This window comes from Oncorhynchus tshawytscha, linkage group LG02 (assembly GCF_018296145.1).
Source record: "Oncorhynchus tshawytscha isolate Ot180627B linkage group LG02, Otsh_v2.0, whole genome shotgun sequence".
In the NCBI taxonomy this organism is placed as follows: domain Eukaryota; kingdom Metazoa; phylum Chordata; class Actinopteri; order Salmoniformes; family Salmonidae; genus Oncorhynchus; species Oncorhynchus tshawytscha.
In genome coordinates this window covers 66,883,709-66,955,797 of record NC_056430.1, presented here as the reverse complement: position 1 = coordinate 66,955,797, position 72,089 = coordinate 66,883,709, and the positions used below count along the sequence as shown (strand labels likewise).

General features: G+C 42.7%; 2 protein-coding genes across 7 annotated transcripts; both read left to right on the top strand.

Moving 5' to 3' along the window:
• The first annotated feature begins 27,566 nt into the window (after positions 1-27,566).
• On the top strand, positions 27,567-47,514 carry LOC112222318. 2 transcript variants are annotated; one of them, XM_042303379.1, is made up of 8 exons: positions 27,567-27,685; positions 35,480-35,562; positions 35,774-36,124; positions 36,830-37,150; positions 43,635-43,760; positions 44,198-44,230; positions 45,407-45,453; positions 46,975-47,514. In XM_042303379.1, exons 2-8 carry the CDS (start codon positions 35,490-35,492, stop codon positions 46,978-46,980), a joined length of 957 nt encoding a protein of 318 aa, XP_042159313.1. In that variant the 5' UTR covers positions 27,567-27,685; positions 35,480-35,489; the 3' UTR covers positions 46,981-47,514. The 2 variants fall into 2 exon arrangements, with proteins under 2 accessions (XP_042159313.1, XP_042159320.1); XM_042303386.1 differs by lacking the exon at positions 44,198-44,230.
• Positions 47,515-47,630: 116 nt separating this feature from the next.
• Positions 47,631-66,176, top strand: LOC112264137. Of its 5 annotated transcripts, none has more exons than XR_002955599.2 (8): positions 47,631-51,420; positions 55,431-55,760; positions 57,949-58,269; positions 59,327-59,449; positions 59,979-60,011; positions 62,550-62,838; positions 63,464-63,528; positions 63,829-66,176. XR_002955599.2 is itself a non-coding variant. In XM_024440725.2 (7 exons), the coding sequence occupies exons 1-7, from the start codon at positions 51,309-51,311 to the stop codon at positions 63,832-63,834; spliced, it is 990 nt and encodes a 329-aa protein (XP_024296493.1). In that variant the 5' UTR covers positions 47,632-51,308; the 3' UTR covers positions 63,835-66,176. The 5 variants fall into 5 exon arrangements, 2 of the variants coding, with proteins under 2 accessions (XP_024296493.1, XP_024296496.1); XR_002955601.2 differs by adding an exon at positions 55,116-55,198 and having other exon boundaries at positions 47,633-51,420; positions 62,550-63,528; XR_002955598.2 differs by having other exon boundaries at positions 62,550-63,528.
• Positions 66,177-72,089: the final 5,913 nt, after the last annotated feature.

Sequence of the window (72,089 nt, the reverse complement as noted above, 5' to 3'; positions counted from 1 at the left end):
CTTCCACAATGCAGTGTTTTTCATTTGGGGTGCTTGTGTCTTTGCATTGTCTCTGTGTGACAAACGTGGAATGAAAGCGGTCAAAAAACTCTGTACTAACCCAGTCAGTGCTTTGAGTTCTCAAAAACATGGAGCTTTCAAGAGGATCTCATTGTGGTGGTCTGGAGTCATTAATAATGAGTGAGAAATTCACCGACGTACAAATATCATACCCCAAGACATGCTAACCTCACTGTCGTGTTTTTGGCTATGCCGGAATAATGTGATATGACATGCTATTCTTTAAAATAATTTCTCCATAATTAATATTAACTGATTGAGCTAATCATGTAAATATAATTAACTAGAGAGTCGGGGCACCACAAAATAATATTTATAGAGCTGTTATCTTCCGAATAAACTCTTAAAGACCTAGTAATATTTTACATCAATAGCAGTCAATATTAATCGTCACCTTAATTCAGTCTCATCTGAAAGTTTTAAATTCTTGGTTATCATTACGAACCCTGGCTAACAAGTTGAATCAGCAATACAAAATTGGGTTTCATTATCATCAAAATCAAATCAAATTTATTTATATAGCCCTTCGTACATCAGCTGATATCTCAAAGTGCTGTACAGAAACCCAGCCTAAAACCCCAAACAGCAAGCAATGCAGGTGTAGAAGCACGGTGGCTAGGAAAAACTCCCTAGAAAGGCCAAAACCTAGGAAGAAACCTAGAGAGGAACCAGGCTATGTGGGGTGGCCAGTCCTCTTCTGGCTGTGCCGGGTGGAGATTATAACAGAACATGGCCAAGATGTTCAAATGTTCATAAATGACCAGCATGGTCGAATAATAATAAGGCAGAACAGTTGAAACTGGAGCAGCAGCACGGCCAGGTGGACTGGGGACAGCAAGGAGTCATCATGTCAGGTAGTCCTAGGGCATGGTCCTAGGGCTCAGGTCCTCCGAGAGAGAGAAAGAGAGAATTAGAGAGAGCACACTTAGATTCACACAGGACACCGAATAGGACAGGAGAGGTACTCCAGATATAACAAACTGACCCTAGCCCCCCGACACATTAACTACTGCAGCATAAATACTGGAGGCTGAGACAGGAGGGGTCAGGAGACACTGTGGCCCCATCCGAGGACACCCCCAGACAGGGCCAAACAGGAAGGATATAACCCCACCCACTTTGCCAAAGCACAGCCCCCACACCACTAAAGGGATATCTTCAACCACCAACTTACCATCCTGAGACAAGGCTGAGTATAGCCCACAAAGATCTCCGCCATGGCACAACCCAAGGGGGGGCGCCAACCCAGACAGGATGACCACATTTATTTATTTACTAAATACCTAAATACCTAACTAATCACACAGAATTACATATACACAGAATTAATCATAACTTGATTACAAATTACATCATAAAGGAAAACATACCTAGCGGGCGAAACAGATATGACAGCTGGTTACACAAAAGAAAAGGGCTGGGTTTGAGTGAAAGAGCGGGAAGACTGAGGACCAAAGGAAGAAGCTGTGCTATCGTAAATACAGTATTTTATGCATTCTAAATTACCGCCCATTTGGAAAAGGAAAATGCAATAAATATTTACTCTGAGCTGCACTTCGGTAGGTTGGTGATAGATGGAAGGCCGTGTTGCCAAACCGAGTCCTTTGAAGAATGTCTCTGGTGGTCAATTGGATACGTTGTAGTAACGTCGTTGTTTGGTAGACGGGATACTCTGTCTGTTCCTTCCTAACCCTCATTTGCAGCTGCTGTTGCTAACTCACCGGCTAGGAGGTATCACTTCTGTAGTGAATAGGAGTTCAAAGTTCATACCATTCGCAACCAAAGCTCACGCTGATGTTGGCTTCGTTCTGTAGTTATTATCTGAACCATTCTGACATCGGACCGTCGTCCTCACATCCTCGGAACAGGAGGTTACATTTTCGTCAAGGGCTTATGTAGTGGAGGGAGAAATGGGGTGTGTTTCATAGTTTACAACCTATGTCTCTTCACGTGGGCGGGCCACTGAGTCAGGCCTAATTCACTCATGAAAACCCAATTCTCACATTTTAGAAGTTAAAATCACATTTCATCCCATCACGAATAATTTCATATTCAAACAGTTAAAATGAACAACAATTTCATGTGAATCCCGATAACTCTGTTGTGTAGACTTTCCACTGTAGAGTTTATGTCATCCTACCATCGATGAGAATGTCTGAGATGACAACCGAAATGACATCATATTCATTAAGTACCACCGCATATGTTCAATTGGTCGGATTACCAGAATATAGTTCATTTCCCCCCACCTTCTGATGTTCCCAGACTTTCTATGTTAACCAAGGGGTTTTCAAATGTAACATCAGTAGGGTAGAGAGGAAAAAGGGAGGGAGAGGTATTTATGACTGTCATAAACCTACCCCCAGGCCAACGTCATGACATCACCATTACAATAACAGTGGAGGATAACATTCTTGGGGGGCATATGATGTTTGTGTCTAACTTTCTCACTCATCATTATTCACGATTCATTCAGGACTATCCATAATCATGGTAGCATCCACATTAATGTAGAATTGTTTAGAAACATATTCTAAAATGACCAATCATTTACCATACATTTCGATTGTACACAAAATAATCTGACGCAACCAAAACAAACTACAAATTTGTTGGATGCATTTGCTGAGTCACAAGCTTTATATAATTATTGTGTGCTAAGAACATGGGACCAAATACTACTTACAGAGCCCACTGTATTTTGAACTGTAATAAATGCTGCCCTTATTAAGAATGGACACACAATTCCAGTCAAAATAGAAGATTGTAAGAAATACTGTAGCCTACTGTTACTATATCCAACCGAACTCCATTTGTTGCCACTATCATGCAACCCAGTAGGTTTCAAGCTTTTTGACCTGCTACCCCAAAAAGGAGTGATACAGAACTTGCAACCCACATGCACACACCAACATGCGTGCAATTGTAGCATTACAGCCATAAATGTTGATGCATTTTCAAAAAGCAAGAAAGGCTACAGAAATAAACGGCATTTTACACCTGCATCTGGAGCAGAAATTCATTCATGTTAGCATTCAATGTCAACTAGGGATATATTATGTCACTTCTCTGGAGTCCAGAGCAGGCAAAACCATGCAACCTACTTGTAGGGGAGGTTGCATGATCGGATGGAAACCATGTTCGGTCTGCAACGCACCATCACTTTGGAGGGCAGGCTGCCTGCGGAGTGCTCATTGCCAGCCCGACCAACCATCCTACTTTCATTTTGAATTAATTAATCATATGTCTTATGTAACCATAGCAAACATAGCATATCATACTAATTTGAGTGTCTCAATTGACATGTACTATGTTTCGTCTACTATGTTACGCCTAGTCTATGAGACCAGGCTGGGCAGCCCAACCTGGTCTCAGAGCATTTCTTCTGATTATGTATATAAAGATGCTTGTTATGTATTAATGTTTTCATTTGTGTATATCCATTACAATTCATACACTGCTCAAAAAATAAAGGGAACACTTAAACAACACAATGTAACTCCAAGTCAATCACACTTCTGTGAAATCAAACTGTCCACTTAGAAAGCAACACTGATTGACAATAAATTTCACATGCTGTTGGGGCAAATGGAATAGACAACAGGTGGAAATTATAGGCAATTAGCAAGACACCCCCAATAAAGGAGTGGTTCTGCAGGTGGTGACCACAGACCACTTCTCAGTTCCTATGCTTCCTGGCTGATGTTTTGGTCACTTTTGAATGCTGGTGGTGCTTTCACTCTAGTGGTAGCACGAGACGGAGTCTACAACCCACACAAGTGGCTCAGGTAGTGCAGCTCATCCAGGATGACACATCAATGCGAGCTGTGGCAAGAAGGTTTGCTGTGTCTGTCGGCGTAGTGTCCAGAGCATGGAGGCGGTACCAGGAGACAGGCCAGTACATCAGGAGACGTGGAGGAGGCCGTAGGAGGGCAACAACCCAGCAGCAGGACCGCTACCTCCGCCTTTGTGCAAGGAGGAGCAGGAGGAGCACTGCCAGAGCCCTGCAAAATGACCTCCAGCAGGCTACAAATGTGCATGTGTCTGCTCAAACGTCAGAAACAGACTCCATGAGGGTGGTATGATGGCCCGACGTCCACAGGTGGGGGTTGTGCTTACAGCCCAACACCGTGCAGGACGTTTGGCATTTGCCAGAGAACACCAAGATTGGCAAATTCGCCACTGGCGCCCTGTGCTCTTCACAGATGAAAGCAGGTTCACACTGAGCAGATGTGACAGACGTGACAGAGTCTGGAGAAGCCGTGGAGAACGTTCTGCTGCCTGCAACATCCTCCAGCATGACCGGTTTGGCGGTGGGTCAGTCATGGTGTGGGGTGGCATTTCTTTGGGGGGCCGCACAGCCCTCCATGTGCTCGCCAGAGGTAGCCTGACTGCCATTGTGAGACCATATGCTGGTGCGGTTGGCCCTCGGTTCCTCCTAATTCAAGACAATGCTAGACCTCATGTGGCTGGAGTGTGTCAGCAGTTCCTGCAAAAGGAAGGCATTGATGCTATGGACTGGCCTGCCCGTTCCCCAGACCTTACTCCAATTGAGCACATCTGGGACATCATGTCTCGCTCCATCCACCGACGCATCACAGACTGTCCAGGAGTTGGCGGATGCTTTAGTCCAGGTCTGGGAGGAGATCCCTCAGGAGACCATCCACCACCTCATCAGGAGCATGCCCAGGCATTGTAGGGAGGTCATACAGGCACGTGGAGGCCACACACACTACTGAGCCTCATTTTGACTTGTTTTAAGGACATTACATCAAAGTTGGATGAGCCTGTAGTGTGGTTTTCCACTTTCATTTTGAGTGTGACTCCAAATCCAGAACTCCATGGGTTGATAATTTTGATTTCCATCATTTTTGGGTGATTTTGTTGTCAGCACATTCAACTATGTAAAGAGAAGAATATTTAATTCATTCAGATCTAGGATGTGTTATTTTAGTGTTCCCTTTATTTTTTTGTGCAGTGTATTATGCTATGAATTTACAAAATGTAAAATATGTTAGGATTTATGTACAGAATATTACAAAATGCTCTGAGACAGGTTGGTCAGCCGGGTAGCCCGGTTCTTCCTCACAAATATCTTAATACATTTGCCAGAATATGTTACATCTTCATCCCATAATATTTAAGGCAGGGGAGGGCAATGAGCACTCAGCTGCATATCTTTAGACATGTAGCCAGTAGCCACCCAAACTAGCCTATCAAATTGCCAGGTAGCCTATTATTGTTCTGGCAAAGATGACTCTGAAGTACATTTCGGATAATATAAACATAGGTCTACTCTGTTGTCAGGCTAAACTGGAGGAAATTAAAAGTTTTCAGGGCACTAATCTGGATATGCGCAACCGCCTTTACACGCCAATGCCATTCGTCAACATCAACAATGAAGACACGCAACATTTTGCTTCTGAAGTATAGATGACAATTTAACGACAGCTTGCAGGCAGTGGGTTCAGAACAACACCATTTTTTTAACACTTTGGGAGGTAAATTCGACCAACACCGAAAAGGGCACTTTTGAGAGTGGAAAGGCAAATGGGGCTGAAATGGACATGTGTTCTGCATAAGTAGAGTCCTATCTGTGCATGTGCTTGTTGAGGATGGAGAACAATTTCCCATGCAGAGTGTCCAGAGACCAGACATTTCCCTCTGAGAAGTCTGGGAAAGGTTTAATGACCTTATTCTTCCGGTTTTAGAACATGCTCTCCAGTATTGGTGCACTCTCTGCGTTCCATTGAAAACCAGGTTGTACCATCTTATTGCATGCCTCAATATTTTTTCATCTGTGTCCTGCTACCCACCAACCCCTCTTTTGCGCTACTGCTACTCTCTGTTCATCATATATGCAGTCACTTTAACCATATCTACATGTACATACTACCTCAATCAGCCTGACTAACCGGTGTCTGTATGAAGCCTCGCTACTGTTAGTTTTCACTGTCTTTATTTCTTTACTTACCTATTTTTTTTACCTAATACCTTTTTTGCACTATTGGTTAGAGCATGTAAGTAAGCATTTCACTCTAAGGTCTACACATGTTGTATTCTGCGCACGTGACAAATAAACTTCGATTTGATCTGTTCAAATCAAAATCAAATGTTATTGGTCACATACACATGATTAGCCAATGTTATTGCCGGTGTAGCGAAATACTTGTGCTTCTAGCTCCGACAGTGTAGTAATACCTAAAAAGTAATATCTAACAAATGACATAACATATACCCAATACACACAAATCTAAGTGTTACGCGGAGTGGAACAGGGGAACCCAAGAGCAGACTCAGACGAGGGATGAAGTAACCAAGGTATTTATTGAAACACAGGGGGACGATGGAGTGCAGGCCAGGGGAAGTTCGGGTAGGTTGCAGGAAACCAGGTGTGGAGTCTGAGGCTGGAGCGAGAGGGGTTGGGACAGGGTAGGTAGTTCCGGAGGGGAATCCAAGGGAGTAATAGAGTGTGGAATCCAGGACAGAGTAGCAAGATGATGAGATGTGGAACTGGAGACAGGGAGCAGAGTCAGAGCAGGCGGAACTGTAGCAGGGAGGAAAACAGCATCAGGCAAGAAAAACAGGAAAACATGCTCTAATCATCATAAACGGCTAGAAGCGTAGACTGACTGAGCAGAGATTACGATCTGGACGTGGCAGGGCTGAGTATTTGTAGAGGTCTTGATTATGGAACAGGTTGCAGCTGGTGAGGATCTGCTCTGACTCCAGCACACCTGTCTCCGCCCCCACACAATCACACACACGGAGAGAGAGAGGGAGAGAGTACTTGGGGAGTTGTGGCAGGTCAAGGAGACACAGGATGAGCAGTAGAGGGCGGTTCAGAAGCAGCTGTGACACTAAGTAGGAATGAGTTAAGACTATATACATATGGACGAGCGATGTCAGGGCGGAACGGACTAAGATACAGTAGAATAGTATCGAATACAGTATATACATATGAGATGAGTAATGCAAGAAATTTAAACATTATTAAGTGAATGAGATACCGTAGAATAGTATAGAAAACAGAATATACATATGAGATGAGAATGCAGGATATGTAAATATTATTAAGTGACTATGATACCGTAGAATAGTATAGAATACAGTATATACATATGGAGATTAGTAATGCCAGATATGTAAACATTATTAAAGTGACTAGTGTTCTGTTCCTTAAAGTGTCCGGTGATTTCTAGTCTATGCCTATAAGCAGTAGCCTCTAATGTGCTAGTGTTGGCTGTTTAACAGTCTGATGGCCTTGAGATAGAAGCTGTTTTTAAGTCTCTTGGTCCCAGCTTTGATGCACCTGAACTGACCTTGCCTTCTGGATGATAGTGGGGTGAACAGGCAGTGGCTCAGGTGGTTGATGTCCTTGATCTTTTTGTCCTTCCTGTGACATCGGGTGCTGTAGCTGTCCTGGAGGGAGGGTAGATTGCCCCGGTAATGGGTTGGACAGACCACACCACCCTCTGGAGAGCCTTGCGGTTGCGGGCAGTGCAGTTGACGTACCAGGCGTTGATATAGCCCGACAGGATGCTTTCAATTGTGCGTCTGTAATAAGTTTGTCAGGGTTTTATATGTTAGTGAGTGTGATATTAGTTAAGTTATACGTAGCCTTGGAAGCCCAGGCTTCTCCCATACCGTTTGAAAGTCTGGAGAGGTTCTTCTCAGAAATACGATAAAAAGTGTTCGAGTACGGCATAGTCTAAATGGAAACTAGTGACTCGTTGTATTTCGCATGGGTAGAGTTCCAAATATACTCAGAGCCAATCAAATTTCATTCCAAGATGGCGTAGCAGTAGGACGTGTGTGTTTGTCTTTGTCTTATCCCATGTAAATAGCCGGTCATTTGTGTATATATATATCTTAATCTCACTTTCTATTTACGAACTAAATATACTTTCCTGCAACCCTTATTCCTTATACCTGGAACTTCCATCAGGAGCTAGCCAGCTAACTAGCTACTAGTTTTTGTTAGCCACGGCTAGTGGTCTTCACCTTTTTCTCGGTCACCAGCCAGCCTTTGCTCGGACAACACCCGCCAGTCTACACAGCGTGATATCAACCCAGAGCATATTGGACTCCTCCTCTGTAGCACATAACAGGACTCCTACCGCTCTGGATCATTACACCGGATCATGGCAGCTAGCGAGCTGCAAACGAGTGGCTACTGTTTGCTAACGCCTCTGTCCCGAAGCAAGCACCAGCTAGCCTTGAACTAGCCTCGTGCTAGGCCCATATACCAGCTAATTCTAGGGCTACAATACCTCCTTTGCCAATTGGCCTGGACCCTTTATTGTCGACACAGAGCCCCGCCGATCCATCGCGACTGGACTGCTGATGTGATCGCCCGATGTGGTCTCAACAGGCTATTCTGTTACGATGTTGCCGAAGAACCATCTACTAGCCCGCTAGCTTTTCTGAACGCTGTGTCCCCTGCTCGCCTAGTGTAGTAGTGACTACCAAACGGCACCCTGACTCACCTATTGCTGCTCTTTTGACCCTATGATCACTCGGCTACTCAGCTGATGCCCCCTGGACTGTTTCAATAACACGTTACCTCATTTTGTTTACCTGTCGGCCCCAGCCTCGAACTCAGGTCCTGTATGTACCTAACTGACCCGCTCTGCCCATTCATTGCTATTTACCCGTTGTTGTCTCAACAACTCAAGAGGGAGACACAAACACAGAGAATACTGAGGTGCTGGACAGAGGAGGCAGACTCAATGCGGCAGGAATGTTTTGAGAATAGTGTTGTTATTTTTTAATCCTTCACCCAGGACTCATCCATCAACATTGAGGAATATACATCGTCAGCAACACCAGTGATTGCTTTATGCCTCTCTCGAATGTCAAAATGCCTTGTCTACTGCTGTCTTGGCTAGTTCTTATTGTTTTATTTCACTGTAGAGCCCTCAGTCCCGCTCAAAATGCCTTAGATAGCTCTTTTGTCCCACCCCACACACATGCGGAGACCTCATCTGACTTAACTGGTGCCACAAGAGACAAAACCTTTCTCATCGTCACTCAACGTCTAGGTGTACCTCCACTGTACTCGCATCCTACTATATCAGTCTGTACATGATGCCCTGAATCTATTATACCATGCCCAGAAATCTGCCCCTTTTATTCTCTGTCCCCAACGCACTAGATAACCAGTTCTTATAGCCTTTAGCCGCACCCTTATGCTAGAGGTTAACCCAGGCCCTGTAGCCCCCAGTTCCACTCCTATTCCCCAGGCTCTATCATTTGTTTATTTCTGTAACCGTAAAAGCCTTGGTTTCATGCATGTTAACATCAGAAGCCTCCTCTCTAAGTTTGTTTTATTCACTGCTTTAGCACACTCCGCCAACCCTGCTGTTCTAGCCGTGTCTGAACCCTGGCTTAGGAAGGCCACCAAACATTCAGAAATGTCCATCCCCAACTAAAACATTTTCCGCCAAGATAGAACTGCCGAAGGTGGTGGAGTTGCAATCCACTGCAGAGATAGCATGACAGAATTCTGCAGGTTATCCAGGTCTGTGCCCAAACAGTTCGAGCTTCTACTTTTAAAAATCCACCTTTCCAGAAAGTCTCTCTCTCTCAATAAGCCTCTTGTTATTGACCCTCTCAGCTCCCAGCTGTGCCCTGGACACCATAGGTGAGTTAACTGTCCCCCATTTATCTTCAGAGGTTCTACAGTTAGGTGACCTAAACTGGGACATGCTTAACACCCCGGCCATCCTACAATCTAAGCTAGATGCCCTCAATCTCACACAAATTATCAAGGAACCTACCAGGTACAACCCTAAATCCGTAAACACGGACACCCTCTTAGATATCATCCTGACCAACCTGCCCTCTAAATATACCTCTGCTGTTTCAACCAGGATCTCAGTGATCACTGCCTCTGCCTGTTTCCGTAATGGGTCCGCAGTCAAACGACCACCCCTCATCACTGTCAAACGCTCCCCAAAACATTTCAGTGAGCAGGCCTTTCTAATTGACCTGGCCCGGGTATCCTGGAAGGATATTGACCTCATTCCATCAGTAGAGGATGCCAGGTTATTATTTAAAAGTGCTTTCCTCACCATCTTAAATAAGCATGCCCCGTTCAAAAAGTTTAGAACTAAGAACAGATATAGCCCTTGGTTCACTCCAGACTTGCCTGCCCTTGACTAGCACAAAAACATCCTGTGTCATACTGCATTAGCATCGAATAGACTGCGATATGCAACTTTTCAGGGAAGTTAGGATCCAATACACACAGGCAGTTAGGAAAGCAGAGGCAAGCTTTTTCAAACAGAAATTTGTATAATGTAGCACAAACTAAAAAACGTTCTGGGACACTGTAAAGTCCATGGAGAATAAGAGCACCTCCTCCAAGCTGCCCACTGCACTTAGGCTAGGAAACACTGTGACCACCGATAAATCTACGATAATCGAGAATTTCAATAAGCATTTTTATTCAGCTGGCCATGCTTTCCAACTGGCTACCCCTACCCCGGTCAACAGCTCTGCACCCCCCACATCAACTTGCCCAAGCCTCCCCATTTCTCATTCACCCAAATCCAGACTGCTTATGTTCTGAAAGAGCTGCAAAATCTGCACCACTACAAATCAGCAGGGCTAGACAGTCTGGGACCTCTTTCTAAAAATTATCAGCCGCAATTGTTGCAACCCCTATTACTAGCCTGTTCAACCTCTTGTATCATCTGAGATTCCTAAAGATTGGAAAGCTACTGTGGTCATCCCCTTCTTCAAAGGGGGATACACTCTAGACCCAAACTGTTACAGACCTATATTTATCCTGCCCTGCCTTTCTAAGGTATTCGAAAGCCAAGTTGACAAACAGATCACCGACCATTTCGAATCCCACCATACCTTCTCCACTATGCAATCTGGTTTCCGAGCTGGTCATGGGTGCACCTCAGCCACGCTCAAGGTCCTAAACAATATCATATCCGCCATCGATAAAAGACAGTACTGTGCAGCCGTCTTCATCAACCTGGCCAAGGCTTTCGACTCTGTCAATCATCGCATTCTTATCGGCAGACTCGACAGCCTTGGTTTCTCAAATGACTGCCTCACCTGGTTCACCAGCTACTTCTCAGATAGAGTTCAGTGAGTCAAATCGGAGGGCCTGTTGTCCGGACCTCTAGCAGTCTCTATGGGGGTGCCACAGGGTTCTATTCTTGGGCCTACTCTTTTCTCTCTGTATACAACAATGATGTTGCTCTTGCTGCTGGTGATTCTCTGATCCACCTCTACGCAAAAGACAGAATTCTGTATACTTCTGGCCCTTCTTTGGACACTGTGTTAACAAACCTCCAGACGAGCTTCAATGCCATACAACACTCCTTCCGTGGCCCCCAACTGCTCTGAAATGCAAGCAAAACTAAATGCATGCTCTTCAACCGATCGCTGCCCGCACCTGCCCACCCGACAAGCATCACTACTCTGGACGGTTCTGACCTAGAATATGTGGATAACTACAAATACCTAGGTGTCTGGTTAGACTGTAAACTCTCCTTACAGACTCACATTAAGCATCTCCAATCCAAAATTAGTTCTAGAATCAGCTTCCTATTTTGCAACAAAGCATCCTTCACTCATGCTGCCAAACATACCCTCGTAAAACTGACTATCCTTCCGATCCTTGACTTCGGCGATGTCATTTACTAAATAGCCTCCAACACTCTACTCGGCAAATTGGATGCAGTCTATCACAGTGCCATCCATTTTGTCACCAAAGCCCCATATACTACCCACCACTGTGACCTGTATGCTCTCGTTGGCTGGCCCTCGCTTCATATTTGTCGCCAAACCCACTGGCTCCAGGTCATCTATAAGTCTTTGCTAGGTTAAGCCCTGGCTTATCTCAGCACACGCTCCTGCAGGTATATTTCACTGGTCATCCCCAAAGCCAACTCCTCCTTTGGCCACCTTTCCTTCCAGTTCTCTGCTGCCAATGACTGGAACAAATTGCAAAAATCACTGATGCTGGAGTCTTATATCTCCCTCTCTAATTTTAAGCATCAGCTGTCAGAGCAGCTTACCGATCATTGCACCTGTACACAGCCCATCTGTAAATAGCCCACCCAACTACCCCATCCCCATATTGTTACTTTTTTGTTTGTTGCTCCTTTGCACCCCAGTATCTCTACTTGCACACTCATCTTCTGCAAATCTGTCACTCCAGAGTTTAATTGCTAAATTGTAATTATTTTCACCACTATGGCCTATTTATTACCTTACCTCCCTAATCTTACTACATTTGCGCACACTGTATATAGATTTTTCTATTGTGTCATAGACTGTGTGTTTGTTTATCCCATGTGTAACTCTGTGTTGTTTGTGTCGCACTGCTTTGCTTTTTCTTGGCCAGGTCGCAGTTGTAAATGTGAACTTGTTCTCAACTGGCCTACCTGGTTAAATAAAGGGGAAATGAAAAATAAATAAAATAAAAAATGCCAGAGCTGAATGCCAGCGCTTCAATTAAACCTCCAAATGTCCAATACTGAAGTTCACCAGACTTCGAATAGTTGTGTGAAAGTGAGTATGGATTTGGATTGCCACGGGAGACAGAATTATACGTCACACATTTATTCTGAACATGAACAGCCTGCATGATTCAAACCCATAGCTGAAGTGACTTTAAACTTTCACCTTAACCTATGCAGGATTGCACAATGGAGTTTTGTCCATCCTGCTACAAAGCTTAAGACAAAATCACCCCACTGTCGTGACGGTGTATTGATTAATGTGACGACTGCTGCTCGTCGAATGATTAAAGGTTTATAATTACATGATTAAATTAATCAGGTAATTATTAACTCATTAACCTGGGGCACCATGGGAAAGTTTTAGCTTTATTGAGTTTCTATTTCCCAAATTAGCTCAAAGAATATTAGAATATTGATTTTACAACAGTCACTAATTAATCAATTTTCTCTACAGTCTCATTCTGAACGTCGCATAATCCAGGAATCTGCACAAACCCGAATCTCACTAAATAAGTCCATACCACACCAATTCAATTGATTATTTATTTGCTAACAAGCTAAAATGATAATACAAGATATGTACAGTGGGGGAAAAAAGTATTTAGTCAGCCACCAATTGTGCAAGTTCTCCCACTTAAAAAGATGAGGCCTGTAATTTTCATCATAGGTACACTTCAACTATGACAGACAAAATTAGAAACAAATATCCAGAAAATCACATTGTACGATTTTATATGAATTCATTTGCAAATTATGGTGGAAAATACGTATTTGGTCACCTACAAACAAGCAAGATTTCTGGCTCTTGCAGACCTGTAACTTCTTCTTTAAGAGGCTCCTCTGTCCTCCACTCGTTACCTGTATTAATGGCACCTGTTTGAACTTGTTATCAGTATAAAATACACCTGTCCACAACCTCAAACAGTCACACTCCAAACTCCACTATGGCCAAGACCAAAGAGCTGTCAGAGGATACCAGAAACAAAATTGTAGACCTGCACCAGGCTGGAAAGAATGAATCTGCAATAGGTAAGCAGCTTGGTTTGAAGAAATCAACTGTGGGAGCAATTATTAGGAAATGGAAGACCTACAAGACCACTGATAATCTCCCTCGATCTGGGGCTACATGCAAGATCTCACCCCGTGGGGTCAAAATGATCACAAGAACGGTGAGCAAAAATCCCAGAACCACACCTAGTGAATGACCTGCAGAGAGCTGGGACCAAAGTAACAAAGCCTACCATCAGTAACACACTACGCCGCCAGGGACTCAAATCCTGCAGTGCCAGACGTGTCCCCCTGCTTAAGCCAGTACATGTCCAGGCCCGTCTGAAGTTTGCTAGAGAGCATTTGGATGATCCAGAAGAAGATTGGGAGAATGTCATATGGTCAGATGAAACCAAAATGTAACTTTTTGGTAAAAACTCAACTCGTCGTGTTTGGAGGACAAAGAATGCTGAGTTGCATCCAAAGAACACCATACCTACTGTGAAGCATGGGGGTGGAAACATCATGCTTTGGGGCTGTTTTTCTGCAAAGGGACCAGGACGACTGATCCGTGTAAAGGAAAAAATAAATGGGGCCATGTATCGTGAGATTTTGAGTGAAAACCTCCTTCCATCAGCAAGGGCACTGAAGATGAAACGTGGCTGGGTCTTTCAGCATGACAATGATCCCAAACACACCGCCCGGGCAACGAAGGAGTGGCTTCGTAAGAAGCATTTCAAGGTCCTGGAGTGGCCTAGCCAGTTTCTAGATCTCAACCCCATAGAAAATCTTTGGAGGGAGTTGAAAGTCTGTGTTGCCCAGCAACAGCCCCAAAACATCACTGCTCTAGAGGAATGGGCCAAAATACCAGCAACAGTGTGTGAAAACCTTGTGAAGACTTACAGAAAACATTTGACCTCTGTCATTGCCAACAAAGAGTATATAACAAAGTATTGAGATAAACTTTTGTTATTGACCAAATACTTATTTTCCACCATAATTCGCAAATAAATTCATAAAAAATCCTACAATGTGATTTTCTGGATTTTTTTCTCCTTTTGTCTGTCATAGTTGAAGTGTACCTATGATGAAAATTACAGGCCTCTCATCCTTTTAAGTGGGAGAACTCGCACAATTGGTGGCTGACTAAATACTTTTTTGCCCCACTGTAGATCCTCAGGCGTTTTGCTCTTCAGAAGCTTGGCCAGTCGCTACAGAGAGAGAGAAAAACAAGTCAGTCTCTAGTACTCTAGTCTGTTTCCCACAGTAGGGTCCAGTCACAGCAGCCAATCCCTGTGACAGATCCCAGGGCTTGAGAAAACATCTTTGATCATAGATCAACTTGAAGCTCAGAAATGCAAACATGCCAGGACCAATGAGAGAGGGTGAGATAGTCAGGCGGGTTTTATAGTGTAATTGTTATTGTAATGACATAGTTTATGACTATCTAGTCTATGCTATTTGCATCTCAAAGACAGAATTCACAAACTTTTTTTTTTAAGGGAGCACAATTAACACTTTCTCCACATAGTCTGTTTTCATCGTCCGTATACAAAGATCTTCCATCATCAAACATCATAAGAAGGAAGCATCTCACCTTGCTCTTCTCCTCGTTCTCAAACACAGGGTTCTTGGGCCGGGAGTAGGGCGACGGCATCAGTGTCTTATCCAGAGGAACCTCAGGGTCAACAGCGACAATACCTGAAAACAGGCCACAGTTAGGAGTGCCATGGCCAAAAGTGACAACAACCAATGAAAATATGCAATAGGGTCATTTTAAAATGTTGAAATCTTACCTTGGTTTCTTCAGCATTTGATAAGCTTCACTGATCTTGGCCTCATCGGGTAAAGAGAGTGTCCAGCTGAAGAGCATATCTACCACTCTCTTCTTCACCACCTCCGACACTCTGTCACCTAGATACTGGAACAGGAACAGGGTTCATCTGGATGGATTACATTTGAACAAAGCAACACATTACAGTTATAGATCTATGGGGGTCAAGGACCAACAGAAAACTGTTGATAGTGATATTATCTACTTACTTTAGGTGACACCCCTTTGATGAGTTAATTTAGGACGTCTGGAGTCATTACAATCCATTCAGTCTGGAGTTCATTACATTACACTGACTTATCTATGGACATCAGTGGACAGCTCTTCTCTCAAGGGCTCTTTGTCTGAAACCTAGTGATGCAGCTCGTCTCCTCCTTGTTTCCTTTGATAGTGATATTGATTGCGTATGATAAGTAATACGATGATATATGATACAATAAATCCAACTGACTTGTCTGATTAGCAGCTGTTGAGTAGGGGAGTTCGGGCATTGCTGTCTGAAAGGTCAGGTGGGGAGACTGTTTTTGGCTTGCCCCCCCCAGGCTGGATGTTGAATTGGAGTGTTCCCTGTCGTTGTTTATGGCTGTGAACTATGAGCGGTACGGTCAATCCATGAAATGGCCAAGCTAAGCAGTTTTAGTTTCATTCTACTTGATTAGGTGAGGTGTTTGGATTCTTATAACTCTATCAAGCATTTAAAACGTTATCACTTCAGGCATGAGATGTCCGTAACTTAGAATGTAAACCCTCGATCACTTGGTGATTAGCCAGACAATTCCCAGGCAATAAATTAGAATAATCTACTCCTTTCTGTTGTGTTTTCTAATAACTTACCCCTTTTCATTAATCTCCTCTTAGAATGGAGACAATGACATTGGGAATTTTGGTGAGGACAATTTAACTTCCACTTTTGAGGAGTATTTTTATTCACTCTGCTGACAAGTATTTTCTCCTCTCATACTGGGGTAATAAAGGCCTAGTGCAGTAATTTGGTGTACATTTTGAAAAAAATATTTCTATATAAAATATATGTATTTATTTATCAGGGAGTGCTGCAGAATCCTCAGCACCCCGACTTCCTGCGGCTATGTTGAAATGTTGAACATTTATGGAGCGTTTGTGTATATAGGCTGATTTCTGTGTATGTTATCACATTTTCAAACGCTTGAGTCTTAAGCATGTTATCCTGTTTCTTTTCCCATGTTTAGATAATGCTATGGAGGCCGAGGCAATTCCCACTCCAGAGCAGAGGGACGAGGCGACCTAGCTGTCAGGTGGGGCCTCCTAGCCTACCACACCTCCTCTTCCTCTTCTTGTTAAGGGCAAATAGAGCCACTCTACAAATTGTTGCTAACCCAAACACAGTAGGGAACAATCAGACAAGAGCTAAGGATTTATAAAATAATAATAATTCTAATTATATTATTTTCAACTTTGTTCTGATTTAATATCTTCAGTTTTGTTGGAAAGGGTTAACACTGAAGAGAAAAAAATATCCAATCAGGAGTTTTCATTGGTGGTCTCTGGGGAGATAAATATAGCTAGGTAAGTGAGCTATTGGCTAGGTCATCATAACCTAGATAGGGAAACATTTTGGAGTGAAAGTGGAATCAACCAATCACATTTTGACTTGTAATGGCTGGGACCATTTTTACAAAAAACTTATGGAAACTCTGCCTTCTTGAAGGCCAACAGCTCACTGCTCAATAGCGAGCAGTACTTTCAGGACGTTGAAATCAGGTTTATTTTGGGTTCTGAATTAAAGTTGAACATACTTATTGTCCTGTTGTTGAAAATACGTATTTTAACGACGTTGAAAATGTCTATTTTCTAGATGTTGAAATCAGGCTCATTTTTGCTCACTGGTTACTTTGTGTGGTTAATGTGAAATGTGTTTTGCAATGGGAAGTGATAGTTTCATTTTGGTCAATTTAGATTGGGAAATGCTTAGCCTAATAGTTGTGTTTTTTTAAAATTCTTCTGTTTGTGAACTACTGGCTTATTATGTTCAAGTGAATGAACAGCTTATCCTTTAACAGCATGCTGTATGTGACTGCTGTCCATCAGCCCTATGCAGTGGTGTGGTGGTGCCTGGAGAGGTAGGTATACTCTTATTTTGGCAAACATTTCCCCAACGGCCCACCCAGCGAAGGAAAGGCCCCCCTGTGGGAAAAATCCTGTTTTTTTAAATTAATTTTGCTTAAACCACATCAGGAGACCACTTGAGGTCTGAGTAGTATTTTTGTAATAATAATGTTTTTTGTTTTTGCTCAATCTGATTGGTCAGGGCCTGGCTCCCCAGTGGGTTGGCCTGTGTCCACCCAAGCCCATTCATGCATACACCCCTGACGCAAACGGCACATGACTGAATTACGATTCACAAATAGATTACTAACCAAGACTTTGGACCAATCTTTTACAGTATCTGGTATACATAACCATTGTTGCCTTAAGTTGTCATTTACCGGTAGATATCATCAGTTGAAACGTCTTTCCTACCTGCTACCTACCTGCTACCTTCTCATTCTTCTGTGAGCTGCTCCATGCCAAAACCTGTTGAGAGCTGAGCGCTCTTACTGAATGCAGATGATATTCTGATGAAACTAGACCATGAATGCGGCGCGCATGTGAATATATTTCACATGCTTTGGGATTGTGTAGGCTACTTTGTGCATTATTTCACTATTGTACTACATACTTGAAGAGTCGTATACCTCCACTACACTACTTTGATACACATCAGTGGGGATGAGGAAGTGAGTATAGGCAAAGAAGTTACAGGTCTGTGAGAGCCAGAAATCTTGCTTGTTTGTAGGTGACCAAATACTTATTTTCCATCATAATTTGCAAATAAATTCATTAAAAATCCTACAATGTGATTTTCTGGATATTTTTCTCTCATTTTGTCTGTCATCGTTGAAGTGTACCTATGATGAAAATTACAGGCCTCTCATCTTTTTAAGTGGGAGAACTTGCACAATTGGTGGCTGACTAAATACTTTTTTTGCCCCACTGTACGTCAAAACACATGGTTTGATGCCATTCCATTCGCTCCGTACCAGCCATTATTATGAATTGTCCTCCCCTCAGCAACCTCTACTGATGCACTGGTATTACCATTGCTGTCCTTTTAGTAGTACAAACCTGACACACACTGACAGCCTAGGTCCAATAGGTTCGGCACTGTGCAAACATGTCTATAATAGAAATAAAGACTGCAGGTATTCATGTTTCAAGAAAGGAGTGTATATATTTGGCCTGCCCCCACTGAGTTTTTTTACTCAGTTGATCTCGGGAAGAAATTACGAGTCCTCACTGTCCGAGACAAAATCAAGTACAAATGTATCTGACAAGGAGACAAGACCGAGACACTCAGTGTGGTCTTAAGACCGGACTCGAGACCGAGACTGGAGAACACTGGAGAATGGGCATACTATTGTAATGTAATGGAGAATCAGATTATTATTATTTTTTATCTGTACTTTTTACATGTCAATGTTATAACTTTAAAACGCCAGTAATGAGTGCTGGGTGTTTTTTAAAAAGGGAAACTTTTTCAGCAACAGGTTAAATTATGCCTGATAGAATGACAAGTGACCTTATGACAGCTCTGCCTAGTTCTCGTTCTGCCTAATCTTTTAATTCTCGATGTTGGCGCCAACAATTTGGTACATTAAGCAAAGTATCCAGAGTTCTTGTTCAAACTTCTGTCATGGTCTCACTTATAGGTCTGATGCCTATTTTACTGTCTGCCTTGTACAGGGAAAACCTGTGGTTCTATCAATGTACAGGTATGTATTTACAGCCACAGGACAATGTTGTTCAAATGTAATTTAAATGAAATTGCACACATGGCTTTAGTGAATTCACATTTTCAAGTGCTGTTCTGCAGATGTTGAACGGTCAGCTGGGCTACATGACCGTTACTTGTTCATTCAAATTCATGCAGGTTTATCACTGTAAAAGTCTCAATTAATATTAGCACATAAAAAATTACATTAGTCACTTTTGACCATACACGGCTATGCCCTTTTTCCTGATGGGAAGAGGGCGGTTGGCTGTGTAGTCACTCAATTATCTAAATACATTTAGATTGAGTTTGAGAATTTAATAATACTACTGTACATATTAACTGTAAAATGCCCTGGCTGTGGCCAAATGAAAGCAGAGTCCATTGTTTTGATACCCTGTCTTTTAAAATATTTGTAAGAGTTCTTTGACAGAAGCCTCTCTTAGACTTCTTCTCCGCTTGTGCTGTACAATTTATGACTGTAGCAATAAATAATACAAAGTCCACCTTTTCAACATGTAGCATTTCACCATCCCTTTCACTATTCCAGTCAGATACATTTGAGTCTTAAAACACGCTTCTTCTGCTCCGCAGACACACACAAAAATAAATAAGACCACTTCTTGTGACTCTCACCGCCTCCACACTTTCCTCCAAAACAATCCAGGTTTTCCTCGTGACGTTAAATGTATTTCCCAAGTAGCATTGATCCAAAACTCTCACTCCGACTCCTCGTTTTCAAACACAGGGTTCTTGGGCCATGATGGAGGCGACGGCATCAATGCCTTATCCAAAGGAACCTCAGGGTAAACTGTGACAATACCTGAAAACATGGATTCCATTTGAACAAAGCCACAAATTACAGTTATAGATCTATGAGGTCAAGGACCAACAGAAAACAGTTGAAATTGATATTATCTACTTATTTTAGGTGACATCCCTTTGACTTCATTTAGAATGTCTGGAGTCATTGTCAGTTCATTACATTACACTGACTCTCTCTATGGACATCAGTGAATAGCCCTTCTCTCAGGGGTTCTTTGTCTGTCTGAAACCTATTGATGTCCAGCCCAGGCAGGATGTTGAATTGGAGTTATCCCTGTCGTTGCTTATGGCTGTGGACTCTGACTCGTCCTCCAAATTGTATTTTCTAGGTCGTAACTCGCAACCCCTTGGGATTTAGCAATTAAAAACAATCCATGAAATGGCCGAGCTAAGCAGTTTTAGTTTCATTCTACTTGATTAGATGAGGTGTTTGGCTGCTTATAACTCTATCAAGCATCTGAAATGTTATCACTTCTGGCATGAGACATCTGTAAATTAGAATCTAAGCCCTCTGTCAAATGAGAATCAAACAAGGTTAATGTGCTGCCCAGTTCTCCTCCAACAGCCATAAAGACACCAACACCGGGGTGAGATGATGGCTTAGTGTGTGTGTGTGTGTGTGTGTGTGTGTGTGTGTGTGTGTGTGTGTGTGTGGGGGGGAGTGATAAATCTGGAATTTCCCATGTTGACATTTCCTCAAAGTTAAACAATGGGTATTCTTTGTTGAGGATTTTCTCTTTAAATTTCATGTATTTGACCTACTCCTTTCTGTTGTGTTTTCTAATCACTTACCCTTTTCCCCTTCATCTCTTAGAATGAAGACAATGCCATGGGGAACACTGGTGAGGACAACTTAACTTCCACTTCTGAGGAGTAATTTTCTCCTCTCATACAGGACTAACAAAGGCCTAAGTGCAGTAATTTGGTAGGGGAAAAAGTATTTATTTATATATATATATATATATATATATATATATTTTTTTTTAAATACACTTTTTATTTATCAGGGAGTGCTGCAGCACAACCCTTACTCCCCACAGCTATGTTGAAATGTTGAATATTAATAGTGTATGTGTATAAAGGGAAAGGAAAAGGGGGGTACCTAGTCAGTTGTCCAACTTACCCCCAAGACATGCTAACCTCACCATTACAATAACAGTGGAGGATAACATTCTTGGGGGGCATATGATGTTTGTGTCTAACTTTCTCACTCATCATTATTTACGATTCATTCAGAACTATCCATAATCATGGTAGCATCCACATTAATGTAGAATTGTTTAGAAACATATTCTAAAATGACAATACATCATTTACCATTAATTTCTATTGGGAACTAAAATAATCTGACAACCAAAACAAACAGAAAATGCCTCCAACAAGTTTGTAGAGTCACAAGCTTGATGTGATCATTGCCTGCTAGGTATATGGGACCAAATATTACTTTCAGAGCTGGAATAAATGCTGCACTGATTAAGAATGGCCACACAATTCCAGTCAAAATAGAAGATAAGAAATACTGTAGCCTAACATTACGAAACGTCCCCTCAATATCAACTGTGTTGATTTTCAGCAAACTTAACATGTGTAAATATTTGTATGAACATAACAAGATTCAACAACTGAGACAAACTGAACAAGTTCCACATTAATGTGATTATTACATTTCTGTTAATGTGTCCCCGAACAAAGGGGGGAGGGTCAAAATCAAAAGTAACATCCAGTATCTGGTGTGGCCACCAGCTGCATTAAGTACTGCAGTGCATCTCCTCCTCATGGACTGCACCAGATTTGAGAGTTCTTGCTGTGAGATGTTACCCCACTCTTCCACCAAGGCACCTGCAAGTTCCCGGACATTTCTGGGGGGAATGGCCCTTGTCCTCACCCTCCGATCCAACAGGTCCCAGATGTGCTCAATGGGATTGAGGTCCGGGCTCTTCGCTGGCCACGGCAGAACACTGACATTCCTGTCTTGCAGGAAATCACGCACAGAACGAGCAGTATGGCTGGTGGCATTGTCATGCTGGAGGGTCATGTCAGGATGAGCCTGCAGGAAGGGTACCACATGAGGGAGGAAGATGACTTCCATGTAACGCACAGCGTTGAGATTTCCTGCAATGACAACATGCTCAGTCCAATGATGCTGTGACACACCGCCCCAGACCCTCCACCTTCAAAATGATCCAGCTCCAGAGTAAAGGCCTCGGTGTAACGCTCATTCCTTCGACGATAAATACGAATCAGATCATCACCCCTGGTAAGACAAAACCGCGACTCCTCAGTGAAGAGCACTTTTTGACAGTCCTGTCTGGTCCAGCGACGGTGGGTTTGTGCCCGTAGGCGACATTGTTGCCGGTGATGTCTGGTGAGGACCTGCCTTACAACAGACCTACAAGCCCTCAGTCCAGCCTCTCTCAGCCTTTTGCGGACAGTCTGAGCACTGATGGAGGGATTGTGCGTTCCTGGTGTAACTCGGGCAGTTGTTGTTGCCATCCTGTACCTGTCCCGCAGGTGTGATGTTCGGATGTACCGATCCTGTGCAGGAGTTGTTACACATGGTCTGTCACTGCGAGGACGATCAGCTGTCCGTCCGGTCTCCCTGTAGCACTGTCTTAGGCATCTCACAGTACTCCAAGCAGGCTGTCATATGCTTTTTACTGAGGAGTGGCTTCCGTCTGGCCAGTACCATAAAGGCCGGATTAGTGAAGCGCTGCAGAGATGGTTGTCCTTCTGGCAGGTTTTTCCATCTCCACAGAGTAACTCTAGAGCTCTGTCAGAGTGACCATCGGGTTCTTGCTCACCTCCCTTACCAAGGCCCTCCTCCCCTGACTGCTCAGTTTGGTCAAGCGGCCAGCTGTAGGAAGAGTGTTGGTGGTTTCAAACATCTTTGATTTAAGAATGATGGAGGCCACTGTGTTCTTAGGGACTTTCAATGCTCAAGAAATGTTTTGATACCCTTCCCCAGATCTATGCCTTGACACAATCATGTCTCGGAGCTCTGTGGACAATTCCTTTGACCTCATGGCTTTGTTTTTTGCTCTGACATGCACTGTCAACTGTGGAACCTTATATAGACAGGTATGTGCCTTTCCAAATAATGTCCAATCAATTGAATTTACCACAGGTGGACTCCAATCAAGATGTAGAAACATCTCAAGGATGATCAATGGAAACAGGATGCACCTGAGCTCAATGTCGAGTCTCATAGCAAAGGTGCTGAATACATATATGTTTTCATATATATATATATATAAATAAAATGTGCAACACTTTCTAAAAACCTGTTTCCACTTTGTCATTTTGGGGTATTGAGTGTAGATTGGTTAAATACATTTTTTCTCATCAATCTTAGCATAAGGCTGTAAAGTAACAAATACTTTCCAAATGCACTGTATTGAGAATAACACAAATTTGAATTTCCACAAAATTTGCTGCGTCAGTGTCTTTAGATATTTTTGTCAGATGTTACTACGGAATACTTTAGCATAATTACAACCATTTCCTAAGTGTCAAAGGTTTTTATTGACAATTGCATGAAATTGATGCAAAGAGTCAATATTAGCAGTGTTGACCCTTTTTCAAGACCTCTGCAATCAGCCCTGGCATGCTGTCAATTAACGTCTGGGCCACATCCTGACTGATGGCAGCCAAATTCTTGCATAATCAATGCTTGGAGTTTGTCAGAATTTGTGGGGTTTTGTTTGTCCACCCGCCTCTTGAGGATTGACCACAAGTTCTCAATGGGATTAAGGTCTGGGGAGTTTCCTGGCCATGGACCCAAAATGTCGATGTTTTGTTCCCCGAGCCACTTAGTTATCACTTTTGCCTTATGGCAAGGTGCTCCATCATGCTGGAAAAGGCATTGTTCGCCACCAAACTGTTCCTGGATGGTTGGGAGAAGTTGCTCTCTGAGGATGTGTTGGTACCATTCTTTATTCATGTCTGTGTTCTTAGGCAAAATTGTGAGTGAGCCCACTCCCTTGGCTGAGAAGCAACCCCACACATGAATGGTCTCAGGATGTTTTACTGTTGGCATGACAGGACTGAAGGTAGCGTTCACCTTGTCTTCTCCGGACAAGCTTTTTTCCGGATGCCCCAAACAATCGTAAAGGGGATTCAGAAAAAACGACTTTACCCCAGTCCTCAGCAGTCCAATCCCTGTACCTTCTGCAGAATATCTGCCTGTCCCTGATGTTTTACCTGGAGAGAAGTGGCTACTTTGCTGCCCTTCTTGACACCAGGCCATCCTCCAAAAGTCTTTGCATCTGCATGCACAGTGAGGCGCTCACACCTGCCTGCTACCATTCCTGAGCAAACTCTGTATTGGTGGTGCCCCGATCCCGCAGTTGAATCAACTTTAGGAGGCGGTCCTGGCGCTTGCTGGACTTTCTTGGGCGCCCTGAAGCCTTCTTCACAACAATTGAACCGCTCTCCTTGAAGTTCTTGACGATCCGTTAAATGGTTGATTTAGGTGCAATCTTACTGGCAGCAATATCCTTGCCTGTGAAATCCTTTTTGTGCAAAGCAATGATGACGGCACGTGTTTCCTTGCAGGTAACCATGCTTGACAGAGGAAGAACAATGATTCCAAGCACCACCCTCCTTTTGAATCTTCCAGTCTGTTATTCGAACTCAATCAGCATGACTAAGTGATCTCCAGCCTTGTCCTCGTCAACACTCACACCTGTGTTAACAAGAGAATCACTGACATGATGTCAGCTGGTCCTTTTGTGGCAGGGCTGAAATGCAGTGGAAATGGTTTTTGGGGATTCAGTTCATTTGCATGGCAAAGAGGGACTTTGAAATGATTTGCAATTCATTTGATCCCTCTGCATATACTCCATAATGTTATGAAAATTACCATCATACAAACTGAGGCAGCAGACTTTGAAAATGTATATTTGGGTCATTCTTAACTTTTGGCCATGACTGTATATACACACACATCACAGAAGACTGAAATATAAAAAAGCCATTTTGACATAAACACCAGATTTTCATTGTTTGTAATAAATTGTTTAATTATGAAAAAGATGTATAATATTTCACCCAAGAGGCCACTAGATGGCGATTTGGTTATTTGACTGCAGGAAAGGGATTTATTAACTGCAAAATGCCCTGGGTGCGACTGAATATTTTCCATCTCGTGCAAGTGCTGCATTGGTACCAAGGGAAAGGGGTGGTGTTGCATTATTATTGCACTATTTCTTTCCAGTCAGAATGTCAATCACATTTTACGCACAATTGTAGCGGTATTTAGTAGAGAGGGATAAAGATAAAGATTTTGTTCTGGCGCCAGGCAGGTATTAACCATGCCGAAAGGAAAATAGTAGAATAGAGAGAGTACCACTACCAGACCCACACACCTCAGCAGAAGAGACTGCCTAGAGTGTAGCCTGTTTACCAGATAGCCAGTGTAGGGAAAAGAGAATACACACCCTATAAAACCCACATCACAGCACAGGAGTAACCCCACCAAGAATACCTCATATAATAATAATAATAATAATAATAGCAGAGAAATTGAACAGCAACTTCATACAGGAAAGAACCCAGTGACCAACAGAGGATTTACAGTAATATGTATTATCTTCCAGTAGAGGAGTGCAGAGTGCATGAATGTGGGGGATGTTCATAGACACAACAAAGGCCTTAAAAATGTCCACAATCTTCTCGGCCACATGTCGTTAGTACACCCCACCTCAATACAGTTCAAATAACAATACACAACTTGCAAACAACCTCCCTTTTAACTAAAATGTCCAACCAAATACTTCTGGCAGGGCAATATTAGTACAGCTCTAATGAACTTCAATGGGAAGTGCATTTGAAAAATAGAAAGTATGTTGCAGGGTAAAGCACTGGAACGATAGAGGAAATAGAGAAAGAGAACAAGCGAGATCTTAGCTGTGGTCTTCAGGCATGCCGGTGTACTGTCTGACCGACCGATGGTTCATTGGTTTGTATGTCAAAGCTTCGCAACAATGTTGCTACTAATCCATGTGATCCATAACCGGCGCGGTCCAAACGATAACAACCACGACCTAGAGCGGTCACACCGATGATTGAGTTAAATACTTTATCAACCACACAAGCTGAAAATAAACAAGGACATCTGCAGCATAGCACACACAATCAAACTGTCGCGCCAACCAAGAGCTCCTCCCCAAAGAGCTGAAAGAGAGCTGTCTGAAAGAGCTGTCTTTTTTTCCTCCTTCCTTACCGCCGATGCGCACGATGGCAGCGCACGGTGAAGGCTCCGTGCAGGATTTCGCCACACAGTGGATAACCTTTTGAAGGGGGCTAAGGTCTTTATTGTAGCAGAGACTACAATTAGTTCGTTTCAACCAATGACTGGGAAAGTTTCTACCTAGATATTTGTTCAATGAATAGAAAAGTTAATATACAGTGCCTTCAGGAAGTATGCATACCCCTTTACTTGTTCCACATTTGGTTGTGTTACAGCCTGATTTCAAAATGGATTAAAGTGCTTCTTTTCCCTCACCCATCTACACAAAATACCCCACAATGACAAAGTAAATACATGTTTTTATACATTTTTGCTAATTTATTGAAAATGAAATACATAAATATCTCATTTACATAAGTATTCACACCCCTGAGTCAATACTTTGTAGAAACACATTTGGCAGAGGTTACAGCTGTGAGTCTTTCTGGGTCTCCAATAGCTTACCACACCTGTATTGTGCTTTATCTCACAACTTTGCCCAATATTATTTGACATTTTTTTTGTTGGTTGTTGATCTTTGCTAGACCAAAAAAATCAGGTCTTGCCATAGATTTTCAAGTAGATTTAAGTCAAAACTACAACTCGGCCACTCAGGTCCATTCATTGTCTTTTTGGTAAGCAACTCCAGTGTAGATTTTGCCTTGTGTTTTAGATTATTGCCATTCTGAAAGCAGAGTGAACCAGGTTTTCCGCTAGGATTTTGCCTGTGCTTAGCGCCAATCCATTAATTTTTTTATCCTGAAAAACTCTCTGGCCCTTAACGACTACAAACATACCCATAACATGATAAAGCCATCCCTATGCTTGAAAATATGGAGAGTGGTACTAAGTAATGTGTTGTATTGGATTTGCCCAAAGATAACACTTTGTATTCAAGACAAAAAGTGAATTGCTTTGCCACATTTTTCGCAGTATTACTTTGGTGCCTTGTTACAAACAGGATTCATGTTTTGGAATATTTTGTATTCTGTACAGGCTTCCTTCTTTTCACTCAGCCAATTAGGTTAATATTGTGGAGATGAACTACAATGTTGTTAATCCATCCTCAGTTAAACAGTATCAGTGCACACAGAGTGAGTCCATGCAACTTATTATGTGACTTGTTAAGCACATTTCTACTCCTGGATGTATTTAAGCTTGCCTTAACAAAGGGGTTGAACACTTATTGACTCAAGACATTTCAGCTTTTCATTTGTTATTAATTTGTCAACATTTCGAAAAAATATAATTCCACTTTGACATTATGGTGATTTGTGGCTGTAACACAACAAAATGCGAAGAAATGAAAGGGGTGTCAATACTTTCTGAAGTTACGTACAATAATTGAGACGTCACCCTAGTAATAGCGAAACCGAAAGTAGCCAAACAGCCTGTTGCCGGTCGATTTTGCGATCGTTATCAGATCTTTCGACACCTTCTAAACGTCAACAGCCTGTACTGTTTGCGAGGTAAGATTTTTACGTTTTCCGTGTCTGTAGACTATGTTATGTTTTTCTGAATAAATATTCTCAATTGTTGCTCATTGTTCTTGTTTTATACATTTGAAAAATAAATGTTAGTGTCTTCGAGACACAATTATTTGTATGTGCAACTTTTTAAAAGTTGACCCTGAGAAAAACTAGGTTGCCTGCATGCGGGTTGTTGTGAGTTATATGCAACTGACAGTGGCTACTCAAAACCATTATGGGTAACGTTAGGCTATGTTTCACGAGGAGTAGATTTGTGAGGTCCGTTACTAGTAATGTTTCTTTGCTTAGGGCTACCCTCAAAATACATGGTGGACTTTCCCTAGTCGAACAGGCTACACCACCTCTTATCTATTTGCATAGTAAAAGAGAAAGTTCGGAGTCCTTTTGTGTTATCATGCATTTTGGCGCTTTCTCCACATGTCAAGTATACTATATGGAATTGCTTGTTCGTTTTTGTCCCCAAACCACAACCAGGTGAAATGCCGAGTCCATAAACTGAATTATAGTTATAGAACCTCCTTCTCATTTACTTCCCCTTTATCCGAGCTCTACTGGGATTATACTGCTAAATGTATTCATTAACTGGTTGATTTACTCCAAATAAAACATGTTTTCTATTAACATTACATCCATACAATGTCTCATTTATTAAAAAAGGAATTGATAATTGCATCACAACCATCTGGGAACGCAAAGGTGCAAGGCAGTACACTCTCTATATATATTTTAAAATATATATATACTATCAAAGACCAGGTGGAGTACAAAGACTGCTAAAGAAAAAATTGAAGAGGAGGGTACTGCACATTTGTTTCTCGATTATTGCATACATTTTAGCATCTGTAGGCCTATTTTATGCATTTTTTGGTGAAAGGTCCCTCCAATAGCCCTCACTAGGGAGAAAAGAAAATCCCTTATTCTCCCATTGCAGCTGTTTATCCCTATTCTTCAGCTGCATTGGCTCTAGAAGCAATGAGGATATTGTGGGGGACAATAACTCCAACAGCTTTAGTGGCAACTTTAATTAATTCTCCCACACATTGTTTCCTTAATAATATAATGTGTTTCCTTCAGTGAGTGTTATGCTCTTTTGTCTATTTGTATAATGTTCACATTTTATTGCATTTGTCTGCCGAAGAAATAGTTGAAACAGGCATGTTGACAATCCAGGTGGTAGGTGACAAATAGATAGCTTAATAGGGGACAGTTGCCTATGTGAGGCTCTTATTCACACGGAACTGAGTTAAGACCAATGGTTGACTTGGGATGGAAGAAGTGCAGGAGCTGTCTTTTTACAAGTCGGTCCATTAGACTATGTTCACTGAAATTGACAAATTACATTATGCGATAGAGACCTCTGATCATTCACTGTTCACTGTTTATACACATTTCCCATGATTTCTCCATGACTTTTAACCACATTTCCAAGACTATTATTATAGCCTACATGAAAAAACAAGACATATTGACACTGGAAAGCTGCTGTGTCTGATCCCATGTAGACCTACCACCTCCTGCCGTTGTGCCCTTGATCAAGGCACTTAGCCCCCCACATAGAACTGCACTGTCGATCACATGTCAACATGTGGTTAACCCTCCATCTGGAGAGCTCCTGGCTTTTTCAACATTACAACCAAATACTTTTGTCTTTATAAAATAATTCCCTCATTCAATAAATCAGGGATCAAATGGATAAGGTAGGCTACTTTAAAGGTATCTAACTAGACATGTTTATATATACGGCATAAATATTCGTGTTTCGGGGGAGATCTATGCACAGCAAGTTATTCGTCAATTAGGCTATTCTTCAAATATTGTTTTACGTTGTCGCAATTACATGGCTACTGTTTAAGAGAGGAGAATTCCCATTTTCCAACAGTGCAGATCTATTTAGGCTCTTTAGTGCGGGTGGAAAGGCAACAACGGAATTAATGCTTAGATAGTTATAGTTAACTAGCGAGATAACTGCTACAAGTTATGTTTTAAATTGGTGATCTAGTTCATCTGTCATTATGTTATACCTGCTGCTGAAATGTCTCGCTCTCTCCTCGGGCAATGGACCACTCACATTGGCACACACACAGCACCACAGACATGCACTGAAGGGTCAATCCGATAATGGCTGATATGTTGTTTTTTAATTGATTGATCATATTTAAATGTGTGCTTTCATGAATTACGTTAACAACAATTATGAAACAAATTTCCATGACTTTTCATTTCCTTACAAACAGTTCTACATGGTGTGGCCAAGGCGGCTTCAGGAGGTCCATAGACCATGACAGAAAATGTGTGTGTAACCCTAACCTGGCGTCTAAGGAGCATGAATGAATCCTATGATTTCTAGTTAGAGGTAGAAGTGATAATTCACTTCACCCAGAGTTCTTCAATATGGCAGATAGTGTGGTCCAAAAGGGTCACTTCACTAGAATTCTTTAACATACAATGAATAGTCAGTGTCTCTACCTCAGAACTGCAGCTCAATTTCTTTCTTTTCTCTCTCTCTCTCTCTCTCTCTCTCTCTCTCTCTCTCTCTCTCTACCACACCACACACTGTACTCACATACTGGAGAGACTTGGGCCACTCTGTTTTCATTAATATAGAATCTGGGCTTATAAGTGTTAAAACCTCTTAGAGCTACCCCCTACTTTTTTCAATTTCCCGCCTGAAGACATACCCAAATCTAACTTCCTGGAGCTCAGGCACAGAACCAAGGATATGCATATTCTTGGTACCATTTGAAAGAAAGCATGAGAAGAACTTACCAGTCCAAAACAATGTCTTCTCCATTCAAAAAATATTCCTCCATTTGGGAATCGCTAAATTAATCGTACTCGATCAATTTCTTCTAAAATTGTGTGTACATCTGTATATCTAGACTTAGATTTTGCTTTTCCTGACTTAGTCGCCATACTGATTGATATATAAACAGCGGAATATGCTCTTTACCAAAACAATGCTGTGCACAACATGCGTTGCTCCTTCCGGATTGAATCGTCAATGGCGAATTAACCACTTTACGCCGGAGTTTACTACATGGGTTGGTCTTCCAACACATAAACATGGCCTATTGCCGTTTAGCTCAGCTCATTGGCTATCTACCCAGCTAGATTTCAAGACGATCAGTGGTCATTGGGTTAAAAGACAGTCAATCAACGAAACAGCGGGCAAATCATTGTTGCACAATGATGTCATTACTTGTTGTCTTCAAATCGGTTTCTTTCAGTCAATACGTCCCGCGAAATGACCCATCAGGTTTGGTTGTGTTACAAACAAACCAGTTGATTGCAATGAAACCAAACATGACTGGAAAAGTCACGTTCTGTGTGTGTATTTACCTCAAATGTGTCGTCGAAAATTGAATGAGACGGAATTCACGACACAAGCGGTTCACAAAATGTTTTGTGTTAGGCTATAAAAATGGATTTTATCAAACAAAAAAACATTCATTGTGTAACAATGAGCATTGGCATTGCAAACAGAGGAAGATCGTCAAAGTTAAACAATTTATTTTATTGCAGTTTGTGATTTTGTTACGCCTGTGCTGGTTGAAATAGTTGTTTTTTATGGGTCTCTATCCTCAGATAATCGCATCGTATTCTTTCGCAGTAAATCCTTTTTTAAATCTGACAACGCAGTTGGATTAGCAAGTTTCTAGGCTTTCTAAACATGTGAGACACTTGTATTTTCATGAATGTTTAATATGACTATTTATGTAGCGATTACCGTATTTTGTCGAATTTCATCCCGATACCGGGTTCCGTGCGCAGAGGTTAAACATCCAAAATATTTTCAGAAAATAAAGCACCAAGGAGATAAGATAGCATTTGTGTCAAATAAATTGCATAGTTTATTTACAAAAAAGGAAAGAAAAAAAAAAACACACTGCAATTTGACATACCAGGTATCAAGCAGAAATGGACTTGAAAAATGAAAATAATTTTGGTTTCCATCAATATTACAAACGTGCAGTATCATATTTATGCTAATATATATTATGTTAACTAATATCAAAGACACGTTTTGGAATTGGCCTAATCAGGACCAAATGAAATCTCTGTGACATGATACCCTTTGGATTTATAATTTTAGAATGTCAGTGTACTAGCTAGTACACAGTGCAGGATTTAATCATGACCAGAGGGACCACCTAAGTGCCAAATTATCCTAGGTAGATTTAACAACAAAGTCAAGGAGAGTAGACGGTCTGTCTCTTCCACTTTTCTCTCTCCTATCAAGAAGCCGCTTGGTTTCATGTTTGAGGTCCTCTAAATCTGACTCAAAGGCAAACAGAGGCTCCTCATTCAAGAATGTTGTACTCTTTGGGTTGAGAGACTGGACCCGTTGCATTATCTTGCAATTCTTCTTTGAAAAACGCCTCTGCAGTTCATTTGTGAGACTGTCGAGCACCTGATAAAAGATAGCTCTTTGGAAGCTCTCACCATCACTTTGGTCACTGTTGTTCTGTCATACGGTGCTCATCATCAAGGAGTCGTGAAATCGTAAGCTTGTTTTAGGCTGTCTTTTACACACTGTTTGTACACTTATTTTGCAGTGCTCTGCCATCTCTTCAACCTCTTTCCATAGTTCTCCAAAGTAACCCTCACTTCTGTAGTCCTGTAATGTGTCTGTAAGGGCACCTACTAGATCCACAGCCCTTGCTGGGTCAAGAGAGCTTGATTGGAGCATGTCAGAAATACATTTGGCATCACCAAGCACTTTACAAAAGGAAACCAAAAGCCCCATGACATGTAAATCAATCTGAGAAAGAAGGCCCCTTGCCTCCACTGATCTATCACCACTATTTTCAAGTGTGATATCCTGTAGCACTCTCAGAACTGCTGGAAGCCTGTCCCTCAGATTACGGCACGCCATGTATCTGCATGCCCACCTTACATCTGTAATTATCTGTAGTTCCTTGGGCTGCTGCTGTGGATAAAGCTCTTTCTGAACTGCAAGCCACTTGAGATGAACGTACGAGCCAAATACAAAGTTCTAAAGCTTCTGCAGGAGAGCAAAAACTAACTGCCTCAGGCACTGATTTTACAGCATTTACAAGAACCAAATGTAAACAATGTGCATAACAATGCACACAAAATGCAAATCTTGCACTGTTCTTAATCCGTGCAGACACACCAGAATGCTTTCCGCTCGTGACGGATGCACCGTCGTAGCCTTGCCCCACAAGATCATTTCTGTAGTCCAGACCATGTTTTTCAAGGCAATCAATGATCATTTCTGTGAGACCTGCTGCATCTAAGCTTTCAGCTGACTGAAAGTGTAAAAAGCTTTTGTGGATGGCCCCGTTGTAATAGTACCTCACAACTAAAGACATTTTTTTATTTTTTTTATTCAAATCTTTGGTTTCATCTGCAGTTACACTAAAAACGTCACTTTCTTTTACTTCTCTTATTGTACCATCTCAGCTCAGCCCTCAGGAACTTCCTTCTGGATTTGGTGGCTTGTGTACTTAGCATTGCCACATGCATTCATCCTTTTCTCTATGAGAGGGTCATGCTTTGCTATTTCTTCTAAGATTGTCAAAACATGACCCTTGTTGTGAGAGTCATCAGACTCTCGATGACCTCTCTGCGCTATGTTTTGAGTGGCAGTTAATAGGAGCACATCTGCAGTTGTTTTAATGTAAGTACAGTTTTCCTCCACTTTCTTTTTCCGACCCTCATTTATGACATCTAACATTGATGAGTTGCTGTCAATAGCCCTTTTATGCTGATTTCAAGCATACATAGCATTGATATGATGCTCTGCCTTCGAATGGAGCTTAAACCCAGGATCTTTAAACAGGGCCTTTTTCTAGTTGCAAAGACCTGACTGTGATGTGAAGCCAGATTCAGGTGCATTGGGCAAAGAAAAACTGCCTACAGGCGAAACAATAAATAAAATCTTGATTTACAGAATATTCAATCCATGAATTGTCCTAAAACCAGGAGCTGTTGAAAGCCCTTTTCCTAGTACTATGCTGAGTTCTGGGAAATGTTTTCAAACACTGTACAGGACCCTCTTCTCTGGATCTTGAAATGTCTGAAATACACATGAAATAATGTCTCATGTCTCTATGGAAATGTATAATTAAGGGAGCCACAAGATGAGATACTAACAGCTGCTAGCTAAAATGCGTAGTTTAAAGTATAGGCCTGGCCTACCGTTGGATCCTTTTTTGGAACAACATATCTGGTGTTTGATGCAATAGGGAGAGGCTCGATGACACCTCCTGGCAGCTCTGGCTCACTGTCCTGCTCAGAGCCAGAGGTCTCTGTGTCATCCCTTGATACATCCATTACATTAAAAGAACACAAGAACCATTAGTGTGTAATCACAATAAAAATGCCACAGCCATCAAAACAAGAACACATATGAATCAACAACCAACATTTTAAAGTCAGGCTTAATCTGACAAAATTATCTATTACAAGCTGAATTTAAACTTACATTCTGATGACTGACTGCCTGGTAGATGCTCTGCCCTGGTGGTGGTAGACTGGGTCCTTGTGAAGACTCTGACTAGCCTCAGCGGTGGTAGACTGGGTCCTTGTGAAGACTCTGACTAGCCTCAGCGGTGGTAGACTGGGTCCTTGTGAAGANACTAGCCTCTCTGACTAGCCTCAGCGGTGATAGACTGGGTCCTTGTGAAGACTCTGACTAGCCTCAGCGGTGGTAGACTGGGTCCTTGTGAAGACTCTGACTAGCCTCAGCGGTGGTAGACTGGGTCCTTGTGAAGACTCTGACTAGCCCTCAGACTCTGACTAGCCTCAGCGGTGGTAGACTGGGTCCTTGTGAAGACTCTGACTAGCCTCAGCGGTGGTAGACTGGGTCCTTGTGAAGACTCTGACTAGCCTCAGCGGTGGTAGACTGGGTCCTTGTGAAGACTCTGACTAGACTAGACTGGGTCCTTGTGAAGACTCTGACTAGCCTCAGCGGTGGTAGACTGGGTCCTTGTGAAGACTCTGACTAGCCTCAGCGGTGGTAGACTGGGTCCTTGTGAAGACTCTGACTAGCCTCAGCGGTGGTAGACTGGATCCTTGTGAAGACTCTGACTAGCCTCAGCGGTGGTAGACTGGGTCCTTGTGAAGACTCTGACTAGCCTCAGCGGTGGTAGACTGGGTCCTTGTGAAGACTCTGACTAGCCTCAGCGGTGGTAGACTGGGTCCTTGTGAAGACTCTGACTAGCCTCAGCGGTGGTAGACGGGGTCCTTGTGAAGACTCTGACTAGCCTCAGCGGTGGTAGACTGGGTCCTTGTGAAGACTCTGACTAGCCTCAGCGGTGGTAGACTGGGTCCTTGTGAAGACTCTGACTAGCCTCAGCGGTGGTAGACGGGGTCCTTGTGAAGACTCTGACTAGCCTCAGCGGTGGTAGACGGGGTCCTTGTGAAGACTCTGACTAGCCTCAGCGGTGGTAGACGGGGTCCTTGTGAAGACTCTGACTAGCCTCAGCGGTGGTAGACTGGGTCCTTGTGAAGACTCTGACTAGCCTCAGCGGTGGTAGACGGGGTCCTTGTGAAGACTCTGACTAGCCTCAGCGGTGGTAGACGGGGTCCTTGTGAAGACTCTGACTAGCCTCAGCGGTGGTAGACGGGGTCCTTGTGAAGACTCTGACTAGCCTCAGCGAGGGAGCTGCTTCCTTTTGCTTTTTTTGCAGTCCGGAGTCATTTTGTGTGACAGACAGTGTATAAAGCTACCTCATGCGGTCTATAGACTTACCCCATACTGTTGTGACAAGTTTTGTCATTGTACATTTCTCTCTTCCTACTCAGGAATCCAAAGATGACTTCAGCTACCTCCTTGCTGTTTTTTGCGATCCATTTAGCCTATATCAGCACTGGAAATTCCTCTGAGTGTAAGTAGTGCCATGAATGCCATAATAATGTTTATATACAAAAATAGCTTTCAGCTGGTTACCTTTCTCTGTGGTTTGGGAGAACTGTATATTGTTTTTGTTTTTTTTACCAAAAGTTCAATAAGATTGGCCACATGATAAAACTGACTACTATAACATTAATTCTTTCTTGTATTAATGTCAATTTTTTTCTCTGGTATTTTACTAACAGCATTTGTCAAACTGGAGTGTAAAACAGAATACCATGGGGTTTATGGTCAGCAGTTAATTCTAGGGTGCATTGTCAAAACTGTGGTGGATGTGGTGGATGTGACCATCATAACGGTGACCTGGAAGAGAATGGGAGCTGCTGCTAAAGCTGATGCTAATTTGTTGGAATACCATAAAGAGAAAAGGGAGCTAACCCCTGGGTTTAAATTTGCTGAGCCATCCTGGAACAAGACGAATATGAATGTGTCCTTGTTGTTGACAAATACCAAGATGGCCGACAAGGGGGAGTATGAATGCATGGTGACCACAGATGTTGGGATTGCCACAGCTACAATCAGCCTCAGTGTCACAGGTGAGTCGTAGACTGTCAACAGTTCAACCAAGTGTGATTTTAGGAAAATATAGACATTTTTCAACACAGGTTCATGAAAGGAGCAAACTAAATATGTGAGATATTCAGCCAAGCTTGGAGGGCAATAGAAGAATATACAACATGTTTTTTAAATGTGTCTCGGCTCATAGGTTATGATGCCCATACGCTGAAAATGCTTTGGAAGGAAGTTCTATTCAACTTTCAATGTTGTCACACACACACACACACACACACACACACACACACACACACACACACACACACACACACACACACACACACACAGGCAAGAATGTACTAGAAGAGTTCAGATCTATTTGTAAGTGTGTGATTGGACAGCACAGCAGGAGCTTTTAACTTTTTGTTTCAGAATGACAGTGCTCAAATGGCACCAGTGGAAATTTCCACAACTAGCCTCCACATTTTCTTTCTGCCCATGGTATGCAATCACAGTGTACACAGACCAAATTAGAACGTCATAGAGATAGAAGAAAGGTAATTCCAGTTTATTAAAATCACTCCTACGGTAATCTCATTCCAAGTTATAACCATTGGATTGACGTTGAAAAGGTGCAAAGTCCGTCTAGACAATGTTTACCCACTGACGTTGTTTAACTAACTACTAGCGTATATCAACCGCATGTATAATATATTTTTCCCTTCCTCTCTCTCTCTCTCTTCCAGCTAAGTACAAGACTCCAACCATGAGCTCCCTCCCTGAGACCAACATCAAAGAGAACACAGATGTGACCATTTTCTGCAACTCTACAGGCGGGCACCAGACAGGGTTGATCTGGTGGTTTGACGAGTTCGGCAGCAATTGGACGCGCAGTGCTGAACTGGTGGCCAAAGAGATGGACAATGGACTGTTCAGCCTCTCCAGTAAATTCACAGTGCTGAAGGCCACATCCAGTTACACAAACTACACGTGCAAAGTGCTCAATGTCAATGGTGCCGAGGAGGGGGTGGCATCATTTGGGATCCAGTTTGCGTCGCGAGACTTAGGTACGTGCTGCCGGGCCTGCTACCTATGGGTATGAATATGTTGGTGATGTCGCCCTTTGTAAAAGCAGGGTCAAGTCCAAAACCTGCCAGTCTCTCGTAATTCCCTCATCCTGACCCTGATAATTGTCAAACAATTCAGCCTTAATCTAGTCTACTTTATCAACATAGGCCTTTTAACGACATCTTTATCACATTTCTGAACGCAATAAAAGTCAGCCTTATAATGAGAGAACAACATGTCACTGAGGAGTGGAGTACATCAGGCCGTAACATGCTCCCAAATCTGACTGAACATCTTCCTTGAAAATGGAAAAAATAAAAATGCTTGTCTTGATTTGGGTAAGAAACAATAGATAGCAATAGTATTGGCATCTTTTTGTAGGCACTAACTCCCCCAATGGGTTGTTGGACGAAACCTATGGGGAAATGAATGGAGTTTTTGTGGAGTTTTTGGATAAACGCCAAAAATAAGGTCTGTGATAAGCATAGGCTTAGGAGATCTTATATGTTTTGTTCTACGAGAGAATCTTCATCAGTTAGCATAACTTTTTGTGAATTTTGAAGCCTTTATGTAATTTAATAAAGCACATAAAGGCTTCATAAATCATAAAGGTCATGTTAACTGACTGATAGTATCTCATAGAACAAAATGTATAAAATCTCCAAAACCTTTGTTAAATGCCCAAAATAAGGTCAGAGGTTATCTCAAAACCATATTCTTTCCCCATTCTTTTTCACCATAGGAATGGCTGAACGAACCAAGAGTAACTCCTTTTACGGTCCTCCAGCTGTTGTTCTTGCATCTAATGCCAAAACAAATTGTTCTTAGCAATGGGAAGTAAAGTAGCCCATTCTTGCAGTCAATGACCAAAAGGGCCCTCTCTGGCCTCATGGGTGGAATGTTATTTTCCTTTCTTTCTTTCTTTTTTTAACAAATCCGGTGTCTCTATGTCAAAAGGGTTTTGTTATATTTCAGTCTTCAAGATTTGTTTAAGACTAATAATCTCTCTGTGTGACCTTGATTTAGCCCACTGCAGTAAAAGGTTATTAAGATGCATGCAGATTTGAACAGAGCTCAAGTCTGTGTGTGTGAAATGCCCTGATACTGACATTGACCCAAGCACAACTAACCTTTTTGTCAGCGATTGGGTGCAAAGTGAAAGCGGAGTCAGGCGCAGGACACAGGTATGGAGTAATCCAACTGAATTTACTCAAAGAATAAAGCAAAATTCCAAAATGGAGCATACAACAAAACTAACACGAACACAACCACAAACAACAAACAATCACGGACAGAACAGAAATGTATGAACACCGCCCGAATACCACCGCTGAACACCACACGAACAAGTACCCCCGCCCCCCCCTGACGCGCGGCTCCAGCAGCGCGCCGACACCGGCCTCGGGGACGACCAGGAGGACGGGACGCAGGGCGATCCGGGTGGAGACGGTGAAGCTCCTGTAGTAATGAGGGATCTAGGATGTCATCCACCGGTACCCAGCATCTCTCCTCCGGGCCGTACCCCTCCCACTCCACCAGGTACTGAGGCCCCTCGCCCGACGCCTTGAGTCCATGATGGCTCGTACGGTATATGCCGGGAACCCCTCGATGTCCAGAGGGGGCGTAGGAGCCTCCCGCACCTCAGACTGCTGGAGCGGACCAGCCTCCACCGGCCTGAGGAGAGACACATGGAACGAGGGGTTAATGTGATAATCAGGGGGAGTTGTAACCTATAACAAACCTCGTTCAGTCTCCTCGGGACTTTAAATGGCCCCACAAACCGCGGACCCAGCTTCCGGCAGGGCAGGTGAAGGGGCAGGTTTCAGGTAGAGAGCCAGACCAGATCCCCCAGTGCATACACCGGGGCCTCACTGCGGTAGCGGTCAGCACTCGCCTTTTGCCTCCTGACGGTCCGTTGTAGCCGCACATGGGCAGCGTTCCATGTCTCCTCTGAGTGCCGAAACCATTAATCCACCGCAGGAGCCTCAATCTTGCTCTGATGCCATGGTGCCAGGACCGGCTGATAACCCAGCACACATTGAAATGGTGATAGGTTGGCGGAGGGAGTTTTGGGCCATCTCCGCCCAGGGGATGTAAACCGCCCACTCCCTCGGCCGGTCCCGGCAATAGGACCGCAGAAAACTACCCACATCCTGGTTGACTCTTTCCACCTGCCCGTTACTCTCGGGGTGAAAACCTGAGGTAAGGCTGACCGAGACCCCCAGGCGTTCCATAAACAACCTCCATACTCTAGACGTGAATTGGGGAACCCGATCAGAAACTATATCCTCAGGCATCCCGTAGTGCCGGAATACATGGGTGAAAAGGGCCCCCGCAGTTTGAGCCGTAGGGAGACCGGGCAAAGGAAGAAGACGGCAGGACTTAGAAAACTGATCCACAACGACCAGAATCGTGGTGTTACCCCGCGACAGGGGAAGATCCATCACGAAATCCACCGATAGGTGTGACCACGGTCGTTGTGGAACGGGAAGGGGTTGTAATTTCCCTCTGGGCAGGTGTCTAGGTGCCTTGCACTGTGCGCATACCGAACAGGAGGAAACATAAACCCTCACGTCCTTAGCTAAAGTGGGCCACCAGTACTTCCCAGCAAGGCAGCGCACTGTCCGACCGATGCCAGGATGACCAGAGGAGGGTGACGTGTGAGCCCAACAGATCAAACGATCGCGGACATCAAACGGAAATGTACAGACGCCCAGCTGGACACTCGGGGGAGTGGGCTCTGCACGTGACGCCCGCTCGAAGTCCGCGTCCACCTCCCATACCACCGGTGCCACCAGGCGAGAAGCTGGAATTATGGGAGTGGGATCCGTGGACCGCTCCTCTGTATCATACAGCCGGGACAGTGCGTCTGCCTTCACGTTCTGGGAACCTGGTTTGTAGGAAAGGGTAAAAACAAAACGGGTGAAAAACATGGCCCACCTTGCCTGGCGAGGGTTCAGTCTCTTCGCTGCTCGAATGTACTCCAGATTGCAGTGGTCAGTCCAAATGAGAAAAGGGTGTCTAGCCCCCTCAAGCCAATTTCTCCACGCTTTCAGAGCCATGACAACAGCTAACAACTCCAGGTCCCCCACATCATAGTTTCGCTCCGCCGGGCTGAGCTTCTTCGAAAATAATGCACAGGGGCGGAGCTTTAGTGGCGTACCCGAACGCTGAGACAGCACAGCCCCTATCCCTGCCTCGGACGCGTCCACCTCAACTATGAACGCTAAGGAGGGATCAGGATGAGCCAACACGTGAGCCCAGGTAAACAGAGCCTTCAGGTGACCAAAAGCCCTGTCCGCCCCTGCTGTCCACTGCAGTCGCACCAGTCCCCCTTCAGCAGTGAGGTAATGGGACCCGCTACCTGACCAAATCTCCGGTAGTAGTTGGCAAACCCTAAAAACCGCTGCACCTCCTTTACCGTGGTTGGAGTCGGCCAATTACGCACGGCTGAAATGCAGTCATTCTCCATCTCTACCCCTGACGCTGAAAAGCGGTACCCTAGGAAGGAGATGGACTGTTGGAAGAACAGACATTTCTCAGCCTTGACATACAGGTCATGTTCCAACAGTCTACCAAGCACCCTGCGTACCAGGGACACATGCTCGGCGCGTGTAGCGGAGTATATTAGAATGTCATCTACATACACCACTACACCCTGCCCGTGCAGGTCCCTGAAAATCTCATCTACAAAGGATTGGAAGACTGATGAAACATTCATTAACCTGTACGGCATGAAGAGGTACTCATAATGCCCAGAAGTGGTGCTAAATGCTGTCTTCCACTCATCTCCCGCCCGGATATGCACCGGGTTGTAAGCGCTCCTGAGGTCCAATTTTGTGAAGAAATGCGTCCCGTGTAATGACTCTGTCATACTGGCTATGAGCGTTAGCTGGTAACTGTATTTTACCGTGATCTTATTTAAACCTCGATAATCAATACACAGGCGCAAACCTCCATCCTTCACAAAAAATAAACTTGAGGAGACAGGTGAGATGGAAGGTTGAATGTATCCCTGTCCCAGAGATTCGGTGACATATGTCTCCATAGCCACCGTCTCCTCCTGTGACAGAGGATACACATGACTCCTGGGATGTGCAGCATCTACCAAGAGATCTATCGCACAATCCCCTCGCCAATTAGCCCTGACCCCAAAGGACGACTATCTAAGGCATGTACAGGGAAAGGAACATCAACAGGAACAATAGGGATCCCTAATCTATGTGCTAAGGAGCGGTCAATAAAGTTCCCAGCTGCGCCTGAATCTACTAGCTCCTTATGCTGGGAATGTGGGGAGAACTCAGGAAATTCTACAGGTAACCACATGTGTGCAACAGGGGGCTTTGGGTGAGTTGTGTGCCTACTCACCTGGGATGACCCACCAGTGCTCCGCCTGCTACCTCGACCTCCTGGAGAACCCCCTCAGCACCGACCAGCAGTGTGCCCTCTGCGGCCACAGCTGGTGCAGGGAATGGTCCCCCCTCCGGTCCCCCTCGTAGCTCCATAGGTGTGGGATCCAATGTGCTGGGTAATGGAACGGGCGGACCCCAATCCAGACGTCCACGGGAGGCCAACAGGTTATCCAGCCGGATAGACAAGTCCACCAGCTGGTCCAGGTTGAGAGTAGTGTCCCTGCAGGCTAGCTCCATTCGAACGTCCTCACGTAAACTACACCTGTAGTGGTCGATCAGGGCCCGCTCATTCCATCCCGCACCAGCTGCCAGAGTCCAGTGCGGAAGTCCAGTGCGAACTCTTGAGCGCTCCTCATCTCCTTTCTTAGATGAAACAAACTCTTAGATGAAACAAAGGGAGAAGTCCTCATAGTCATCCAGAGTCGGTCCTTCCCTTCCCCAGATGGAAGCGGCGGGAGAAGTCCTGTAGTCATCCAGAGTCGGACCTTCCCTTCCCCAGATGGAAGCGGAGGGAGAAGTCCTCATAGTCATCCAGAGTCGGACCTTCCCTTCCCCAGATGGAAGCGGAGGGAGAAGTCCTCGTAGTCATCCAGAGTCAGACCTTCCCTTCCCCAGATGGAAGCGGATGGAGAAATCCTCATAGTCATCCAGAGTCGGACCTTCCCTTCCCCAGATGGAAGCGGAGGGAGAAGTCCTCGTAGTCATCCAGAGTCGGACCTTCCCTTCCCCAGATGGAAGCGGAGGGAGAAGTCCTCATAGTCATCCAGAGTCGGTCCTTCCCTTCCCCAGATGGAAGCGGAGGGAGAAGACCTCATAGTCATCCAGAGTCGGTCCTTCTCTTCCCCAGATGGAAGCGGAGGGAGAAGTCCTCATAGTCATCCAGAGTCGGTCCTTCCCTTCCCCAGATGGAAGCGGAGGGAGAAGACCTCATAGTCATCCAGAGTCGGTCCTTCCCTTCCCCAGATGGAAGCGGAGGGAGAAGTCCTCATAGTCATCCAGAGTCGGTCCTTCCCTTCCCCAGATGGAAGCGGAGGGAGAAGTCCTCATAGTCATCCAGAGTCGGTCCTTCCCTTCCCCAGATGGAAGCGGAGGGAGAAGACCTCATAGTCATCCAGAGTCGGTCCTTCTCTTCCCCAGATGGAAGCGGAGGGAGAAGTCCTCATAGTCATCCAGAGTCGGACCTTCCCTTCCCCAGATGGAAGCGGAGGGAGAAGACCTCATAGTCATCCAGAGTCGGTCCTTCTCTTCCCCAGATGGAAGCGGAGGGAGAAGTCCTCATAGTCATCCAGAGTCGGACCTTCCCTTCCCCAGATGGCGTTGGCCCACTCCAGGGCTTTTCCAGTCAGGCAGGAGATGAGAGCGCCCACTCTCTCACGTCCGGAAGGTGCCGGCTGAAGAGCTGCCAGGTAGAGCTCCAGCTGGAGTAGGATACCCTGGCTCCTGTGAGCAAGAGCCTGAATTCCACGGGGACTTGACGACAGAGGGGTGGACATCGGTGTAGGTTGAGGCGCGGGTGGAGGTGTAGTAGCGTTGACAGGAAAGCCTCCTCTCCCATCTGTCCATAGTTTACAACATGCGATCCATGGCTGGCCCTAGCCGGTTTAACATGGTCGCGTGCTGCTGAACTCGCTCCTCTACTGGGAGAGAAGGGCTGGCTGTACCTGCTGATTCCATTTGAATGGTCCGTGATTCTGTCAGCGATTGGGTGCAGAGTGAAAGCGGAGTCAGGCGCAGGTATGGAGTAATCCAACTGAATTTACTTAAAGAATAAAGCAAAATTCCAAAATGGAACATAAAACAAAACTCTAACACGAACACAACGACATAAACAATCACGGACAGAACAGAAGGAGGGAATGTAAAACATGTGTGTATGTAATCAGACGAAACAAAACGAAACAGAAAAATGGATCGGTAGTGACTAGAAAGCCGGTGACGTCGACCGCCGAACACCACCCGAACAAGGAGAAGGGCCGACTTCGGCGGAAGTCGTGACACTTTTTCTCTTGACTTCATATGAATTGCCTATTTATTTTGTAACTCCTAATTTCTGTCCATTTTGTCTGTCCAGGTATTAAAAGTGACCACTTGGATATTGTCTCCACCACCAAATGGCTAGCCCCGGTTGCAGTCATAGGCTCTCTGATCATTGGACTCCTTGCTGCACTGCTGTTCTTTAAGAGGCGCTCTGCCCAACGTAAGTGCATTAATTGTCATACTCATGTATCTGATCATGTACCTGTTTGTCATGCTAGCTGGTGCTAGATTAACCTGTACAGTGGCCCTGCCTCTGCCAAGCCTGCATGCTCTGGCAGTCATTTTGGCCTTGCATGGGGGATTACACAACCTGTAATGTTGTCTGGTAACTCAGCCAATCAATTAATAAGGGATCATAGCTTTCACCTGGATTCACCTGGTCAGTCTATTTCATGGAAAGAGCAGGTGTCCTTGATGTTTTATATACTCAGTGTATAATATTGTAATAAAACTATAATCTGTTAATGGATTAAGCATTAACCTCACTTGTAGGCTATTTATTGTTCATCAGCATCGCTTTTGGTTAAATTATGATATTTTTGATTTAATTTGTTTTAAGCTAAATTGTAATAGTAGGTTTTATGTCCATTTTGACAGGAGCTCGAAGGCAGTCCACCTTCCCATTAATGAGTATGTCCTTCAATATTCAGTATATGTCATTTTAATTTGTCACTTTGAGTTTATGGTTTCCCATCTTTCCTAGACAGTTCACAGAAGTCACTGTAAAAGCAATACATATACTTTATAATGACCAACATCATATTTTGAATATTTGATCAAAATTTTAACTCAACAAGTGAAAATGATTACATTTTCCAAGGCAAAAACAACATTCCATAATGCATTCACATATCCTGAGTGCCAGTCTGTTTGGGCTATCATGCCAACCCGTTGTCACTCATTGTCATGCCCAACATCTTTGTCTTGACAATGAGCTATGGAGTTGGCAAGAGTAGTACAAACAGATATTTGACCAGACTAGCATTCACATGATTTTGGTTTGTGAAACTAGCCACTCAGCCTTAGACAGTAAAACTGTGAAACTGTGGCCACTCACCCGGGACACATGTCTGTCTGTTCTCACCCTTCCAAATCTCCTCACTAACCACATCCTCTATCAGTTCCTCTTCACTGTTGCTTCAGAGGGAGATACTTTCTTTACATTGTCTGATATGCTGTACATACAGTATCTGTCCTATCAGTCCAGGGCAGGTGTTGGGGCCTCCAGGGGCAAACATGGGCCTGTGTGTTAGACATTATTGCCTGTTTGTTAGATTTCTTGTCCCAGTTCGTCCCTGTATCTGTCCCTGTGTAATATCTGATATGCTGTACACACAGTATCTGACTGAGCTATCCTATTAAACATGACTACTAGGGTGATTGAATGTAGGTCAAAGGGTAGTGTTTCTTCCCTCACAAGTGGAGTAGAAAATGGAGGCCGGATGATTACTAATTGTTTACCAAACCAGTTGGCGATGATGATGGCTCTGCTTTACCATTGTTCTCATGGGGAAATCTTAAGAATTGACTTACCCCTTTTCTAATTAAGGTAGTTAAGCTGCATGGCTGTAGTGAAGGAAGATTATTTCTTTGGGTCATACTATTATGTAATGCTGGGTGAAATATGGGCCTACCTGCACTGAGAGGAAAGACTTGCTGTCTTGACTAACTTTTCTCTTTCTGCCCAACTCTTAATTCTACTGAACTTTGGAGAAGACAATGCTCCTCTGGAGATTTAAACGTCAGATGACATTCCTCCACAATATGTCACAGATTAGCTTCTCACTTAGTATTTTTCTTTTTTAGGTGGCCACCAACCGATACCAGGCATGATCAATATGTTGAGGCAGGAGGTACTGTATCCACGTGTTCAATCTACAATTAATATATTTATATTGTAAATCTAATTAATATACAGTGGGGCAAAAAAATATTTAGTCAGCCACCAATTGTGCAAGTTCTCCCACTTAAAAAAGATGAGAGAGGCCTGTAATTTTCATCATAGGTACACTTCAACTATGACAGACAAAATTAGAAAAAAATCCAGAAAATCACATTGTAGGATTTTTTATGAATTTATTTGCAAATTATGGTGGAAAATAAGTATTTGGTCACCTACAAACAAACAAGATTTCTGGCTCTCACAGACCTGTAACTTCTTCTTTAAGAGGCTCCTCTGTCCTCCACTCGTTACCTGTAATAATGGCACCTGTTTGAACTTGTTATCAGTATAAAAGACACCTGTCCACAACCTCAAACAGTCACACTCCAAACTCCACTATGGCCAAGACCAAAGAGCTGTCAAAGGACACTAGAAACAAAATTGTAGACCTGCACCAGACTGGGAAGACTGAATTGGTTTGAAGAAATCAACTGTGGGAGCAATTATTAGGAAATGGTAGACCTACAAGACCACTGATAATCTCCCTCGATCTGGGGCTCCACGCAAGATCTCACCCCGTGGTGTCGGGCAAAAATCCCAGAACCACACGGGGGGACCTAGTGAATGACCTGCAGAGAGCTGGGACCAAAGTAACAAAGTCTACCATCAGCAAGGGCATTGAAGATGAAACGTGGCTGGGTCTTTCAGCATGACAATGATCCCAAACACACCGCCCGGGCAACGAAGGAGTGGCTTCGTAAGAAGCATTTCAAGGTCCTGGAGTGGCCTAGCCAGTCTCCAGATCTCAACCCCATAGAAAATCTTTGGAGGGAGTTGAAAGTCCATGTTGCCCAGCAACAGCCCCAAAACATCACTGCTCTAGAGGAGATCTGCATGGAGGAATGGGCCAAAATACCAGCAACAGTGTGTGAAAACCTTGTGAAGACTTACAGAAAACATTTGACCTCTGTCATTGCCAACAAAGGGTATATAACAAAGTATTGAGATATTGACCAAATACTTATTTTCCACCATAATTTGGAAATAAATTCATTAAAAATCCTACAATGGGATTTTCTGGATTTTTTTTCTCATTTTGTCTGTCATAGTTGAAGTGTACCTATGATGAAAATTACAGGCCTCTCTCATCTTTTTAAGTGGGGGAACTTGCACAATTGGTGGCTGACTAAATACTTTTTTTGCCCCACTGTATCTATCTAAAACATATTGTATCAACATCTACTGTATTTATAATAGCTCTCTTGCTATTTAGCATCATAGCTTCATAGGGGACATGTTTTTTGTTTTTTATGATTGATTATCTTCTAGTTAACCTTGTAGTTATCTTGTAGTTTACATGCTGCTCGTGCTCCTTGTAATGATTTCGTGAAGTGTCTCCTGATTTGACTTTCTATTATTTTGTAACAATATTCTCCTTCTCTCTCTCTCTCGCCTTCTCTCTTATGCTCTCCCTCTGTCTCCCTGTTGCCAGGTCTAAACAGCGACAGGAGATGATTAGTTAACTGGCAGTCTCTGGAAGGGGCTGTTTCCTTGACGATCAATAAGGAGCTTGTCACCTTCACTGTCCTTTGATGGACTGTTTCCTGTTAAGTGTTCGGTGGCAGTCACTTTGGCACTCAGGTCATTCTGATTTGAGGCATTTGTTTCTTCATAATCTACTGAGGATGCCAGCCTTTAAGCACTGTGGTTGATTACAAATGATATAACTCTTTAACAGCCTATGTTTAAAAGCCTAACATAAATGGTTATATACAGAGTTGCCATGGTGTAGGTAAACTGTAGATTCTACCAGCATGATTGTTAAAACTCAGGTCTGCTAAGAGCAAATTTGAATACTGTGAAAATTCTTTGCAACTTCCGGTGCAGGTTTACAGGTTGTTCCTGCTTTAAGTTAGTTTTAACAGTGGTCAAGTAGGGTACTGTGGCTATTTGATCATAATGTAGGCCTACCAGAGTGGCCTACCATAATAAACAATGGAGAAAATGCATCCCATAACATTATAACATGGAAATAGCTGTTCTGTCATTCAGCCAACAGTAGCAGCCAATGTGCGGTGTTCAATGTAAGTCTACATTCCATGAGACTTTTGAAAAAAACATGTAGGACTTGACATGAACCTGTTTATCCACTTGTCCTTCAAACAAGGAGGTGATTGAAAATGTTGTTGTGTTGTTTGATGCAAGAAACCACTTGCATCATTATTCCCATACCATTATTCCAGAGAATGACACAAATTATGCTACCCTCTGGCTTTGGCTACTTAGTGTATTCAAGGCTGAAATGCACACGTTTTGTGTTCTTGTAGGAAGCAATCACCCCCCATTTCTGACTACAAATTATCAATAACTGGGCTAATAACTCACTAACTAGTGAACAAATGTACAAATGTGCACAAGTCGCTACATATAGTTCTTGCTTTGATCTACTCACAACCGCTCATGCTGTAAAAGCAGTCCAGTTCAAAGTGAATGGCACAGATCTATATATGACAATGGTCTATTTGTATATAGGCCTACTGCAGCTCTGATTGGTTATGGCACACTGGTCTGTGTAGAGTACAAGTCTGCCTGTCAATGCAATAGAATCCTACTCTGATGCGTTCTGCCTACAACAAAATCTTTTATATATTTAGTTTTGCATAGTAAGTATTGCACTGTTTGTTTTGTTTTGGTATGTTGTATTGAAAGTGGCTGATATTGCGTTCATTCGATCACAATTCCCACAGTAAAGGGAAACACTGATAGTGTTAACTAACTGGGAAAACTCTAGAAAGTTGAGTAAAGTTCAGACTCGCACAGGGCTGATATTTCTTCTGCTTATCAGTCCCGGGGAGCTGCACATGCGCAGTTTAGAGGGAACATTGTTCACGAGTGTACACAGCACTTTTTCAAAAAGATGAAGTGAAACTAATTTCGCCTCTGAGGTTTCGCAAGACTGTACAGTGCAATAAAACATGTTTCATTTGACCAAAGATTTGTTGATCATCAGGTTTCAATGGATACTGCTGTGCCTGCCACTGTCCTCCCTGGGCTTTCATTCTGCTACAATGTGTATGAGAAGAAATGTTATGCTAAATAGTACATTACTTTTGACTAGAAGGAATAGGGTGCCATTTTGAAGTCATCCTTTGATTTGACTTTGTGTAATATCTGGAACTTATTGTAACATTAAACCAACCTTGTTACCAACAGCCAGCCTGTTGCTTCAACAGTGCTACCGCAGCAGTTTCTTTTGTTTTGTCCTTCCTCTTTATGCTGCTGGAAAATGCAGATCTATGTCTATGTCTTGCCCAGGCCCGCCTCCATGAAGTCAGTTTAATGGAACGCAACAGTAAACATGAAAAACGATGGACTAGAGTCAATTATTAATCAGAGAGAATTGGTATCAGTTTCAAGGTAACGTAAACATCTTCACCTGCTGGTTGATCGTGATCATTTTGGAGAAACATTGCAAAACATTTTGTGTTCTGCAAGGGGCAGCAATTGTCTTATATTTATATAGTGATCGTTTCAGTTCACATTTTACTGCTATCATGTTGCTGGTGATGGCGTTACATATTGACTGAGAAATCTGTTGCTGTATTGAGGTAACTTGAGGTGAATGCCGTCCACAGCAAGACTACACCTCCCACAATTCCTTCCAACCCTTCTACAGTATCTGTTCCTTCTTGCTTAAGTGCAAACTTGGCAGTTGGCACTGTAGATACAGATATGATTGACCTATCTCTATGCCAGCCTGCATGGAACTAGTCAGGGCTCTTTGATCTTTTTTGTTGTTGGTGATTTTTGCTCAGCTCTACTATGTACCGTACCCCATATGTACCGTACCCCATATGTACCTCTTGAGATGTTTGTGTGTAAAGTTATGACTATTTGCCAATTCTAACAAAATGAAGACATGTTATTTCGTAGTGTAAGAGGCCAAGATGAGAGAGGACTCCTGTCTGTATATGAAGTGATTGTCAAGTGATTTGATAATAGGTACAAAAAAAAGACAATATAATATTGTAATAAAACTATAATCTATTAATGCATTAACCTCACTTGTAGGCTATTTATTGTTCATCAGCATCGCTTTTGGTTTAATGATGATCTTTTTTATTTAATTTGTTTTAAGCTAAATTGTAATAGTAGGTTTTGTGTCCATTTTGACAGGAGCTCGAAGGCAGTCCTGTATGTCCTTCAATATTCAGTATATGTCATTTTAATTTGTCACTTTGAGTTTATGGTTTCCCATCTTTCCTAGACAGTTCACAGAAGTCACTGTAAAAGCAATACAATACATGTCTGCTTGAGGCCTATGTACCTTACCCCATATGTACCTTACCCCATATGTACCTTACCCCATATGTAACTTACCCCATATGTACCGTACTCCATATGTACCTCACCCCATATGTAACTTACCCCATATGTACCGTACTCCATATGTACCTTACCCCATATGTACCTTACCCCATATGTAACTTACCCCATATGTACCTCACCCCATATGTACCTCACCCCATATGTACCTTACCCCATATGTACCTCACCCCATATGTACCTTACCCCATATGTACCTTACCCCATATGTACCGTACCCATATGTACCTCACCCCATATGTACCTCGCCCCATATGTACCTTTCCCCATATGTACCTCACTCCATAGGTACCTCACCCCATATGTACCTTACCCCATATGTACCTTACCCCATATGTACCGTACCCCATATGTACCGTACCCCATATTTACCGTACCCCATATGTACCTTACCCCATATGTACCTTACCCTATTTTGTATGTTTTTATATGTGACTTTGTTTATTATTAATGATATCATTGAGATTAAAGCTTTTTTACTTTGTCCAGATAAAACATGTAAAATGCAGAATATTGTGTGATATTTCTGGGTATATTTCGCACTGTGAAATTCCTGTTCAAATGGCGCACCTTGATACTGTTCATTAAACACAGGGCAGTGAGAAAGATGTTACACGGAAGGTTTTGTAAATATTTTCAATTGTTGTTTTTAAATACTACAATCTTTAAACAAATGAAAATCATAATTGATGGGGAGGCTAATCTGCATTCTTTCATGTTCTAAGATGTAAACTGTTTTCATAAGTTTTAAGGAACCAAAAGCTGTAAACCCATTGTGAGGAAAATGTATGAAATTACTGCACAAAGAAGGAAAATAATCTTCATCATTATTTATTATATAAGTAGTTACAGTACCTGAAGACTGTATTTTTTTGCCCAGCGACAGTTCATTAGTACACAGTAGCAAAACAATTCCCAATCGGCTTTCATTTGGTCCCTTGTGAATACAACCCTGGATTGATTGAACTGAAGTTAGACATGTGACACTGAACAGAAGCAACATGTCCACTAGAGGGAATTTTCTCCTCTCATTCAAATTCTGATGCAAAGCGTGAGAAGAGCTATGAGCTGAGTTTGATTAACATTGAGAAAAATCAACGTCTGGAAGGTGAATAACATGAACACAACATGATGTAACTTTGATATGCTTTTTTAACATGCCTGTTGTAATGTGAATGCAGTGAAGTTCATTTACAGTTGGATATGTTGTTGTGGTTCTATAACAATACAATCCATCTAAACTCTCCACTCTACTCTCAACTCTAAACTTACCATATTTTTTGACTAACACAATAAACCATTGCAATTATAATAACATATATATATAGCATTGGATTCGATTAAGAATTCTAAATTAGACTGCAGTAATACATGAAGGTGTGGTTGACTGTGAGGGACTGTGATGTCAGATGTATCCTATTTCCTGTTCTTTATAAGTAGATGTCAGACAGAGACAGACAGCAGTACACAGCCAGCTGTGGTGATATGATGTCACTGCTGAGGAGTTTGCTCTTGTTCTACTTCTCATTCAATGAATTGACCACAGTAGCAGGTAAGGCAAGCTGTTTCTTCCCACCAATCAAGGTTGATTCTGTGTTAAATCATGTTAACTCATTAAAGTGAGGGTTCTGAGTCCTGCAAATGTTTAATTTTGTGTGTCCAACATTTTGGAGTTTTCTCCACATGTCAAGTATACTATATGGATTTTTTTGTTGTCTCAAACCACAACCAAGTTAGCGTGGTACTACATCCTATCCCTTGATCATTGCCTGCAGTTTTGCATCTGTAGGCCTATTTCATGCATCTTTCTGTAAAAGGTCCTTTCAGTAGTCCTCACAAGGGAGGAAAAAATGGCTTATTCTCCCATTGCAGCTGTTTATCCCAATTCTTCAGCTACATTGACTCCAGAAGCAACAAGTATATTGTGGGTGAGAATAACTCCAACAGCTTTAGTGGCCACTTGAATTAATTTAACAGTGCTGTCATCTCCCACACATTGTTTCCTTAAAAACAGAATGTGTTTCCTTCAGTGTGAAAAAAAAGCCTTTCACACTTGACTTCTCCCTCCCTTACTAGCTCTAACTTTGCTGATAGCGATATGTGGTTGACCCACCTAGCTAGAATACATTACCAAAGTATGTGGACGCCTGCTCGTCAAACATCTCATTCCAAAATCATGAGCATTAATATGGAGTTGGTCCCCCCTTTGCTGCTATAACAGCCTCCACTCTTCTGGGAAGGCTCTCCAGCAATGTTGGAACATTGTTGTGGGGACTTGCTTCCATTCAGCCACAAGAGCATTAGTGAGGTCGGGCACTGATGTTGGGCGATTAGGGATGGCTTGCAGTCGACATTCCAATTCATCCCAAAGGTGTTCAATGGGGTTGACGTCAGGGCTCTGTGCAGGCCAGTCAAGTTCTTCCACACCGATCTCAACAAACCATTTCTGTAATGACCACGATTTGTGTATGGGGGCATTGTCATGCTGAAACAGGAAAAGACCTTCCGCAAACTGTTGCCACAAAGTTGGAAGCACAGAATCGTCTAGAATGTCATTGTGTGCTGTAGCATTAAGATTTCCCTTCACTGGAACTAAGGGGCCTATCCCGAACCATGAAAAACAACCCCAGAACATTATTCCTCCTCCAACAAACGTTATAGTTGCCACTATGCATTCATTCAGGTAGCGTTCTCCTGGCATTCGCCAAACCCAGATTAGTCCTTCAGACTGCCAGATTGTGAAGCATGATTTATCACTCCAGAGAGCGCGTTTCCACTGCTCCAGAGTCCAATGCCGGCGAGCTTTACACCACTCCAGCCACAGCTTGGCATTGTGCATGGTGATCTTAGGCTTGTGTGCGGCTGCTTGGCCATGGAAACCCATTTCATGAAGTTCCTGACAAACAGTTATTGTGCTGACATTGCTTCCAGATGCAGTTTGGAACTCGGTAGTGAGTGTTGCAACCAAGGATAGACGATTTTATGTGTCCTACCACTTCGCGGCTGAGCCGTCGTTGCTCCTAGACGTTTCCACTTCACAATAACAGCACTTACAGTTGACCGGTGCAGCTGTAGCAGGGCAGAAATTTGATGAACTGACTTATTGGAAAGGTGGCATTCTATGACGGTGCCAAGTTGAAAGTCACTGGGTTCTTCAGTAAGGTCATTCTACTGCCAATGTTTGTCTATGGAGATTGCATGGGTGTGTGTTAAATTGTATACACCTGTCTTCAATGGGTGTGGCTGAAATAGCCGAATCCACTCATTTGAAGGGGTGTCCACATATTTTTGTACATGTAGTGCATCTTAAGTTGAACACTTAAGTCGCTTTGGATAAGTGTGTCTGCTAAATGACTAAAATGTAAATGCTCTTTTGTCTATTTGCATTGTTCACATTTTATTGTGTTTGCCTGCCAAAGAAATAGTTAAAACAGGTATGTTGACAATCCAGGTGGGAGGTGACAAATAGATAGGCAACTGCCCCCTATTAAGCTATGTTAGGCCCTCATTCACTATGCACTTACACTGAACAAAATAATAAATGCAACATGTAAAGTGTTGGTCCCATGTCTCATGAGCTGAAATAAAGATCCCAGAAATGTTCCATGCGCACAATATTTTCTCAAATGTTGTGCACAAATTTGTTTACATCCCTGTTAATGAGTATTTCTCTTTTGCCAAGATAATCCATCCACCTGAGAGGTGTGGCATATCAAGAAGCTGGTTAAACAGCATGATCATTACACAGGTGCACCTTGTGATGGGTACACTAAAAGGCCACTTTAAAATGTGCAGTTTTGCCATACCACACAATGCCACAGATGTCTCAAGTTTTGAGGGAGCGTTCAATTGGCATGTTGCCTGCAGGAATGTCCACCAGAGCTGTTGCCAGAGAATTTATTGTTCATTTCTATACCATATTTTTATTTTATTTCACCTTTATTTAACCAGGTAGGCTAGTTGAGAACAAGTTCTCATTTACAACTGTGACCTGGCCAAGATAAAGCATAGCAGTGTGAACAGACAACAACACAGAGTTACACATGGAGTAAACAATAAACAAGTCAATAACACAGTGGAAAGAAAAAAATAGTCTATATACATTGTGTGCAAAAGGCATGAGGAGGTAGGCGGATAATTACAATTTTGCAGATTAACACTGGAGTGATAAATGATCAGATGGTCATGTGCAGGTAGAGATACTGGTGTGCAAAAGACTAGAAAAGGAAATAAATATAAACAGTATGGGGATGAGGTAGGTAAATTGGGTGGGCTATTTACCGATGGACTATGTACAGCTGCAGCGATCGGTTAGCTGCTCAGATAGCAGATGTTTGAAGTTGGTGAGGGAGATGAAAGTCTCCAACTTCAACGATTTTTGCAATTCGTTCCAGTCACAGGCAGCAGAGAACTGGAAGGAAAGGCGGCCAAATGAGGTGTTGGCTTTAGGGATGATCAGTGAGATACACCTGCTGGTGCGCGTGCTCCCTGTGGGTGTTGCCATCGTGACCAGTGAACTGAGATAAGGCGTAGCTTTACCTAGCATGGACTTGTAGATGACCTGGAGCCAGTGGGTCTGGCGACGAATATGTAGCGAGGGCCAGCCGACTAGAGCATACAGGTCGCAGTGGTGGGTGGTATAAGGTGCTTTAATAACAAAACGGATGGCACTGTGATAAACTGCATCCAGTTTACTGAGTAGAGTATTGGAAGCTATTTTGTAGATGACATTGCCGAAGTCGAGGATCGGTAGGATAGTCAGTTTTACTAGGGTAAGTTTGGCGACGTGAGTGAAGGAGGCTTTGTTACGGAATAGAAAGCCGACTCTAGATTTGATTTTAGATTGGAGATGTTTGATATGAGTCTGGAAGGAGAGTTTACAGTCTAGCCAGACACCTAGGTACTTATAGATGTCCACATAAACCACCTCCAGTGTCCTTTTAGGGAATTTGGCAGTACGTCCAATAGTGGCGGTGGGGTTATGGTATGGGTAGGCATAAGCTACGGACAATGAACACAATTTCATTTTAACGATGGCAATTTGAATGCACAGAAATACTGTGAGGCCCTTTTATTTTTAAATGTATCTGTGACCAACAGATGCATCTGTATTACCAGTCATGTTAAATCCATAGATTAGGGCCTAATGAGTGATAGGCAGTCTATAGACCTACCTCACGCAGTCTAGAGACTTATCTCAAACTGCTGTGACAAGTGGTCATTGTACATTTCTCTCTTCCTACTCAGGAATCCAAAGATGACTTCAGCTACCAGTTTTCTGTTTTTTGCGATCCATTTAGGCTGTATCAGAGCTGGAAAATCTTCTGAGAGTAAGTTGTGTCATAAATTCCATAATGATTATAAAATGTTATATACATAAATACAACAATTTATTTATTGTTTTCAGCAGATTATTAACATTGTGGTTTGGAAGAACTGTATATTATTTTTTACTAAAAGTTCAATAAGATTGGTGACATTATGATAAACCTGACTACTATAACAGTAATTATCTTCTGTATTTATGTGGTCTTTTTCTCTAAAATGATATTTTACTTACAGCATTTGTCAAACTGGAGTGTGAAGAAGAATACCATGGGGTTTATGGTCAGCAGTCATTGCTGGAGTGTAATGTCAAAGCTGTTCAGAACGTGACCATCTTGACAGTGACCTGGAAGAGGGTGGGAGGTGATGCACCTTTGTTGGAATACCATAAACATGTAAATGCCTCAACCCTTGGGTTTAAATTTGCTGAGCCATCCTGGAACAAGGATAATATGAATGTGTCCTTGTTGTTGACAAATACCAAGATGGCCGACAAGGGGGAGTATGAATGCATGGTGAGAACAGACAGTGGTGATGCTACAGCTACAGTCAGCCTCAGTGTCACAGGTGAGTCCTATACTGTCTACAGTTCAACCAAATGTGATTATAAAAGCACCTTTCAACACAGGTCCATGAAAGGAAAAAACTGGAACATGTGAGATATTCTGCCCTCTTTAAGGGCAATAGAAGAATACAATACAATACAACATTTAATTTTTTTAAATGTGTCTCAGCTCATAGCCTTCATCAGGGTGTTATGATGCCCACATGTTGAAATGAAGTTCTATTCAACTTCCATTGTTGTCATACACACACACACACACACACCTGCCCATACAGGTATGATAAAAAGTTGATAAGGATGTTTAGTCTGAAATGTGTTCAGGAGGAGTTCAGATCTATTGTGAGGGAGAGAGAGATTGGACAGCACAGCAGGAGCCAGAGTTACTTGACAGTGCTCAAATGGCACAGAGTAGTACCAGTGGGAATGTCCACAACTAGCCTCCGTAATGCCATTCTACCCACGTCACGCAATCAGTGTTTACAAATAATGTACACAGACTCAATTAGAACATGTGAGTAATAAAAGGTCATTCCAGTTTATTAAAATCACTCCTCCAGTAATCTCATTCCAAGTTATAACCCTTTGATGGGTGTTGAAAAGGTGCCAAGTCTGTCTTATCGATGATCACCCGCTGACGTTGTTGCGAACTGCACCCACATGTACAGTTGAAGTCAGATGTTTACATACACTTAGGGTGGAGTCATTAAAAATAGTTTTCAACCACTCCACACATTTCTTGTTAACAAACTATAGTTTTGGCAAGTTGGTTAGGACATCTACTTTGTGCATGACACAAGTCATTTTTCCAACAATTGTTTACAGACAGATTATTTCACTTATAATTCACTGTATCACAATTCCAGTGGGTCAGATGTTTACATACACTAAGTTGACTGTGCCTTTAAACAGCTTGGAAAATTCCAGGAAATGATGTCATGGCATTAGAAGCTTCTGATAGGCTCAAATTGACATCATTTGAGTCAATTAGAGGTGTACCTGTGGATGCATTTCAAGGCCTACCTTCAAACTCAGTGCCTCTTTGCTTGACATCATAGGAAAATCAACCTCCACAAGTCTGGTTCATCCTTGGGAGCAATTTCCAAACACTTGAAGGTACCACGATCATCTGTACAAACAATCGTACTCAAGAGTACTCAACAGTAAAGGAACTTGTGAAGATGCTGGAGGAAACAGGTACAAAAGTATCTATATCCACAGTAAAATGAGTCCTATACCGACATAACCTGAAAGGCCGCTCAGCAAGGAAGAAGACACTGCTCCAAAACCGGCATTAAAAAAGCCAGACTACGGTTTGCAACTGCACATGGGGACAAAGATCAATCTTTTTGGAGAAATGTCCTCTGGTCTGATGAAACATAAATAGAACTGTTTGGCCATAATGACCATTGTTATGTTTGGAGGAAAAAGGTGGTGGCTTGCAAGCCGAAGAACACCATCCCAACTGTGAAGCACGGGGGTGGCAGCATCATGTTGTGAGGGTGCATTGCTGCAGGAGGGACTGGTGCACTTCACAAAATAGATGGCTTCATGAGGATGGAAAATTATGTGGATAGATTGAAGCAATATCTCAAGACATCAGTCAGGAAGTTAAAGCTTGGTTGCCAATGGGTCTTCCAAATGAACAATGACCCCAAGCATACTTCCAAAGTTGTGGCAAAATGGCTTAAGGACAACAAAGTCAAGGTATTGGAGTGGCCATCACAAAGCCCTGACCTCAATCCTATAGAATATGTGTGGGCAGGACTGAAAAAGTGTGTGCGAGCAAGGAGGCCGACAAACCTGACTCAGTTACACCAGCTCTGTCAGGAGGAGTAGGCCAGAATTCACCCAACTTATTGTGGGAAGCTTGTGGAAGGCTTCCTGAAATGTTTGACCCAAGTTAAACTATTTAAAGGCAATGCTACAAAATACTAATTGAGTGTATGTAAACTTCTGACCCACTGGGAATGTGATGATAGAAATAAAAACTGAAATGAATCATTCTCTCTACTATTATTCTGACATTTCACATAATAAAGTGGTGATCCTAACAGACATAAGAGGGAATTTTTACTTGAATTAAATGTCAGGAATTGTGAAAAACTGAGTTTTAAATGTATTTGGCTAAGGTGTATGAACTTTCAACTTCAACTGTATGTAATATAATGTATCTTTCTCTCTCTCGTCCAGCTATGTACAAATCACCAACCATGAGTTCCAGTCCTGAGAACTGCATAAAACAGAACACAGATGTGACCATTTTCTGCAACTCTACAGGCGGGCACCAGAAAGGTTTGATCTGGTGGTTTGACGAGTTTGGCACGAACTGCACAGGCAGTGCTGAACTCGTGGCCAAAAAGACAGACGACACACTGTTTAGCCTCTCCAGTAAACTGACAGTTCTGAAGGCTACATACAGTGGTTCCACAAACTACTCATGCACAGTGCACAACACCAATGGAGTCCAGGAGGGGAAGGCATCATTTGAGATCCCGTTTGTATGTTCAGCAGGTATGTTCTGCCATCGTGGTCGGTATACACAGTGTCTATGAATGATTGTGATGTCATCCTTTTTGAAAGCTGGGCCAAATCCAAAACATGCCAGTCTGCCTTATTCGCTCATCCTAACCCTGATCATTGTAAACAGTTCAGCCTCAATCTAGCCTACTTTTATTAGCATAGGCCTTTTTAACAACGTCTTTATCATGTGTGAGCACAATAAATCAACCTCCTAATGAGAGAACATGTCACTGAGGGGTGGAGTAGATCAGGCCATAACATGCTCCCAAATCTGACTGAACATCTTCCTTGAAATTGAAAAAAATAAAATTAATGTCTTGGTTTGGCTAAGAAACATTCCATTGCATGTTTCAGTATGATCCCAGAAATTCTTCAATGTTTGCTTAACCCAGTCTGCGTGTCATCTGGTGAGCCTAGAAGAAATAGTGGAGTTGTAAAATACCTGCACCAGTTGCAAATTAGAGCTCATCGTCTCCAAAATGTCTCAAATGCTCCATCTTATCACGATTCAGTGCAGTCATAATACCTTCTTACCAGAACATTCCTTCTCTGCAGTTGTTTCTCACCTCTCGCAGCCATTTTGAATGTTTTTTTCTGACCTGCCTGGCTGGGAATTTCCAAACACAAATTATCCATCTGATGCGAAATTAGTCTTAGCAATGGGTAGTAAATTAAGATTATATTTAGATTAGAAAAGAGCTCTAGTCTGTTTATTTTAAGATATCAAAATAATCAAATATTACTCTGCAGGAAATTAAGTTGACCTGATGTTGACTTTGACCAATCATAATTGACCTTTTCCTCTGGATTTGATATTTTAGAATAATATTGGAACTTCTTTTTAGTTGAAATGACATTGAACTTTGGTTGACTGAATCCAGGTCTGCTGGATTAGATTTGTAAAAAATAATCATATTTGATTTGTTCTCAATCATGGACTTTGTGCATCTATGTCTGGTCACAGAGTAGCACTACCTGTATTTAATTCAAATATCTGTGAATTTCCTATTTAATTTGCTAATAGTTTATTTTCCACCTGCATTTGAAGGTTCAAAAGATGATTTTGCTTCTGACTCCACTACCCAGTGGCTTGCCCCAGTTGGGTTCATAGGATCTCTGGTCATTGGACTCCTTGCTGCGCTGCTGATATTTAAGAGGCGCTCTGTCCAACGTAAGTACATGAATTGTCATACAGTACAGACTGATGACAGCTCTCAGACGGTGCTTATATGGGCCTGCAAAATTCTCTAAAACGACATTGGAGGCGGGTTATGGTAGAGAAGTGAACATTAAATTATATGGCAACACCTCTGATGGACATTCCTGCAGTGAACATGCCAAATGCACACTCACTCAAAACTTGAGACATCTGTGGCATTGTGATGTGTGACAAAATTGCACATTTTAGTGGCCTTTTATTGTCCCCGGCACAAGGTGCACCTGTGTAACGATGCTGTTTAAATCAGCTTCTTGACAAGCCACACATCTCAGGTGGATGGATTATTTTTGCAAAGGATAAATGCTCACTAACAAAATCTGAGAGAAATATGTTTTTTGTGCATATGGAACATTTCTGGGATTTTTAATTCAGGACATTAAACATGGGACCAAGACTTTACATGTTGCATTTATATTTTTGTTCAGTATAGTTTGTTTTAAGCTAAATTGTAATAGTAGGTTTTGTCATTTATTTTTCACAGGGGCTCGAAGGCAGTCCACCTTCCCATTAATGAGTAAGTCCTTCAATATTCAGTATTTATTAAAAAATGAAAAATGTTTTCCCATCTTTCCTAGACAGTTCACATAATTCCCTGTAAAAGCAATACACATACTTTATAATGACCAGCATCTTAATTTGGAAAACTTGATAATAATAACTCAACAAATTAAAATGATTACATTTTCCAAGGCAAAAACAACACTCCGTAATGCATTCACATATCCTGAGTGCCAGTCTGTTTGGGCTATCATGCCAACCCCTTGTCACTCATTGTCATGCCTAACATCTTTGTCTTGACAATGAGCTATGGAGTTGGCAAGAGTAGTACAAACAGATATTTGAGCAGGCTAGCATTCACATGCTTTTGGTTTGTGAAACTAGCCACTCAGCCGGAACACTGTTCTCTCCCTTTGAATTGAATGACTTATTTGATTGAATATAGGTCAAAGGGAAGTGTTTCATCCGTCACATGGGGAAATCTTAAGAAATGACTCACCCCTGTTCTAATTTCGGGAGTTTAGCTGCATGAAGTACTGCAGTGCATGGCCTTCTCATGGACTGCACCAGATTTGCCAGTTCTTGCTGTGAGATGTTACCCCACTCATCCACCAAGGGACCTGCAAGTTCCCGGGACATTTCTGGGAGGAATGGCCCTAGCCCTCAATGTCCGATCCAACAGGTCCCAGATGTGCTCAATGGGATTGAGATCCGGGCTCTTTGCTGGCCACGGCAGAACACTGACATTCCTGTCTTGCAGGAAATCACACACAGAATGAGCAGTATGGCTGGTGGCATTGTCATGCTGGAGGGTCATGTCAGGATGAGCCTGCAGGAAGGGTACCACATGAGGGAGGAGGATGTCTTCCCTGTAACACACAGCGCTGAGATTTCCTGCAATGACGAGCTCAGTCCGAAGATGCTGTGACATGATGGACCCTCCACCTCCAAATCGATCCCGCTCCAGAGTACAGGCCTCGGTGTAACGCTCATTCCTTCAACGATAACCGCGAATCCGACCATCACTCCTGGTGAGACAAAACTGTGACTCGTCAGTGAATGGCACTTTTTGCCAGTCCTGTCTGGTCCAGGGACGGTGGGTTTGTGCCCGTAGGCAACGATGTTGCCGGTGATGTCTGGTGAGGACCTGCCTCACAACAGGCCTACAAGCCCCCAGTCCAGCCTCTTTCAGCCTATTGCGGACAGTCTGAGCACTGATGGAGGGATTGTGTGTTCCTGGTGTAACGCAGGCAGTTGTTGCCATCCTGTACCTGTCCCGCAGGTGTGATGTTTGGATGTACCGATCCTGTGCAGGTGTTTTTACACGTGGTCTGCCACTGCGAGAATGATCAGCTGTCCGTCCTGTCTCCCTGTACTGCTGTCTTAAGCGTCTCACGGTACAGACATTGCAATTGATTGCCCTGGCCACATCTGCAGTCCTCATACCTCCTTGCAGCATGCCTAAGGCACGTTCACGCAGATGAGCAGGGACCCTGGGCATCATTCTTTTGGTGTTTTTCAGATTCAGTAGAAAGGCCTCTTTAGTGTCCTAGGTTTTCATAACTGTGACCTTAATTGCCTACCGTCTGTAAGCTGTTATGAAGATCTGTGAAGTTATTTTACGAATTATCTTTGAATGAGTTTTTTTTTGTTGCAGAGTTTATGTTGTCATGCTGGGTGAAATATGGGCCTGTCTGCACTGTGAGGGAAGACCTGCTGTCTTGCAAGTAGGGCTGGGCGATCAAGTTTTTTCGATATATTCGAGTTTGTTTTAACGTGATATGGAAATTGTCTATCGCAAGAATGGCGGTTCTGTTATAATGTTGTAACGTTTGGCAAATGCAGCTTCTCACTGTCTCTTCGCTGTCAGGCCAATGTCGAATCATGTGCCAACGTGTGCACAGAGGTTATCCACCAATCACAACTGTAGACAGCCTTTCACAAATTGTAACCACACTGACAAAGTGTAGCGGCGGTAAGAGTTCCACCAAAATGGGAAAACCAACTCAGCCTCTCGTGAGGATGAAATCATCCCCGAAAAGGGCTGCAAGGTTTTTTCAATACTATGGAAGTGGTTTGGGTTGAAGAGGTCTGTTGTTCAGCAAACGAATGTCTTGTGCAAAATGTGTCGAAAGACAATTGCTACGAAAAGCAGCAGTACAACCAACCCCTTCCATCACCTGCAACTGAAACACGCGGTGGAATGGGAGGAATTCGTGAGACTATGCAATGCCGATTCCAGTCGCCCAATTTCCAAAATGTCAGCTAAAAGACAAACTACCATAGTCGCTTCCTTTTCAAACGTAATCCCTTATGACAAAAGTTTGAGGTGGAAGAAGATAACGGATGCAGTGACCTATTACATAGCGAAAGATATGGTCCCAATCTTTACAGTAGAAAAGCCAGCATTTAAAAATCTGCTAGGTACAGGTGACCACAAATCAGCTGCCAAGCCGCAAGTATTTCACGGAAGAAGCCCTGCCGCGATTATACACTGCTACCCACGAAAGAGTCGCAGAGAACCTGGCTAGTGTTTCTTATTTTTCCTCCACAGCCGATCTATGGTCGAGCAGAACGTCAGAGCCATACCTAAATTTGACAGTCCACTACATAAATGAAGACTGGACATTGTAAAACGTCTGCCTACAGACGTCTTACATCCCCGATGATCATACGGGTGAATTAATAGCCCAGGATCTCAAAGACTCTGGCATTGTGGAAGATGGGTGAAGACCAACAGGTGTGCATGACAACTGACAGCGGGAGCAACATGATAAAAGCATTGCCCTTGAACAACTGGACCCGCCTACAGTGCTTTGGGCACAGGCTTCACCTCGCCATCGGTAAGTGTGACATTGGATAATTAAAGTGCATTCAAAAAAGTTATGTTCAGGCCAACTGTAGGCTAATGTGTTAGTAGTTGTCATTCTGCCAATCCAATAGCAAATAACCACAGGCTGTTTTAATTATAACAGCAAATTAACTAAATTAATGCATTTTCAATCAAAATGATTATATAAATGACATATTCAAACAGCGAGCGGTCAAACATTCCTAAACGATAGAATAGACGTGTGGATGTGTGTTCATTTGTTTTGCACAAATAGGCCTTGAGGCCTTGTATATTTTTTTATTTTAATAAAGAAAATTCTGTTTAGAATTAAGTCTTGTCCTTTTTTAATTTGTTTATAGAAAAACAAGAAATCGAGGTGTGTATATATATATATATATATATATATATAAATCTCTCTTGAATCGTCCAAACCTCTGGGGGGGATGAAATGGAGCTATTACTTTTAGGCCATATCGCCCAACCCTACTTGCAAGTCGCTTGACTAACTTAAAAAAAAAATTCTGCCCTACTGTTATTTTCACTGAGGCAATGCTCCTCTGGAGATTGAAACGTTACATGACATTCGTCCACCATATGTCACAGATCAGCTTCTGACTTGTCCTTGTCGGTTATAGGTCACAATGGCCACCCAAATGACAGGCACCACGATGATGAGGCAGAAGGAAACGCTATCCTTACTGTATGTTGTATCTACATCTAATATGTCTATATCTCTATTGTACATCTAAAATGAATATATCTAAAACATATTGTATCTACGTCTACTGTATTTATAATAGCTCTCTTTCTATTCAGCATCGTAGCTTCATAGGGGACATGTTTTTTTGTGTTTTTTTTTTAATGATTGTAGTTTACATGCTGGCCGTGCTCCTTATAATGATTAGTGAAAAGTCTCTCCTGTTTTTACTTTCTATTATTGTATAACAATATGCTCTTTCTCGTTCTCTCTCTTTCTCTCTCCCTCTCTCTGTCTCTCCAGGTCTAAATAGTGACAGTACCCAGGACCAGCATTCCAGTCTTTAGTAACTGATTCGTTAACTGGCAGTCTCTGGAAAGGGACTGTTTCCTTGACGATCAATAAGGGGCTTGTCACTATCCTTTGATGGACTGTTTCCTGTTAAGTGTCCAATGACAGTCACTTTGGCACTCGGGTCATTCTAATTGAGGCATTTGTTTCTTCACAATCTACTGCTGATGGCAGCCTTTAAAGTCTGTGGTTGATTACAAATGATATGTTTCTATACAGGGTTGCCATGGTGTCACTACACTCTCGATTCTACCACTGTAGAACATTGGTATACTGTAATACCAGGTAATCTAATCACTGTACACACTATACTACAAGATGCATGGTTTAACATTCCACATTTCCTCTACTGTAGATTCTACCATATTGGTTGTTATTATTATACTGGAACACCATACACTAATGTTACATGCCGTTCTATACCAAGGTTGTGCGAACATTCAATTTCAACACAGCACTTTTCTGAAAACATGTAGTAAAACTGGTTACACTTCTGAAAGAGGGTTTCACAAGACTGCACAACAACCACTCTTATAACCAAAAGCCAGCCGGTTGCTCCTACCACAGATTTAGTTTTAGGCCTTCCTTTTTCCTTGTCTTGCTCGATCTGCTAGTGTAAAATGCAGATGTATATCTTGCTCAGAGCGCAACGTCCAGGAAATGCAATGGAATGAAACTGTAAACATGTTGATCATCAGGTTTCAAGAGATACTCCTGCATCTGCCAGTATTCTCCCTGGGCTTTGATTCTGCTACAATATCTCTGGGGAGAATATGAGAATGTGGCACCCAATTCCCTATATAGTGCACTACTTTTGACCAGAGGGAATATGGTGCCATTTGGAATGCAAACTTTGACTTGACTTTGTGTTTTATCATTTTTGTCACTGAATGTAACATATAACCATTATCAGAAGTCAGTCTGTCACTCCTCCCACAGCTGTTTGTTTTTGGCCTTCCTCTTTCTCCTTTCTTGTCTGGCGCCATCTGTTGGTGTAAAATTCAGATCTACATTTATATCTTGCCCAGGGCTCGCCTCCATGAAGGCAGTGCAATGGAACGCAACTGTAAACCTGAAAAACGAGAGTCGATTAGTAATCTGAGAGAATTAGTAATCAGTTTCAAGTTGAACATGTAAATATTTACCTGGTGGTTGATTATGATACTTTTGTAAATGCCACAATTGTTTTATGTTATGAAAGAGGCTGCTACTGTATTAATATTGTAGTTATAGAATGACTGTTTCAGTTCCCATTATGTTTTACTGCTATCATGTTGCTGATGGCATTACGTATAGACTGACTAATCTGTTGTATTGTGGCAGCTTGAGGTGAATGGTGTCCACGACAAGACTCCACCTCCCATAATTCCTGGCAAATCTTGTATCAGTTCCTTCTTACTTCAGTACATGATTGGAAGTTGGCACTATAGATACAGCTAGAATGATTCATCAATTTATATGCTACCCTGCTTGGCACTGGTCAGGGCTCTTCCAAAGAAGCTTGGGCTTTTGGTTTAGCTCGACTATAGTGGTTTGAGATGTTCATGTGTAAAGTTTTGTTTATTTTGCAGTTCAACAAAATGTTTTCTTCTCTGTATGAAGTGTCTATCAAGCGATTTGTTGATGTGCCTGCTTGAGGCCTATTCCACTTACGATTTTGTTGTCCCCTGTTTTTTTTGTATATTTCACACTTTGAAATTCCTTTTCAAATCCCACACCTTGACACTGTTCAGGTTTTGTAAATAGGATGAAGATTTTAATTGTAGTTCTTAATTACTACAATCTTTTTTTTTTAATGAAAATCATAATTGATGGGGAGGCTAATCTGAAATGTTCTTATGTTCTAAGGTCTAAACTGTTTTAATATGTTATAAGGAACCAAAAGCAGTAAACCACTGTGAGAAAAATGTATATAATTACTGCACAAAGATTTTTGATTTTTTTTTATCCATCATTATGCATTATATAAGTAATTACAGCACCTAAAGACAATTTTCTTTTTGCCCAGCGACAGTACATCGTTGCATTCATTAGTGCACACCGTAACAAAACAATTTGCAACGGAAAACAAATGTTTCTTATTGGACAAGTTCAGGTGGTCCCCCCCACATTTTGGTCAATCTATCATTTCATTCCTTGTGAATACAACCCTGGTTTGATTGAATCCAGAGATGTGACACTGAACAGAAGACAACTTGTCCATTAGATCAGGGTTCCCCAAATGGCGGCCCACGGGCCGGTGGTTTTATTTTGCCCCCCAAAAATATAGTTATATTTTTTACTACTTTTACTCAACTACACTACTGTTCAAAAGTTTGGGGTCACTTAGAATTGTCCTTGTTTTTGAAAGAAAAGCACTCAAAAAATTGACCATTAAAACATCAAATTGATCAGAAATACAGTGTAGACATTGTTAATGTTGTAAATGACTATTGTAGCTGGAAACTGCTTTTTGTTAGAATATCTACATAGGTGTACAGCGGCCCATTATCAGCAACCATCACTCCTGTGTTCCAATGGCACGTTGTGTTAGCTAATCCAAGTTAATCATTTTAAAAGGCTAATTGATCATTAGAAAATCATTTTGCAATTATGTTAGCACAGCTGAAAACTGTTCTGATGTCACACCCTGACCATAGTTTGCTTTGTATGTTTCTATGTTTTGTTTGGTCAGGGTGTGATCTGAGTGGGCATTCTATGTTGTGTGTCTAGTTTGTCTGTTTCTGTGTTTGGCCTGATATGGTTCTCAATCAGAGGCAGGTGTTAGTCATTGTCTCTGATTGGGAACCATATTTAGGTAGCCTGTTTGGTGTTGGGTTTTGTGGGTGATTGTTCCTGTCTCTGTGTTTGCACCTGGCTCTTTCACAGTTCTTGGTTTGTATATTGTTCATTTATCATCTTCATTAAAGATGTATCATAATAACCACGCTGCGTTTTGGTCCGCCTCTCCTTCGACACAAGAAAACTGTTACATCTGATTAAAGAAGCAATAAAACTGTCCGCCTTTAGACTAGTTGAGGATCTGGAGCATCAGCATTTGTGGGTTTAAATGGCCCGAAACAAATAACTTTCTTCTGAAACTCGACAGCCTTTATTTCTCAGAACATGAATAGACTATTCCATGCTAGAAATGGCCAAGAAACTGAAGATCTCGTACAGTGCTGTGTACTACTCCCTTCACAGAACAGAGCAAACTGTCTCTAACCAGAATAGAAAGGAGTGGGAGGCCCCGGTGCACAACTGAGCAAGAGGAGAAGTACATTAGAGTATCTAGTTTGAGAAACAGACTCCTCACAAAAAAAATGTTTTAGTTGCATGCCAGCAAAGCCACAACACAATACATAAATGGCACTAGAACTATGGCAAACGGTGCCCACAAACTCTTAGGGCCTACATAAAATGTACATGCTAAAATCGTCACTGGAATGCAATAGTTGATTTACAGGTGGGTAATTTTGTGTTTTTATAACAATGCAATCAATCTAAATTCTCCACTTAACATATTTGATTTGTCTAACACAATAAACCGTTTAAATTATAATAATTTAATATGTAACATATACAATTAAATGACCAAATCTGAATTAGATTGTATATAGTATTCAGTAATACATGCAGGTGTGGTTGACTGTGGGACTGTGATATCAGCTGTATCCTATTTCCTGTGTCGTTATAAGCAGATATAAGACAGAGACAGCAGTACACAGCCAGCTGAGGTGATGCCACTTCTGAGGTGTTTTCTGTTGTCCCACTTGTCACTCAATGAATTGACCTCAGCAGCAGGTTAGGCAAGCTGTTTCTTCCCACGTTTAGGTTCTATATATCAGAGTAAGAACTCGACAGACACTATGAAAGCTTAAACCAAGTATCTTCACCCCAAAGGATCGAACAGCTGGACAGACAAGACATATTCACACAAGCTCTGATATTTAACCCTTTCTCCTATGCCGAGTCTCCTCCTACACATCTGAACAGCCAATGCATCTCTGTTGCTAGACAGAACCTTAGTGATATCTGTTCTTCCTCACTTCATCTGACCTGACCTCTGCCCCAAAGTGCTCACTCCTCCCCAATCACGGCGGTCATGGTGACTCGAACCAGACCGTGTCTTTTCTCCTCCCATAGGATCCCTGATGGCTAACGATAACATATCCAGACAGAATGTGAACATTATACATTCCCCTCTCCCTCAGTGACATGAATAAGTATACTTAATATTCTGAGAATCCAAATCCACCAATCAAGGTTGACTCTGTATTAAATCATCAGTATGGGACATATGTATCCTCTTTGACTCTAACAACCATGGTTCCTCTTTCTTCCCAGTCTTTTCTATAGAAGCCATTCTCTGGGTGAAGACGGGGGAGAAGTTTACCATGAAGTGCTCCACTTTTTTAAAAGAACAAGAAGTAATATACCTGTATGTCAGAGGCTGGTGGGAGGAGCTATAGGAGGAAGTGCTCATTGTAATAGCTGGAATCCATGGTACGGTATCAAACATATAGAAACTACTTGTTTGACTCCGTTCCATTTATTGTTTCCAGCCATTACAATGAGCCCGTCCTCCTATAGCTCCTCCCATCTGCCGCCAATGCTCTGTTGGGCTGGACAGGGGCGTAGAGGTGCGATATTTTTACCAGCGTAACACCTAGCTGACCCACAGTTGGCTGGACCATTTTTGATACTCACGGGAAACAGTTTAGCGTGAAACTCAGCAGCATTGCATTTCTTGACAGAAACCGGTCCGCATGTCACCTACCCCGTTCAAAGGCACTTAAATATTTTTTCTTGCCCATTCACCTTCTAAATGGCACACATACAAAATCCATGTCTCAATTGTCTCAAGGCCTAAAACTCCTTATTTAACCTGTCTCCTCCCCTTCATCTACACAGATGTAAGTGGATTTAACAAGTGACATCATTAAGGGATCATAGCTTTCACCTGGATTCACCTTGTCAGTTTATGTAATGGAAAGAGCAGGTGTTAATGTTTTGTATACTCAGTGTATAGTCTTCACCAGGGTGTTATGATGGCCACATGTTGAAATGCATTGGAATGCAGTTCTATTCAATTTCCATTGTCCTCCAATAGTGGCTGAATATCCTGCATTGTGATTGAACAGCACAGCATGAGCCAGAATTACTTTGTTTTAGAATGACAGTGCTCGAATGGCTGAGCCATCCTGGAGAAACAAGAATATGAATGTCTTCATGTTGTTGACAAATACCAAGATGGCAGACACCGGGGAGTATGAATTCTGTCTTACTATCCAGGTCTGTGCCCAAACAATTTGAGCGTATACTTTTAAAAATCTGCCTCTCCGGAAACAAGTCTCTCACCGTTGCCGCTTGCTATAAACCACCTTCTGCCCACAGCAGTGCCCTGGACACCATATGCGAATTGATTGAAAGGGCTGCAATATCGGAACCCATACAAATCAGCAGGGCTAGACAATCTGGAGCCTCTTTTCCTAAAAGTATCTGCCAAAATTGTTGCAACCCCTATTACTAGCTTGTTCAACCTCTTTCGTATCGTCTGAGATCCCCAAAGATTGGAATGCTGCAGCGGTCATCCCCCTCTTCAAAGGGGGAGACTCTCTAGACCCAAACTGCTACAGACCTATATCTATCCTACCCTGTCTTTCTAAAGTCTTCGCAAGACAAGTTAACAGATCACCGACCATTTCGAATCCCACCGTACCTTCTCCACAATGCAATCAGGTTTCTGAGCTGGTCACGCTCTAGGTCCTAAATGATATCATAACCCCCATCGATAAGACACAATACTGTGCAGCTGTATTCATTGGACTCTTATCGGCAGACTCAACAGCCTTAGTTTCTCAATTGACTGCCTCGCCTGGTTCACCAACTACTTCTCTGACAGACTTCAGTGTGTCAAACCGGAGGGCCTGTTGTCCAGACCTCTGGCAGTCTCTATGGGGGTGCCACAGGGTTCAATCCTCAGGCTGACTCTTTTCTCTGTATACATCAATGATGTTGCTCTTGCTGCTGGTGATTCTCTTATCTACCTCTATGCAGACGACACCATTCTGTATACTCCTGGTCCTTCTTTGGACACTGTTAACAAACCTCCAGACGAGCTTCAATGCCATACAACTCTCCTTCCGTGGCCTCCAACTGCTCTTAAATGCAAGCAAAACTAAATGCATGCTCTTCAACCGATCCCTGTCCACACCTGTCCATCATCACTACTCTGGTTCTTACTTAGAATATGTGGACAACTACAAATACCTAGGTGTCTGGCTAGACTGTAAACTCTCCTTCCAGACTCACATTAAGCATCTCCAATCCAAAATGAAATCTAGAATCGGCTTTCTCTTTCGCAACAAGGCATCCTTCACTCATGCTGCCAAACATACCCTAGTAAAACTGACTATCCTACCAATCCTTGACTTTGGTGATGTCATTTACAAAATAGCCTCCATCACTCTACTCAGCAAATTGGATGCAGTCGATCAGTGTCATATGTTTTGTCACCAAAGCCCCATATACTACCCACCACTGCGACCTGTATGCTCTCGTTGGCTGGCCCTTGCTTCATATCCGTCGCCAAACCCACTGGCTCCAGGTCATCTATAAGTCTTTGCTAGGTAAAGCCCCGCCTTATCTCAGCTCACTGGTCACCATGGCAGCACGTGCTCCAGCAGGTATATTTCACTGGTCACCCCCAAAGCCAGTTCCTCCTTCGGCCACCTTTCCTTCCAGTTCTCTGCTGCCAATGACTGGAACGAACTGCAAAATTCACTGAAGCTGGATACTCATATCTCCCTCACTAGCTTTAAGCACCAGCTGTCAGGGCAGATCACTGCACCTGTACATATCCAATCTGTAAATAGCCCATCCAACTACCTCATCATTGTTATTTATTTTGCTCCTTTGCACCCCAGTACCACTACTTGCACACTCATCTTCTGCACATCTATCACCCCAGTGTTTAATTTGCCATACTGTATTTCATTTTGCCACTATGGCCTATTTATTGCCTCACCCCCCTTATCCTACCGCAGACCAAGGTGATGCCATAGTCACAGGTGAGTTCATCCAAGGGGTAAACAACAGAATGGTGAAATTGGATTGGCTGTATGCAACCTCCGGAAGTAGCATTAACCACCCTAGCATGGTGTTAGCACATTTTATTTGGTTTCGGACGATACCGGTATTTTCCCTGGTTTTTAGGCCTGGTTGCCATTGAAGCTAGTTTAGGAGGAAACCAATGCCTTTACAGCCTGAATGGAGGATGTTTTATGTACCTGCTCGTCGCGGGCAAGCACGAGTGTATCACACGCTGGGCTGACTGCCTTGGGACACCAGGGATCAGACAACGTCTGGAATAATAGAGCCCTCTGGCGGTCCTTGGGGCTGGACTTGACTATAGTTTTACACGTACAACAGGGATTTATTTAAACTCGATAGCAGTCAGAGTTGAATCTGATTGCTATGGAAAATGATATAGCGAGTTTAATTTGGTTGAATACATTTTTATCTTGTGACGTATGAAAATTCCTTTTATTAGGCTACATCATGCAACGTCATGTCAGCTTGCAAGAATAATTCTCACTCGTCACTCCATATTATGTCAACATTCTTTGTTAATTCACTGTGGGGAATCGTAGAGGACTTATTTCTTGATACGATCTCTCTTGTTTTGACTCTTTTCACATCTACGTTTATTAATATGGCAAAAAATTACTAGCTAACCAGCAAATGGAACATATACAGTGGGATCAAAAAAGTATTTAGTCAGCCACCAATTGTGCAAGTTCTTCCACTTAAAAAAAATGAGAGAGGCCTGTCATTTTCATCATAGGTACACTTCAACTATGACAGACGAAATGAGGGAAAAAAATCCAGAAAATCACATTGTAGGATTTTTAATTAATTTATTTGCGAAATATGGTGGAAAATAAGTATTTGGTCACCTACAAACAAGCAAGATTTCTGTCTCTCACAGACCTGTAACTTCTTCTTTAAGAGGCTCCTCTGTCCTCCACTCGTTACTAATGGCACCTGTTTGAACTTGTTATCAGTATAAAAGACACCTGTCCACAACCTCAAACAGTCACACTCCAAACTCCACTATGGCCAAGACCAAAGAGCTGTCAAAGGACACCAGAAACAAAATTGTAGACCTGCACCAGGCTGGGAAGACTGAATCTGCAATAGGTAAGCAGCTTGGTTTGAAGAAATCAACT

What these genes read in the sequence shown, in the direction of transcription:
- LOC112222318 (XM_042303379.1), top strand. Translation starts at nt 35,490, where the DNA reads ATGACTTCAGCTACCTCCTTGCTGTTTTTTGCGATCCATTTAGCCTAT. An exon ending in AATCAGCCTCAGTGTCACAG is followed by an intron (nt 36,125 to 36,829) that starts GTGAGTCGTAGA and finishes TCTCTCTTCCAG; the next exon opens with CTAAGTACAAGACTCCAACC. An exon ending in GTTTGCGTCGCGAGACTTAG is followed by an intron (nt 37,151 to 43,634) that starts GTACGTGCTGCC and finishes TTGTCTGTCCAG; the next exon opens with GTATTAAAAGTGACCACTTG.
- LOC112264137 (XM_024440725.2), top strand. Translation starts at nt 51,309, where the DNA reads ATGTCAGACAGAGACAGACAGCAGTACACAGCCAGCTGTGGTGATATG. An exon ending in TGAATTGACCACAGTAGCAG is followed by an intron (nt 51,421 to 55,430) that starts GTAAGGCAAGCT and finishes TTTTACTTACAG; the next exon opens with CATTTGTCAAACTGGAGTGT. An exon ending in TAAGAGGCGCTCTGTCCAAC is followed by an intron (nt 59,450 to 59,978) that starts GTAAGTACATGA and finishes TATTTTTCACAG; the next exon opens with GGGCTCGAAGGCAGTCCACC.